Source organism: Oreochromis niloticus, linkage group LG15 (genome assembly GCF_001858045.2).
Source record: "Oreochromis niloticus isolate F11D_XX linkage group LG15, O_niloticus_UMD_NMBU, whole genome shotgun sequence".
Classification (NCBI taxonomy): Eukaryota; Metazoa; Chordata; class Actinopteri; order Cichliformes; family Cichlidae; genus Oreochromis; species Oreochromis niloticus.
The window spans coordinates 696,540-768,628 of record NC_031980.2 but is presented as its reverse complement, the minus strand read 5'-3'; the positions used below and the strand labels follow the sequence as shown (position 1 = coordinate 768,628).

The following is a 72,089-nucleotide window of genomic DNA, read 5'->3' as shown; positions in this document are numbered from 1 at the left end:
GATTGCCCACCCCTGGTTTAGGAGCATGTGCAGTACGTACCCTCACCTTGTGTTTACCTTAGTGAGGAGATAAGGATTTACAAGTTGTGGCGTGTTGGGCCCGGGCGGCTTACAGGGTCAAAGGTAACACTGCTGAGCAAACTTTGTTATAATTGAAATGTGGAAGACACAAAACCTCTGTAAGGTTTCGTCTTTCTCTTTGTCGACCTAATGTGGTTTTCTGTGTCTCTCAGGCGATGGGTGTTCCCCATGTTTGGCTTTAGGCCCAAGGGGCTCGCAGTGTTTCCTCTGGCTCTGTTTGTGCTGTTGCTGTGGTAACAGCTATGGGCTGTCTCGCTGTAAGGAGTGTGGTGTGTACGTAATGAGTTTATGTGTGAGGAGACAAGAAAAGAGACGCAGAAACAGACAGAGGTCCTGATTTATCAGAAGGGTTAGGGTTACACACCAAATGACATAAATCCCAAAGTTGCTAAATGTTCTAACTCACCTTTAGACTCTAAGCTTATTGATGCCCTTCACTTTGCAGTGTGTGCGTCTTTTGTTCCTTCTGTTGTTTTGTTTCCTGAAAGCTGCCTGTCATCGGTCACCAGCTTTCTGAATTTGTCCAAAATTGCATTAAAACAGGTGAATTTAAGCAGTTTGTATTGTCTAAATAATTTCGAGCATGTTAGGACTTAATATTCACTTCATAAAACAGCCAACAATTCAATTTCCTAGTAATTAACATGTAGTTGTTGAAGTACTTAAAAATACTTATAATGATACTGTGCAGCAGAATAAGAGTATAATTGCTTGTTTATAAAGAAAGTATTTTTAACTGATGGCTGTTAGGGACACAGGTAGTCTTACAGAGTATACTGACCTCCTCAAATACACTATGCTTTTTGTGGTATGGCCTTATTAAAGGATAGTAATACTGTAGTCAGTCTTAATTTAAATGTCAGGAGACGTCTTCTGTATTATGACGTGCTGCCCAAGTTGATCAGAGATGTTATTGTAGGACCCAGTGTGTGTTGTGTCTTTAACTGGTTATGCTGCCAGACCAGTGGGCCATCCAGTTCTTACAGCTAGAGAAGCTCTACCATGAACGGCTGCTCTCCAACCTCACAGTCCTGCAGCAGAGCTGGGGTTTGCCATCTTATCAGTCCTAAAAAAAACACACACACAACATATTCTTGTGGCAAAATGAAACTGCATGTGATTTGCGTGTAACTGCACTTATGTGTTCGCAGAGAGCCAATGGAGGGAGAAGGACAGCGGCAGCAGCTTGCCTTCTGACACGGACGGCATGAGCGAGAAACACTTTGAGACGCTGAGCCAGATGTGCAGAACTCACCTCAGGTAATCCACAGTGGGACTGTCCTGTGTCATATGTCGCATATCTTTGACGTGTCTCCACTCATACACAGACAGCAGAGAGCTGAGCAGCTCTCAGTGTCTGAAGTAAATTCTTTTCACGCCATTCATTCCCTCCTTTTGCCGTCATCGCTGTCACACAGAAAGCTTTTAGCACCAATTTTGCTTTAACACAATCTGCTGCTATCTTTGTCTCTCTCACGAGGACAAATCAAGAAGTCATAGGCTGAGCCTCAGTATCGGTGATGCGTGAGGATAGAGGGAGGCATGGAAATCAATTTTAATAAGTGTAAATATGAATATCAATATTCTAGGAAGGGCACCAAAGATTTGCCCTGTAGATTCATTTCCGCTCGATGCAGACAGACACCAGGAGTTTGCACGCCAGACGCTGGTGGGTCACGCCAGCTGGTATGTTACTGCAGGCCAGAGTCTCTGCAAGCAGGAGGATCTAGTTTGACTGAAGAACAGCTGAGAGCCTGACAAATGTCTAAAATTGTTTTCTCATAAGTTCAGTAATATATTAACGTCCTCTCCTCCTCTTCTCTCCTGCTGCCTGTCTGCTCTGTGTTTGGAATCACTCAGACCATCCGTCAGTGTGGAACAGGTAGGACAGACCAGCAGCCAGGCTGTTCAGGCTGTTCAGGCTCCATTTATGACCTTTACTTCACAATAAAGTTGTCGACTATGTTTCAATCACCAGAACAAGCTCAACACGACACTCGCAGACGTTCAGACCAAAGCACTACAGCCGCATCATGATGAAGGTAAACATGTATCTCTGTTCATAACTGATACCAAAGAATCACCACAGTTTATGATGTGTTTAGAAGTGTGTGCTCTATGCTGTGTGCCACATATTCATCAGCCTGACAGCAACATTTATGGCAGCTTTCAGTGACACTTTGTGTATTTTACATTAAAAATAACTGCAGTGAGCGAACTTTATATGACAACGTTTGACTTTACAGTTGAACAGGTAATAAATAATTATGTATATTATTACTCAGCATAGGGGCAGCACAGTTCCACAGTGGTTAGCACTGTTGCTGCACAGCAAGAAGGTCCTGAGTTCAATTCCACCATCAGGGCGGGGTCTTTCTGTGTGGAGTTTGCATGTTCTCCCGTGGGTGGGTTCTCCTCGGGGACTCCGGCTTCCTCCCACCGTCCAAAGACATGCACTTAGTGGGGATAGGTTAATTGATCAGTCCAAATTGCCCATAGGTGTGAATGTGAGTGCGAATGGTTGTCTGTCTCTGTGTGTTAGCCCTGCGACAGACTGGCGACCTGCCCAGGGTGTACCCTGCCTCTCGTCCTATGACAGCTGGGATAGGCTCCAGCGCCCCCCGCGACCCTGAAAAGGATAAGCGGATGGATGGATGGATGGATGGATGGATGGATGGATGGATTACTCAGCATATTGCAAAATGTTAAAAATCGGAAAAAATGTCGTAGCGTGAGTAAAGTAATGTGGTAATGCCGTACCCTGCTGAGTTCAAATTTAGGGGATGCCGAGGGAAACCTGTTTGTGAACTAATGAGACGGTGTGGTAATTAGATTTTCACCTATGCAACCAAAACGATGCACAATGAGCGCATCGTGGCAAAGTATAACTGAAGTCACACGATTTTTGCATTTCCATTCCAGCCAACACGTCAGAAACTACGCAGGAGGAAGTAAAGGAACACAGCTTGGAGTCAGAGCATTCATCACCACAGACGGGCCCTGAGGAGGAGGATGGAGATACATGTGAGGAAGGGCAGGAAGTAGAAGAAGAAGAAGAAGAAGAGGAGCAGTGTGAGGAGACACCAGAAGAGGAAGAGGTGAAAGTGGAGTGGCCAACAGGAGTACCTCAGGCATCAGACAAGGACCTGGCTAAACTGTCCCACAAGGAGGGGGTAGGACTGCACTTTATCTGCCTTTACACCCTGTTTGCACCACTCGAGGATATGAAATGACAACAAACGACTATGTTGTCATTTCATATGTTAAATTAATATACTGTACTGTGCAGAAGTCTTGAGCCACTCGTTATTTCTTGACATTTTGTAAGAAAATGGGAATGAAGCACCTAAGACAACAGAGTTTGTACAGCTGGGGCAGGATTTTTTTCCTGTTTAAGGACATGACTTTCAGATTCTGTTCATCTGCTGCAGATGGGTTTTCATCCCTGCTACTTTCCTCAAAGGTTTTAGGGTCACGCTGACACCACGTGCCACGTTTGGACTAAAAGCTCTTTGGGAATCACTTTGTTGGGGCAAAACTAGCACTTTAGTCCTATCAGGCACTTTTCATAGATTCAACTAAAGAAAGGGAAAAAACTCATTTTAAGGAAAGCTGCTGGTAACAAAGTGTCTAAAGATACCATTTCAAATCGGTTCTGCTGTTGTCTTTTGTCTGTAGACACAACACTGGCTCATCTCGTGAGTTAGATGCTTTTTTGTGCTTGAATGATTCATAGGTCTGTTAGGTCAAAAACAAGGATAAAGATTCCTTTGAAAACGAGGAACAAGGTACAAGTTAGGGCAAATATATCGACTATCGATGATAAGCTGAGCCCATTGGCGATTACTGGACTGATGATTGTCGGTTGGAAAGTGTTTACATATCACCCAACCCTAGTACAAGTCCCACGCACAAAGCAAAACATAAAGAAATTAGGATTGGCTCAAGACTTTTGCACAGTACTGCATTGGCACAAATATATTTTCACTTTCCATTCAACACCCTTCATTTATTTCCTTTTCCATCCTGGCTTGTTTCCTTTATCCTTTCCATCAAAGTCTGCCTGCAGGAAAAAACTCCACATGCTGAGCAGCTCTCTGTTCTTCCTTGGACACGCCCACAAATCATATCCGTCCTCCCTGAATGAGACCTTCATCATTTTTCTGTTGAGAAAGCCTCCACCCATGTTCACTGGTGTGGCCTCACACTTGGGATGTCCACCCTGCCGAGTGTGTTAGATTACTGAGCCAAGACATCATGTTCTGGCTGAACCACTGAGCTGAAGGGGGCTGGTTCCTGCAGAGGTGGGGATGTAATCCCAGGATCCAGGCCTTCATGGGTTCAGGATCATGGCTCATTTTACAGAAAGCACCCCTTTCCATCAAATTTCACAAGGCTTTGAATGTTTTTCATCAGCAAATTTGTACTTCGTTACATCTCGAAACAATTACATAATTCATTTTATAAATTCAGTAGTAACATGAAAAATCTGACTCAAAAACCTCCAAAATGTGATGACAAACGTTGTGTGACTTGGACAGATTATTTATATGTTTTGACTAAATGCTGCGATGAGCTTAAGCAGTGACTTCTGTGCACAACAAGGTGGGAGTTCACCAAAAATGAAGTGCAGCAAACAGGCTGAACTAACAGGATGTCAAACCACCTGTGACGAAAAAGTCATTTTGTCTGTCAGACCCACACATTGCTCATTCGGTCCTCTTCAAACTCAAATTTGATTTGTCATACACACAACCATACACAGTACGACATGTGGTGAAATGCTTATTGCTGTGCAATGCCTGATCGTTAAACGACAGTAAAGACTTAAGTTAGAAATTTACAGTAAAAAAAGAATTTGCAAATACCGATTTATGATAAGAAGTGTCATCCAAAGCAGCTCGTGGAGAAAAGTGAGCAGCAGGAAGCAGGATTCCTTTGTAGACCATACAACAGGAAACTGCTGACAGTGTGAAGAGGCCCCTGAATGAGCTCGGAGAGGACAGTAAAGTAAGGCACGGTGTCCTGTTTGGGATGAGTCATGTTTTATTACGCTTCGTGGTTTTCAGTGTTTTTATTAGCACAGTTGTGTTTGTGACTCTTCCATCAGGCAGCACGTTGGCTGGCTCGGAGAGCTCCACAGCTCTTTCTTACACCCTGTCTTTTATACAAATATAAAACTGTCGAGATTTTAATCCCTGGTCACCCACTTTTCACCCAATGGGTGAACCTCTATACCTGTAGATTTGAATGTTGGCCCTGAAGTGGTTAAAAAATTGCAGTTTGTCTTACAGCCAATCAGTGGGTGGATTTTTTGGGTACTAACAAATGTTAAACTTGTGGGGCAGGGCGGGATGTCACTAGACTGACAGTTGTAGTGACACAGGATATCGTAGCCAATCCTGTCTGCTGAGGTTCACCTCAGCTAATTCCTGCCGGTGAAATGGACTTTTCCTTTGTGACTGTGTTGTTGGTGCTTTCTAAAGCATCTTTCATGAAGCTGTGATGATTAACATGGCTTCACTGATGGCTGCCCCTCTGTGAGCCTGGTTCTGCCAGAGGTTTCTACCTGATAAAAGGGAGTTTTCCTTCCCACTGTTGCCAAGTGCTCGCTCATAGGGAAATGTCCAATTGTTGGGATTACCTCTGTATTAGTGGAGAATCTTTACCTTACGATATATAATGCTAATGTTTCCGTCTTGGTAAATAAAGTTCCAGTATTCTATCAATAAGTTACTTGGGATTAAAGGTAGCTAAGCAGGTATGAGTATCTTGTGCACCTTTATCAGTCCAGCTTGGTAACCAAGCTTCTGAGCTGATAACTTAGCACTCTCCACTGCTGTTGAAATATGGTCCCTTTGGGGTCCACAAAAACAGTATGTTAGCAGGTAAAGCTCCAAATGAGCTTTGTCCATTTTTGGATACAGTCTGTGGTCCCGAGAGGGTAAATGCTGGCAACCTTGGCGAGTTTTCCTCTAGTATAATTATGAGATTGGAATTTGTGGTTTTGATTTTAGATGAGAACAAGAACAAGGCGATAAATATGTTTCAAAAGATTTATCAAACCATATGTTTTTCCCCATAATGTCTGATCCTGGCTGTATGTGTCCCAGAGTGTGTATTAAGTTCTGTCTGTATAGAGTTAACTATGACCAGTGGAACATCGAGTACGCCGCTAACAATGTGGCCTCACACAGTAAATAAAGGCAGGAGCTGATGAGGCTGACTGTTCACTGTCACTGCAAATGGACCCTCTGTGCTGGATAAAGATGTTGAAAGCAGTTCCTCCCTCTGACCCTTCGAATACTTAGCTTGCCCAATCGTGACTTCCTCCTGAAACACATTATTCAGGCCAACACAGAGAATAATGTCTGCTTCTGTGTGTGCAGCTGTGCCTCTGCTTGTCCCACTGCCAAAATCATAAATCAACTAAATTTTAAAATGGTCATATCCAAAGCTGTAGATGCTTTTAATCACAGGCTTGAATGTCGTAACAGTGCTTCTGCTTTGATTAAACTAAAACGACTAATTCGACTTGGGCATTGGTGAAAAAAGGACACTCAAGTCAAATGTATTCATTTCCTGTTAAAAGGGAGTTTTTCCTTTCCACTTTCACCAAGATCTTGCTCATAGGGGCTCATCTGATTGTTGGGTATCGGCATTTTACAGTATAAAGTGCTAATGTTTCAGTTTTGGTGAGTAAAGTTTTATCAGTTTGTTACTTTTAAAAAGCAGGTATGTGTATCTGTGGCACCTTTATGAATGCAGCAAGGAAGCAACTGCTGCTGCCAATCTAGGAAGGATTGTAAGACGATTTGCAAACATTTTGAATTTTACAGCGAGAAAAAGATTAATCAATAGAAAACTTTGTAGACTATTGTTAATCAGAGGTGGTTGTCTCAGTAAATTCACCCCAAGTTCAGACTGTGTTCTACCCCAAGAGCTACAGCTCAAGACTCTACAACCCCAGCATGTTAAATGTTAAGGTTCATGGCAGCACAGTTGGAAAAAGACTGATGAAGTCTGGTTTGTTTGGAAGGAGAAACACTCTTCTCTCAAATTAAAGAACGTGACAGCACAGCTTAAGACTGCTTAAGTTGGTTTTGAATAGACCATAAGACTTCTGGAACGATGTCCTGTTTGTCCATAACGCACAGCAGCACACAGCAAAAACCTAAAACAGCAGATCGGCACAAACACCTCACAGCAACCGTCAAGCCCGGTGGAAAAGGGCTTATCGTTTCGGCTTTGTTTTGCAGGCTGAAACTGAGCGATGAATCTCAGCAGCAAAAGAATCAAGATGTCGGATTGACCCAGTCAAGGTTCAAATGTCAGCCTGACTGAAATGCATTGCATTAATAGATGCTCAAAGAAAAGTGGACCAAAGTTCATATTTCCTCCACAGCAGTGTGAAAGACCATAAAGTCATGCAGAAAATCATTACTTCAACTTGTTGTTGCTAAAGGTGGTTCTACAATCACAGAGTGTACTGAGAACTTCAGTGTTTGTGCACATAAAGTTATATTGAATTATCATTTTGGGTTTTGGCTTCACAGACCGCCTCAGCTCATTCGACGAGACGGTCAGCGTTGTTCCAAAGTAATAATGGTGTTACTGCCTGTGCTTGTTGGCCCGTCAGCCTAATTCTTCTTTATTTTAGCACATTCATCACAATCAGAATTGATACTAATAATAATGGACTGATACCAACTCACTCTGCGTTTAAAGTTTTTCTCCTTTAATATCCCCAACATGCACAGTACAGAACTGCTGAATGGTCATAAAGGGATCTTTTCATTGTTTTTGTCAACATGACCACACTCCCCAAAGCTGCTGTCCTTCCTTCTTTATGTTCTGTCTCTGTGTCTGCTTCAGAACTCGTCCCCAGACGGTCTGGTTTCCATCCTGAAGAGGAGGAGAGCATCGCTGGACGGGTTACCTCCCCCAAGCAATACTGCCAATAAGCAAAATTCCAAACGCAAAGTTCGGTTCAGTGAGCCGGAGGACGGGAGCGAGCACGGTACAGTTAGAGCTGTCGGAGACACTCAGCTTCTTCTTCTGCTGCTGCACAGTTTATTTCAGATAGAAATGGTATTTAAAATGTTTCATGTTTGATGATGAACTCCGTATTGCTCCCTTTCTTACTCACAGATGAGGTGGGCGGAGACTCCTGCCTAATCCTGCTGTTGCTGTGCCTCGTTACTGTGGTGATCAGTGTAGGTGGGACTGCGCTCTACTGCACCCTGCTGGACACTTACTCCAACATCTGCACCGATTTTACTCACAATGTCGACTTCTATGTCATGAACGTGCGGAGGCTCGTGGAAGGGCTCGGGCGCTGGCTGCCCTTCCGGACTTAACGCCCTTAATCTGCGTTATCCATCATCCAGACAAGAACTCCCAACAACGAGTGGCTGCAGTCGCCAGCTAACATGACGGCGCAGGGACGAAATGTTTAAAACTTTGATTTCTTCGACTATGACTGAAGAGGCGTTTAAACTAAGGAGACTTGTGAATTGTATTTAATAATTACACTGGTGCTTGTAGCAAGAGTAAAATGGTCAGAATTTCACCTCAGAATCAAAACGTGGTGACGTGTGCATGTAAGCGTTTAAAAAATACTTGTTTACTACGATCTGTGTGGTTGCTATAGATACCACACAAGAGGGCTCACGTGTCTCGGCTCTGTTTATATAAAAACAGAAAAAGTAGTGGCTCGGTGTAAGCAGTGCTCCGCTCACGTTTGTAGCAGTAGTTGTAACTTTTGATCAATAAGTTCCAGATTTTTGTTGTTTTATTTGTACTTGTGTAGAGAAAAGCTGTCGTTCAAATCAACAGGATCATATGTGTGTGTTTTTAGGATGTTTAGAAAAATAATGATTTTCCAGCCCTCCCCCTTTTTATTTCATCTTACCTTTATTCTGCTATCGATAGTATGGAGGGCCAAAAATGCCAAAATATAAAACCATATAGAAATAAAAGACTCAGAGAATGAGTTCATATGTCCCAAAGCTTCTTTTTGTTCTACATCATTATGCAAATTACTGGAGCAGAAATGTGAAGAGAACAAAATTCAAATTGAAAGGGATTAAAGTAAAAAAAAACAACAACAACCCATAATGAATGCAAAATTAAATGCCAAAGTAAATATTAAGGAAGTTATTATTATTATAACAATTATAAGGGTCTATATTTTACTCAGTATTTTTCATACTACGTCATAACTTTTTATTTTAGTTATTATTTTGGCAGGTTTGGTCCTCCACAGCGGGCATGCTGAGAGGTAAGTAGTGGGTACAGTTAGAGCAGACAGCAAGAGGCTTCAAACGTCTTGATGCATGCTCAATCATCCAGGTAAGTAAATCTCCAAAAGTTGATTCTGTTCATCTGGACGTAGCGTTTTGTGGGAGAAACGTTTCGTCACTCATCCAGGTGACTTCTTCAGTCTCAGCTGACTGCAGGTTTCCCCAAACCTTATAAACAGTACATTTACATTTATAAGTACGTGTACCGCAAACCTACGCATACAGATTAGTATCTAAGGTTTGACTCTCATCATCCACTGGAGCACAAACTGGGTGTCATCAGGACGCTACAACACAGAGCGAACACCATCCCCACTGACACAGCAGCCAGGGAGGCAGAAGAACAGCACATCAAGAAGGCCCTGAGTAAATGTGGTTATCCCAGCTGGACTTTTGTCAAAGCTGGGAAGGCGCCTAAAGAAAGCTCCAGCCGATCCAGGAGAGAAGGACAACCGCTGCCCAGGCGAAAACCTGTAGTGATCCCATATGTGTCAGGAGTATCGGAACATTTGAGACGCATTTTTTCTAAACACCGGGTCTCTGTGGCTTTTAAACCCCAAAACACGCTGCGCCAAAAACTGGTCCTCCCCAAGGATCGGGTCCCCCGACACAAACAGAGTAACATAGTGTACGCTGTTAAGTGCCAGGATTTATACATCGGGGAAACCAAACAACCTCTGGTGAAGCGGATGCCACAACACAAAAGAGCCACCTCATCAGGCCAGGACTCTGCAGTCTATTCACACCTACAGGCCAGTGGACACTCTTTCAGTGATGAGGATGTACACATCCTGGACAGGGAGGAACGCTGGTATGAGGGCGGAGTCAAGGAGGCCATTTACATGAAAAGGGAAAGACCATCTCTGAATGGAGGAGGGGGCCTAAGGGTACATCTGTCACCATCTTACAATGCTGTGATTGCAGCCATTCCCCAACTCTCTGTGAATGGGACTCATGGCCATTAATCAGTGTTCTTTGGTCAGTGATTGTTGATCAATGGTCATGAGAATTTGCATAATTATGATGAAGGAACTGACCTCACAGCCCATTGTTCCTTCAGTGGGCTGGTTTCAGTCATTATGCAAATGTCCTGTTTATAAGGTTTGGGGAAACCTGCAGTCAGCTGAGACTGAAGAAGTCACTTGGATGAGTGACGAAACGTCCAGATGAACAGAATCAACTTTTGGAGAAGAGGCTTCAAACATTTTCATATTTTGGAAAAACATTCATGTGAAATGTGAAAGGAGCTGATATGATTTTAGCGGTAATAGCTGTGTGTTTACCTCCGTTCTTGTAGTTATTCTTTATTTTTCCCTTACCGTAATATGACCAGATTAAGAAGAAATGTTAGACTGTGCTAGACTAGAACCCTGTTCAAACTGACTGCAGTATTTCCACGTTAATGAAGCTTTAAATGCAGATTGAGGGAGAGCGGTATGAAATTCCTGTCTTCTTTGTGGTCATCACGGTTAGCCATGTGCCAGTTAGCCAAGTTAGTAACTTGAGAGCTGCTCCACAATCTCAGGCACTTTCCCTGTGTCCATACTTTAGGTGCTCGATGTTTTCATGGTTACGTGTACATGTGTGAACCTTAAACCTCTGTTCTAAGTCATGATTTGCGATTACAAACAGGTCCTGAATTCTACTGGAAGAGAGAAAAGGACTGTGTCTGCATTTGGGACCAGATCACAAAACAGGCATGAGCTTTATGGAGCAGCAGTTGTGTTTTTTTGGCTGGTTTAAGCAACACAACAGAAACACACCTGTAGACTTTGTATGTGACTGGAACCGAGAACATGAAAGCATGCTCCTTTATCATTTTCTTTATATGAACATTTTTATCTTATCTTTACTTTCCAACTTCAGATGTTACAAAGTGACAAACGCTGCCTCTGTGTTGTCACTGTTTACCAACAAGTGTTGCATTATGCAATCCGCCTTTATGTTTCTATATGTCTGTTTATTTGTGTTTATTTGTGGGATTACAAAAAATGATAAAGTAACAAACAGCAACCATCTTTTTCTTTTTATGGTTACAAAAAACAAACAAACAAACAAAATAAAGATTTGTGGTCATTTGTGATTTACATGGATGATTATATAAATCTTTGATCATTTCCTTTTGTGTTATTTTGACACTTGGCCACTAGATGTCCCTGTAAACCACAGAATCAGCCACCTTCACACACGACCTACTGCAGTACTACAAGATGAATATGCTATCAGGGTTGATATAGGCTGTAAATTATTCTGTTAGCAACGTAGTCTGAGCCAGCTGTGTGTCTTATCATATTTCAGTCTACAAAACAAAACAAACAGACTAAAGCAGGTTAGTTTGCAGCACGGTGGTTAGCACTGTGGCCTCACAGCAGGAAGGTCCTGAGTTCAATTCTACCATCAGGGTGGGTTCTTTCTGTGTGGAGTTTGCATGTTCTCCTTGTGTGTGGGGGTTCTCCCTCCCGCAGATAGTGGAGTTAGCTTAACTGGAAACACTAAATAAACCTTTATTATCCCACGGATGAGGACGATCGTGGCTCAAGAGTTGGCAGTTAGTCATGTAATCGGAAGGTTGCCGCTTCGAGCCCCGGCTCGGACAGTCGCGGTCGTTGTGTCCTTGGGCAAGACACTTCACCTGTTGCCTACTGGTGGTGGTCAGAGGGCCCGGTGCCGCCAGTGTCCGGCTCTCGCCCTAAGATGGCTGGGATGGGCTCCAGCGTTCCCCGTGACCCTGAAAAGGACAAGCGGAAGAGTTGGTAGATGATTGTTCCTTGTTGACATGATTACAGTTTATATAATGTGTCTTCCTTTTATATTTTATTTTCCCTTGCTGTAAGAGCTCTGTAACACTGAGATTTCTCATCCGTGGGATAATAAAGGTTTATTCTATTCTATTCTAATGCCAAATACTGTGCTGAGGTGTTTGGTGAAGGAAAATGTGGTAGTGAACTAGTAACAGTAAAAATAACAGGCAGTCATCTGTCAGCATATAAATGGTAAATGGCCTGTATTTATATAGCGCCTTACTAGTCCCTAAGGACCCCAAAGCGCTTTTACATATCCAGACATCCACCCATGCACACACACATTCATACACTGGCGATGGCAAGCTACATAGTAGCCACAGCCACCCTGGGGCGCACTGACTGAGGCATATCACAGTTGAAGGTTAACAAATACCAGCGACGACACAAGCGCCTTGAGGCGACATTTGTTGTGATTTGGCGCTATATAAATAAAATTGAATTGAAAAAATTGAATTGAATGATCTTTTAAATAAAATGTTCTTTTGTGGATGTGACAGTAGTACAAAGATTGTTTTTCATGCACTTTGCTGCTTCCATTTTTATTACCATTTTTCGTTTTTGAGGTATGCCAGTTACATGAGACTGAATATCAGTGCCAACAGGTAAATGGGAAATTGGGAATTAGTTGAAATAATCATCAGTATGTATGGAGGAGGTCAGAAGAGACGCACGCCAGTGTGTCTACAGGCAACATAGTGAAGGCTCTGTCATGGTTTGGGACTGTTTCCACCAGCGGGGTTGGAGATTGTGTCAAAGCATCATAACAGAAAAGTATATATATTCATATATAGTATATATACTTAGTACATATCCACCTTATAATAACATCTGGGATATTTGGTGGGTGATGACTTTTCAGCATGACAATCGTCCCAAACACACGGCCAATGCAGTAAAAGCATATCTGCATAGAAACACAGTCTATGATGAACTGGCCTCACTAGAGGCCGGACCTCAGCATTACTGGAGCAGTGAAGTAGAACAAAACCAAAGGCCGCAAACATCCAAGCATGTGGTTTGGTGGGATTTCAGGACCTCTGACAGCAGCGAGGAGCTTCCTGGAAGTAACTAACCAACACACTCTCTGAACTTAGTGAAGTGATGTGTCAGTTTTATGTAAGCAGTCCTAAATTTATAATTAGAGTGTGATATTGTGACTAATAATGTTTGGTGGAGGTTAAAGGAAAGTACTGTAAACACTGGATCACAGCTGAAATTCAATTATGACCTAAAGTCTTGCATTTTAATTCATAAAAAAGCACTTGCAGCAAACGCAGTAGCACAAACATCCATATCCATGTGACACAGAGGTCATTTATGAAAAGCCCCGAGGGGATGGATGGAGACACATGCCCTGCTGGATTTCTGTGCTAACACGGACCTCAGACTTCCTCATAACCAGTATCCTGATAGCCAGTCAAAAAAAAGTATGTTAGGAAAGTTGGTTATCAAGCCAATAGTTTGGAGTTTGGTGGTAAAACTAATATTGCTCACTCTTAATTTGCCTTAAACTAGATATGCTGATATATAACCTGATCACCTGAACATGGCTGCAGCTAAAGTTTCTAAAAGTGAGCAAAACCAGAAGAATAAGATGCTTATTCAAATGAAGCCTTTATTGAGGCCATCGGTTTCCTGTGCTGTGACATAATTAATTGTTCAGGGTCGTCTTCACAGTCAACGATGACTGCGCCAGCGGAGGAAGACATTTGGCCACAAGCCGCTGCATGTAGCAGGAGCCAACGTCAAAAAAAGGTGAAGCTCTAGGTGGACCATTACTGTCTGACTGAAACTATTAAATCTGAGTAGTAGTGTTTTTATTGCTGGGCCTTGGAAATGCCTCCTTTTACACACTTAGCCCACATCACAGCAGTGTGAAGTGAAACCGGGAATACTTTTCTAATCATGATGAAGGTTTGGTGCTGATGGAGCAAACACAGTCATCACATTATAAATGTTATATAGTGAACATGTGGTGAAAATGTCTATTGATGTCCTGGAGTGAATGTTTGGTTAGTTCAGCTTTAGAAACTGTATAAAAAACACACACAGCTCATTTCTGCAAGATAGCTGCGACTTGCAGACTATTACTGTGTGGCAGTCTGAATTACATTCAGTGTAATGAGATTTTGTTGAAATGCGCCGCCTTGCAGTGAAGCAGAGACAGATTTAGGACACTATCAGTGGATCAAATGAGCTTGAATACTGCTGTGCTGAGGAGGCAAGCAGAGGTGAATACAAACCAGCTCTTTGACTAATCCTTTAACAATTCACTGTTAATGCATTGTTTAAGATAAGATAAGATAAGATAAGATAACCTTTATTAGTCCCACATGTGGGAAATTTGTTTTGTCACAGCAGGAAGTGGACAGTGCAAAGTTATGAAGCAAAAATTAGAATAAAATAAAATAAGAATAAATACAGTACACAACTGTACAGAATAGAATAAAATAAAATACTATATACAGCAGAATAAAATAGAATAAAATATACAATAAGATAAAAATAGAATACAAATGCTATATACAACTGAGTAAAAATACAACGATGCCAGAAAAGATTATTGCACATGTGTGTGTTTGATCAGTTAAAGTCGTTGTTGTGGAGTCTGACAGCAGTGGGGAGGAAAGACCTGCGAAATCTCTCCGTCCCACACCGTGGGTGCCGCAGTCTCCCACTGAAGGAGCTGCTCAGTGCTGTCACAGTCTCCTGCATGGGGTGGGAGATGTTGTCCATCAGGGATGACAGCTTAGCCACCATTCTCCTGTCACTCACCACCTCCACTGGGTCCAGAGGGCATCCTAGAACAGAGCTGGCCCTTCGGATCAGCCTGTTCAGTCTCTTCCTGTCCCCAGCAGAGATGTTGCCACCCCAGCAGACCACACCGTAAAAGATGGCTTATATTTGAACTGTTCCTTTTATTTATAACACTGAAATAATCCTAAAAAAAAATAAATTAAAAAAGTTTGCTGACTTTGCCACAAAACAAGTCTTTTCCACCCCTGGAATTTCTGGTACCATCTTTCCTGTTTCCCATAGATGATCATTCACAATTTAAATTAGAATGATTGAAAATAAGAGCGGATGGATGAGCTGGCAGCTCTGAAGGAAAAGTAGAATGGTGGTTGGGACGGATGATATCCCCGTGGAGGTATAGGTGAGAAGGGAGTGAGTTCAACACAGTTTTGAAAGGTGAGAGGATTCCTGATAAGTGTGTTCTGGGACAGAGTTTCAGGAAAAAAGCTGAATTAGCTGGCTGAACAGGTGCAGCCAGAAAGGACTCAAATTTGATCCTTTGCACATACAAAAGCCTGAGCTGGATGAGCTACTCGATCACTGATGTTCTACTTTTTTTTTTTCCAACAATATCTTTATTGCGTTTCAAAAATACATACAGAAATTAGAGTGCTTCCACAGCAAAGGGAACATCCAGGGCAGCTAAATTATCGTACAACAGTCACTCGCCCTCCCTGGCAAATCAAACACTTATAAGATGTTAGAGAGCAACAGTGAAGTGGAAGTACAAACTATATGACCCGTAAATAATAACTTAGTCAAACAAAGGAGAAAAAAAAAAAAGAACACAACCCCCCCCAAAAAAAACCCAATAATAACAATAATAATAATAATAAGCTTCTCTATTTCCAAGGGTTGCTCAACACCAACTCGGTTACACTATTGTGCATGGTTCAAAGTTACAAACTCAAATGTATAAATCACACAGCATTAAAGATCAAGTATAAAAAACATTAATTTAGGAAACTGCAGAGGACCACCAACATTTACACCCCATCTGCCCCATCCACCATACTGCCAGGATCCATATTTCCCATATATTGCATAAAGGAACCCCAGATGTTTTGAAAAAGTGGTAGTTTCCCCTTGATAATGTAAGTGATTTTTTCCATAGGTAAAGTTGTGGACAATTCCTTAATCCAGTCAATGTATTTTGGTTTACTGGTCTTCCTCCATGAGAGTGCTATGACTCTTTTTGCCAGCAGTAAACATAGGTCCAGGGCGGTAATTACCTTTCGAGACATAAGATGTCCATCAGGATATAACCCTAAAATAAAAAGTTTAGGGTCAAGAGCTAATCGTGTACCCAATATAGTATCCAGAGCTTGTTTAATCTCTTTCCAAAACCGTTGTACTTTATTGCATTCCCAGACACAATGGAAAAACGTCCCTTTCTCCTCACCGCACCTGAAACACAAGTCTGGGGTATCACCATTATACTTATTAAGCTTTTCTGGAGTCACATACGTCCTCATTAGCCAATTATATTGCAATACTTTGAGACGAGTACTGGTAGTTTGTGTTTGTGCTTCAGCACATGCCTCCTCCCAGTCTTCGGAGGATAAGTCCTCCCGTAAATCTTCCCTCCAAGCATTAAGTTTTCCTAAAGAAGATTCAGGGGATCCCTCTACTAACATATTATATAATTTGGAGATTATTCCTTTTCCAAAGCAATCTCTTTTCATTTCTGTTTCCAGAGTGGAAAACGGAGGGATTGACAAACACTGATTTTGAGATGATCTAATAAAGTTTCTCACTTGTAGATATTTAAACCGATGTTTGCATGGGATATCATACTTGGAAATCAACTCCTCAAATGACATCAAAATCTCACCCTCTGATCCCGCGAGATCCCCTATTGTCTTTAAGCCTTTGTCAGCCCACTTCCTAAAACCAGGGTCTGCTCTGCCTGGAGGGAAAAATTGATTACTGATGTTCTACTTTTAAAATAGAAAAATGACCAAGTTTAATTTGAATCCTGGTTCAGTTCCTAATTCCCAGTTGAACCCAAATTCCTAATTAATTTGTTCTAATTTAATTAAATGTTATCCTGAAGGTTTTTAGTCAGTGAGTTGACAGTTGAGTTTGTCCTCTCTGGGAGGAAACACTGTGCATTAAATATATACACAACCTATTATAATGATCAACCCTCAGATTGTAAAACCTCAGACGTGTTTTTAGAGGATTTCTAGTCATGTGCAAATCTTTCTGTAGATTGAGAACAATCTGCACTGTAGGATGATTTTTAGGAATCATCCACATCTCAAATATATCTTTGAGGCTGGCTAACAACACGAAGGACAGGTGGAAATACTGATTTGATTTGTTTAGCTCCATTCACTCCGTTTTGGTGGTTGGCTGCAGTACAAGCAGTAATACACACAGCAAAAATACATACAAATAAGCACACCAGCGTACAAGAGATAAAGATTTAAAAAATGTGAATTTCAGTGCCAATTAAAACTAAAATATCCATCAAAGTCATTGTCTGCACTCAGGCCATAAAACGTGAGCTTTTGCAGCCTAAAATAACAGCGTTCAAGTCCTTTTTATGGCCTCAAATACAGCCAGTGAGAGCTGATCCTTCAGGTTTTATTGGAAGTGACTGAAGGAGGAAGGAGCTGCAAATTCAGTCCAAGTCTGTTTAGGCTTAGATATACCCCCCAAAAAACTGGCCACGGACTATTTCCAGTATTCTCAAGCCCGCATGTATGCTTCATAACAAGCTGGTCCATTCTGTGCATGCTCAGCATGTGCACACTCAAAGCTAACGTGTTAGCACAGAAGAGTCAACCAGGGTCTAACCCTACCACCATCAATACAACACTGAGATAACCTTCACCCAGCTGAACAAGGACGATTTATAGATGCTCACAAAGGCCATGTGGCTAAAGCTAAAGCTAGCCAGAGCTCAGAGCCTCGGTATGAGCGAAGGGTCAAAGCACTTAAAGAAAAACTGAAAAAGAGAAAAGGGTCACGTTTTTTTGTACGTAGTTTCTAAAATGGTGCAGGAGCCTGTTTGAGTACACGGCATCTCTGCATCCAGGCCCCCCCCGTGCTGTACCTGCTGTAACTAGGTCAGCCTTTTCAGCAGCTGTCGCTGTTTCGATCACAGCCAGACACACAGGCCTTAATGAAACTATCTCATTATGTTGTTTAGACCTCCATCTACTCTCTGAGTGGGAATATGATGAGTCATCTGCAGGGCGTCATCACTTTCTTCCCCATTGCTCATTACTCCCTTTGACACCTCATCTCTCCTTCTTCCTCCAGTTCTGTCTCTCCCTTCCTCCCCTAATCTGATTTTGTATTTCTTTAGAAATGCCTTCCTACTCTTCCTCCCTCCTCTCCCACCTGCCTCCTTTCTTACATCGCTTTTCTTTCATGTCCCATCCCTCTTCATGTCTTTCTCAGTGTACCACTTTCCCTTCATATGTAACTTCCCTCTCACTTGCACCAGTTACCTGCATCTGCTCATCTTTCCCCCCACAGCGACCTTTAATTTTCATTTTCCTTTTTTATCATCTACATACCTCCGTGCTTCCGTACTCCAACCCTGTTTCCTCCGCTGATCTAGGACAGTGCTCAGGTCAGCAGCCTCTTCTCAGTAGTCAAGCTTCTCTGTGAGAGCCTACATTGTGGTCCATCCTCATCCTGGGCAGGAAACTCCTTCCTTGTGGAACGTAAACCAGCCTCCCAGTGTCTGCTGTGGTATTTGCTGTCCACAGCACATAATCTCTGGCCCTTTGATGGGAGATGATTTGAGGCAGCTAAAGCTGAGAGAGGTGAGATGGTAATGCTAAATTAAAAACATGGATGAATGTTTCTTTAAGAAACATGTTGTTTGCTTCTGATAGATTCTTAACTTACCTTAATATTTGATTTAATATTTGATTTACACAGGCGACTGAAGAATTTTCTTGATGGTGGGTGGAGTGGATGCTTGTCAGAAACAGTTCATTTCCTCTCTTGGTGAAATAAACTCCGTTGGGTATAAAAACTGAGTTGTGGAAAAATCTCAAGCACGGATGTTCAGTAATCACTCCATCAAAGCAGTCGACAGCCTTTCTAATGCTGGAGTTGAAAATCTTTCCATCCTTATTGATCGTCCCTGGACTTCCATATCTCCACACTCGACTCTCGTTGACAAATGTGCACTGGTCATTTAGGGGAACTCTGTGTGCTGTTGCATCAATTCCTTCTTAATGATTCCTTCTTTGAGTAGGATCATGCAGCAGTACTTGCAGGTAGTTTGTAAATAGCTAACTACTAACTAATTTTGCACTCCACCTCCTTATCCAAGAATAAGCACTTCCTGGCTTCAGACAACTTTTGAGGTTAACAAAGAGTCCAAAATGAGTAGGTGAAATTATAATCACTACATTTATGTTTTCTTTACAGTCTGGACTTCGCCCAGTGGTTGGTGGAACTGCTGTGAAGCCTTAGGCTGAACATTTTGGCCCTCACCATCTTGGTTTTTAAAAGAAAAAGTGTGACGCTCATTTTATTAAATTAACATCATGTTGGACTGAAGAAGATATAAGATTTTGATTTAGATCTTAAATTTCTTTGGAAAATGTTTGAGGATATTAATCAATGAGGTGACTTCTGTGTAATCTCATCTTTCATGTGCAGTTTATATACAGTTAAACAGTTTGTAACAGTAACATATTAGGGGACAGCTGACACAGAAATAGGTTTGCACCAAGAAGCAGACATCCATGGAAAATGATTTCTGGACTAAATCTGATCAGTCATGGCCTTTATTGAGCCCCCAAAATGTAGCTGTGTTTACGGTGTCTGGTCCAAACTTAGCTCAGCATGGAGGTCTGTGGTGGACCACATGTAAGAGAACAGCAGACACTTATTTGGAGAAAATTCCCCATCATGTCTAAATTTGGTTAAACAATTAAAGCTAAAGTCTAGCGCCTCCAGTGGTGCAGTAGATAGGTTGCTGGTTTGATTCCAGCTGCAGACAGATCAAAAGTCCCATTTGCGGTTTCGTCAGCTGTAAAAACCGTGCTTCCACTTGCTGCAACAGCTCCTTGTGGCAGGGAGCAGCTGTCCACATCTGCTAGAGAAAGGTAAAGTCTCTTTTCCATGACAATTAGTCAAGCTTAACCTAATTCTAACCACCACAAGTTACATTTTCTGTTTATCAGTGATATAAAACATGTGTGAGGGACCAGGCAGCAAAGGCATAGAGGACATAGGAAGGAATGTCTTCAAAATGGGCTTTTTAAATTTTTAATCCCCCCAAACAAAGTCCAAAATGTAATTAGCGGGCCCATAAAAGATGTGAACTAAATATAACTACAAAGGTGATTTCCAGAAATTTAATGGAACAAAGTGGACACAACTTAACTCAAACTGACCTTTAAAAAAGACACGCGAGCTTTATAGTGGTTTGACATTTACACACGATAGGGGGAAACAAAAAAACAAACATCAATACTAAGCACAAAATGACATAAGTAAACCTAAAACACCCCCGTTTCTGACAAGCACATGGTTGAGTCCAGACAGGAAACAGCCACGCCCCAAACCAGGTAACTCAAAGAAAGAGAAACATAATATAACACAAACCAAAAGAAACCACACAATGCTAATATGTGCGCGCTTCATAATATCAGTGTTAGGTTTAAATGAAAACATTAATGAATTATATTAGTGAAATAACCGTTAACCAAACTAATGGAATGAATGAATGGACTGGTTGTACCCGTGTGTGGCTGATGCCATCGTGTCAAGGCGAAAACGGTCTTCAATTTGGCTGAAATGTAAAAGTGCAGCAGAAGTTTAAACCACACCTAAGCGGTATGAACTCCAGGTGTGCATTAATGAAGCCCATCCCACGAAGCCTCGACACACAGTTTTATTTTTTCATGATTTGTGATTTTAGTGCCAGAGGATGTTTGGGCGCAGCAGATGTTAGCTGTCCTGTTATGCACCGTGGTCTGCTTTGTGGCTGAAATGCTTCCAGTTTGCAGTAGGTGCATGATTTTATACAACCTGCGGTAATGAGACTGAACACACCTGGATTCAAAGGTTAGGAGGTGTGGTCCAGCCTAAACTTATTTCTTAGCACCGCCTCATCATTGCATGAATGGTTTGAATCTACTGGTAATCAGATCAAATTGCCCAGCTGTCAGTTTGAGTGTGAGTGGGTTTCTGTCTTTGTGACTCTCTGTGACCACTTCGGTATCCATAAAAAAGGCTTTTCACCTTTGACGTTTTTCTGATGTCAGGGACTTTTCGTTGGGTGAGCTAATGGACAGGAAACACGATCCACACAGGCCCCACCCACTGATCCCAGCTGTACCTTTACCAAATTCCTCACATGAAAGGACTTCTTGTGTCTGCATTGTAATGCTAGTGCAGGAACTACGAGCCTTTTTTTGTGCTTTTGATTTACAGCAGCGTTGCTTTATGTGCTCTTCTGCTTTTTGAAGTAAAACCTAAAGGAGTGTCACCCTGATTCAGTTCCTGGTATAGCTTGTGCTGGCTCCTTTTTAAACTGTAAGAGCTTACTGTGACTCAAGCACACACAAAACAGGAACAAGCTTATCAGACTGATATGTGATTGCACTTTTCTTTTCATTATGAGCCGAGCTAACTGCTGCTTCTATTTACTAGTCTGTGTATTTGGTTGAGTGGTGGGGACGACTTACAGTAAGCCACTTAAACCAAACCCTTTTGCACCAGCAGGTGTCACTGTTTCCCTTTTTGTCTCATCCGTGACAAATATTTACACTGACACAGCCCAACGTGACAGTAGAGGTCATTTCATGCCTTTGAGGATACAGAGACAGCGTTCGGCCTCCATTTAAAGACTGTGGGTGTGCTACTAAAATGAGTCACATGGGGTCACAGTCACAAGGAGGTTTATGTCAGGTAGAAGATATCTTTGATCTAAAAATAAGATGTCAAGTCTAAAGTGTGCTCCTAGCTTTTTATTTTACTCCTTCAGCTAATTGTGAGTCCTCCCTCTGTCCTGTTCCTCCCTCCCCTCAGCTGTCAGCATCTCCCCATTCAATCAGCTCTAGCTGTACTCGCACATGCAAACAGAAAGCTGGTTTTAAGCCTGTGTGTTCAGTGGAAACTGTCCACTGACAAAACACATCAGGCAGAGGTTTCCACGTTAAATAGCTCCAGTGTACATTGTGATGAGAAACAGGAGGGATGGGTGGGGTGTTATAAGAATGAGAGCAAGAGGGAGAGATTGCAGTGGTTTCCCTCTGCGTAGCAGCGAGCAGCCCCACCCCTTTGGACTGCCTCTGCACGTCTCTGCTCCGCCATTGTAGCTGCACGGATATTCGTGTCATGTCCCTCACTTCAGCGAGTTCCTCTCTCGCTCCCTATCTGCTTCAACTCCCAGATTCTGTTTTGCACAGTCATGGCTGTAATATTCATTTATTTTCCAGTAAAAGTCCTTTACATGTATGGACTGGTAATAATGGTAATAAAAATAGAAGCAGCAAAGTGCATGAAAAACAATCTTACTACTGCCACACCATAAAGTCACATCCACAACAGAGCATTTTATTTTTATTTAAAAGATCATCTGTGTCTTATTTCAAAAATAATGTTGAAATGGAACGACAGAGAAATATAGATAACTTGCAACAATGTTGGAAAAATGCAGAAAAACTATGATTCCAACCTTTAAGGAATATTCAATCATTTACTAAAAGTAGTCGTACTACTTTGTTAAAGAAAAAAGGTAAAGACTCTGCAATAATGCAGAGAAAACCCTGACAATCAGAAGACCCCCTATGATTAACCACTTGGTGACCGTGGGAAAGAAAAACTCCTTTTTAACAGGAAGTAACCCTCAGAACAAGGTTCAGGGAGGGGCGGCCCTCTGCTGCAACCATTTGGGGGTGATGGAAGGAAGACAGGACAAAAGACACGCTGTGGAAGAGAGCCAGAGATTAATTATATCTCATGATTACATAAATAGCGTATAAACACATGGTGAGTGAAAAGAGGTGTGAGAAGGAGAAACACCCAGTGCATCATGGGAATCCCCCAGCAGCCCACACCTATTGCAGCATAACTAAGGGAGGATTCAGGGTCACCTGGTCCAGCCCTAACTATATGCTTTAGCAAAAAGGAAAGTTTGAAGTCTAATCTTGAAAGTTTAGAGTCTAGGTTGCCCAACTCCATACTGGGAGCAGGTTCCACAGAAGAGGGGCTGAAGGCTCTGCCTCCCATTCTAGATTTAAATATCCTGGAACAACAAGCAAACCTGCAGTCTGAGATTGAAGTGCTTTATTGGGACGATGTGGTAATTTGAGGTTTTTAAGATAAGATTGATTCTGATCATCCAAGACCTTACAAGTAAGAAGAAGGATTTTAAATTAAACTCTGGTTTCAACAGGGAGCCAATGAAGGGAAGCCAGTATATGCTCGCTTTGTGTCTCTCTCATCACGGTCACCTAAATGCAGCACAGTGATGGCAGGTTTTGTAATAAGGCAGATCGCGCTAACATAATATGCACTGTTAGCTGATTATTTACCTGCCGCATTAACGGGAGAGGACGTGCAAACGTTACCGCTGCTGCTGGGTTGAGATTCACGAGTCCGGAGCGGAATTAAAAACATGACATTCATTTAAGTTCATCGCGTGTTTTGTGAGCAAATGCTTTTGCATATTCGTAGTGTTTCCTCCCTTAAATGAAATATCTACTCGAATCGTTTGCAAAAATGGCAAACAATTCCAAGGAATTGAAACAGTGGGAACCGGTTCTCAACAAGAACCGGGTTTCGATACCCATCCCTACTTATACAGCAGTTGTTTTGACAGCCCTATTAAATCTCAATATCAGTCTGTACGTGCTCCAGATAACTTTTCTTCAAATTCTCTCACTCGCTTTTGCAACTTTGTACTTTTGTGTTACTCGCAGCAACAACTCCACCTCATTGTTAGTCCATTTAAAAAACTCGGTGCTTTTCCTCGACATTCTGCCGCCACGTTTCAAAGAGCCGGAAAGTAAATAAGCGGCTGACAGAAATGAGGCAGGCCGCAACGTCTTAGTTTCACACATGCTGGAACGTCTCAGTGTTCGGAAATGATTGAAAACGATAGTGTGGACGCGGAACGTTTTTAGATGTAAACGCCGTTTTCAAATTTATCTGGATTGGTGTAGACGTAGCCTCTGTCTGTGTTAGCCCTGTGACGGAGTGGTGACCTGTCCAGGGTCAACCATGCCTCTCGCCCTAAGACAGCTGGGATAGGCTCCAGCTGCCCCCCTGTGACCCTGAAAGGGATGATCCAAGGAATGGATGGATGGAAAAGTTCTTTCTTCCCAGCTGTTTGCTCTTTGGTAATCATCTGATTTTTAGGGTCTAATACTGTAGGGTCCTTAACTGACAGTACAAAGCACCTAGAGGTGACTATTATTGTGATTTGATGATATATAAATAAAATCAAATTGATATTTGATGCCAAATTTGATACAATTGATACCATGATGTTACCATGATATTATGAAAAACCGATTTTTCAGTATGCTATAATGTACAATAGTCTTTAATCCTGGTATCTATGTATGTGAAGAAGTTAGCTTAAGAGACAAACAGGAATTATACACATTCATCATGCCAGAGTTTTGGATGTAGCACAAATTTTGTTTTTCAAAGACTTCAAAGGCTTTTATTTACATAATTTTTTTACATGTTTCTATGACTTAGTGAAGCATATATAGCAGGAATATAACCAGAAACAACCAGCTGAGTCTTCTGTTGCAAAGAAACCCGTCACAGATGACTCAGATTGATCACATCGTGTTGGCAATCTGTCTGTGTTTATAAATAAGATGACGGTTATCTGTCTGTGACTGCAGTTGGTCCAGCCACCATGATTTTCTGGAGACGGATTGTATCCCACCAGATGACCTGTGCAATCACCTTGTAATTGAAAGTAGTTATCCAGAGGTTGATGTTGCACACTTAACCTCTGGGTGACCAGCTGGTCAGTCCAACCACTAGCAACTGGTCTCCGACAGCAAGAAAAACAACCACCATTTTTTTTCTTAGTGACACAAAGGTTTTTATTTTTCATCTTTTTTCTAAGTCTGAGACAATTCGAGCATAGAGGCAGGGGAGAAATCAGTCTGGAGGTGCACCAGAAGATCGTGTTGAAGGACAGATCTCCCAAAATTATATTTCATGGATTCATTACTAATTCATTACGGGTGATAAATCCAATCTATAAACAAACTACTTTACAAAACGTGAATAGTTGTTGATGCATATATGTTTGAATGGTTATTACAAAAGATCCAAAACATAAAATAATATTTTCACATTTTAACCTGCCAAAGGATTGAGAAAAGAAACGGGCAATTATTTCCTGTGCATTAGTGTGTGTGCGTGTGTGTGTGTGTGAGTGTGTTACAGGACACTGTTATTTCTGCAGGGTGTAGTTGCTGACTCTGACAAAACCAAATCCTAGACTGTGTCAGTGATGGGAGAGAGATAGCTCACACAGCTCGGCAGAAGGATAAGAGTAGTGATCGAAGAGAGGCAAGTGGAGAAGACATTAAAATAAAAAAAGAACGAGACAGCTTAGGGCACGGAGGGGGTGGAGTTGAGGAGACTGGAGAGCGAGGTAGGGGTAGTGTGACAAATAAGGCTGTGAGGGAGTGGACGTGTGGAAAACGAGGCATGCTGCTTGCGCTCGGGGGATTGCCTGCAGCCAGATACAGTTTGTGCACAAATCTCAGTGCAGACATAAGTTTTAATGACCAAAACTCAACTTCAGGACAGAAAACGTTCATAGACAACAGCGTGTTCTTATCTATACATGAACAGTATGCCGTTCATAGGTGCAGGTTGCAGTACTTGCTTAGAACACTTTGTCAGTGTACAGGTTGAATTGTCACCTGGTGCCTGATTTTTTTTTTATGTTTAAAAATTGCATTGCTCAAAAATTAACACCTCAACTCAAAACCAAGTGATGATAATTTTGTGAGAACTGAAACAGTTTTTCTGACTGTAGTTCTTGTTCATTTGTGGTTGCTTAGTTTGTGTTGCAGTGAGAGTAGGGAACAGATGGAAGAGAGCAGCTGCTGTAGGACAAAGATGCTTTAGTCTGCCAAGAGAGAGCCATGAAACATGAAACACTACAACGGGTGTATTTCTACTACTGTTTGGACTGGATCTGCTCCTGAGTTTTTCTCCTGGGGCGGATCCAGTCGAAGGTAGGTCCATTTTTCATTCGGATGTTAGTAATGAGTGAGAAGCGTCCATCTTGATTTACCCTGGAAGAGGCTGTAAAACTTTGTGAAAGGAGTCCAATACAGGTCAGTGAGTCAGAGATGTTCACTCCTGTGTACAGTGACGGCTGTACTGAGATGTTGTTGGTAAGCACTGCTGTTTTAGCCTCTGTTAGCTGCTGTTAGCCAACGTTAGTGAAACTGCCTTTGAAATGGATGCGACTTTGTTGGACTGTTTAGTGAATAAACTCATATAATGTGTAATCAAACTGTTTATCAGAGGTAAAGTGAGATTTTAGGACACTTGCACCTAACTGGCATGAAACCTTAGCCTATAATCAGCTGTTGCTGTTGTTTAGCCAGCTTGTTGTCAGCTGTCTAGAGATGGATGGACTGCGTGTCTAATCTACTGACAGTTATCGTAGATTAGATAAGCAGTATTGTCGATTGTGGCAATACTGGTAATAAATGAGCATGTTTATGCACGTTTTTGTGTGTTAGAGCACTGACTTCAGTTCAGGAGATGAGGATGACTGTCAGTGGCGTTGTCTCTGTTCTTCACACATTCATTTCTTTCATGATGGGGAACCCTTGATAAAACAGGTACGATCCTTCACATCTTAAGTCTGGAGGTGCAGGTATGCCCTCTAGAGCACATGAACACCTACAAGTTCTCTTCTCCTCCACTGGTGTGTAGCCACATACATTAGATGCCAGTAGTGGGAAGGCAGGTGTCCCTCCTGGGCACTATATTAAAATATAGCGGGGGACATGGCAGCTTCCACAAACCCGCTCCTGTGAATTTTTTAACACATCAATAATAAGTTTATGAGAATGCATCGTTTGTTGGAATATGTACTTACACACTATTTTATTTGTTTATTGTTTATTCATCAGTACAGTATCCTTTTTTTCTATCAATAGTCAAACATTTACTGACTGAGTGCTGCATACAGTGCATTTTTTAATGTTACATTTATCATCATAAATCAGGAAACGAATGAATCGAGAGCAAGTTTATATGATGAGGCAGAGTGTGTTGTTACAGTGGCTCCAAAACCCAAACAGTCCACCGTGTTCCAGTAACATCCGCTGGTCTTTGTCAAGGATGTTTTTTATCCTGCTGAATAATGGATGAACCTGAGCCAGAGAGAGGGAGAGAGATCCTCCTCTGGAGCAACGCTGCAGCACTTGTTTTCACTAATGCTTCGAGTACTCTCAAGCCTGCGCCTCCTCTGTAAAAAGCTGTGTACTTTGATCTAAAACAAAAGGAATTTATAGATAAACACCATTTTTTATTCTTCATTTCCTGGTGTTTTCCCCTCATTTGTTCATGAGGAGGGAAAGGACATAATTAGCTACATTTCATTTCACAAATGCAAAGCACTTGTGAAAAAACTGATGTGTTAAGTCCTGTCTTCTTTCAGAAGCCTACAGATTGACTCTACACTGATCAGGCATAACATCATGACCGCTGACAGTTGGTGACATGATGCCTGTTAGTTGGTGGGATATATCAGGGGGGAAGTGAACATTTTGTCCTCAAAGTTGACGTGTTAGAAGCAGGAATAATTGGCAAGCTTCAGGATTTGAGGGAGTTTGACACGAGCTTGTGATAGCTAGATGACCGGGCCAGAGGATCTCCAAAACAGTGTGATGCTTTGGCCAATGTTCTGCTGGGAAGCCTGGGGTCCTGCCACTGATGTGGATGCTACTATGACACGTACCACCTACCTAAGCATTGTTGCAGACCATGTACACCCTTTCATGGAAACAATATTGCCTTATGGATGTGGCCTCTTTCAGCAAAGCAAAAAGGGTTCAGGAAGGGTTTGAGAAGCACAACAATGAGCTTGAGGTGTTGAGTTGTCTTCCAAATTCTCCAGTGCTGGAAAAACAAGTCCGATCCATGGAGGCCCCAACTTGCAACTTATAGGACTTAAATGATCTTTCGGTAAACTCTTGGTACCAGACACCACAGGACACCTTCAGGGGCCTGAAGGAATTGTTTTTTTGTTTGTTAAGCCACTTAGCAATAATCTATGAATTATTCAAGCAAAACTACATCAATATCCTTAAAAAAACAATAATAATTTGAGAAAACTGGATATTAGAGTTAATTTCCCTAAGAAATAGGAACAAATTCTTACACAGAACCTGAATTTGAATTAGATTTTGCTTCTAATCATCAGTATATATGGAGGAAGTCAGGACTGAGGTACAACAGTGAGTGCCTACAGCCATGTGTGAAAGAGGCTCTGTCACGATGTAGGCTTTAGGCCAGCGGTGATGGGGATCGTGTTGAAATCAATGAAATTTTGAAGAAAAGTTGCATAAGATTTTGATCCACCATCAGCAGCATCTGATCCAGACCAAAGGAATATAAATGTTGCTAACCCGATGAAGCCACACATGTTCAAAACACTATTTCAATGCACTTTATTTCTGTGTTTGACTTTTTTAAAGACAAAGTTAGAAGAAGAAGAAGAGAAAATTAACACAGTAAACACAATGAAAACACATTGATAAAAGAACCTTTGGGAACAAATGAAAAGCTCAAATCAGACAAGTTAACGTGTGTTTTCAGCAGCCGTACAGCAGGTTGATCCTTGTGATGTCCCAGTAGGACATGCCCTGCCTCTGGCCAATCTGGACGTTGGGGTTGGGGATGGGGGTGATGGTGTCCCCGCCATTGATGGAGAAGGCTGTTCTTCCATAGTGCATTACGGAGGAGTAGTCGTAGGGAGTGTTGAGGTTGTTGGTGTCCTGCTTGTCGAAGTTGTAGGCCATCTGTGGGTCGATGTTCTCCCAGTTGATCCTGACGTAGTAGTCGCGGTCGCTCCTGGTCTGCTCGTGCTGGAAGCCCAGAGCGTGGTTGACCTCGTGCTGGACGATGCCAAAGTAGATGCAGCCCTGCCTGTTGAGAGACAGGACCTGTTTCCCTCCCTGTCTGCCCAGAGGAGAGAAGCATCCGTTCTGGCTCTCGATGCTGATGTAGTCGTTCTGGTACTGACGGTCGACAAAGCGGACACAAGTCTGGCTGTGGAAGGACTGCAAGGCATTTCTGATCAGCTGCCTTTCCCCGCTGCTGTACTCACTGCTGATGGTGAAGGGAATCGTCACCAGGCCGTTGTTGTCTTTCTGCCACAGGCAGCTCTGGTAACTCTGGCATTTAATGGCATTTCTGCTTTTTGGAAGCAGGATGTCTCCTTCCAGCAGGATCTCATTGCTGCCATTGTTTGCGGTCAGAATCCTGGTGGTGATATCAGTGGTGTGGTCTTCCTCCACCTGGCCCTCTCCTCCTCCTCTTTCCTCCATGAGAGGATGAGCCTGAGAGAGGCTGAGCAGGAGCAGCAGCAGCAGGCTGACAGAGGGACTCATCTTCAGAGTGGGTCTGGTAGCTGTGGAGCTTCTTTGCAGAGCTGCTGTGGAGAGACTCCTTGGAGCTTCGTGCCGGACACAGTTGAGTCTCGGGTCTTTATACTCTCCTCTACAGGTGTGTCTGCAGGAGGATTATGGGCTGGGGTCCACATCGCTGGGCCTAAACAAACCTGAGAAGGGAGGACTGCACAGACAAACCTACTCTTTCAACATGCTGTGTTATGTCAGGTCTGTGGACGGATCAACACAGTTACTTTACTGGGTGGGACTTGTTTAACTACACATCAGAAACTTCTACAACCAAAAAGTCCTCAAATTCTGCATTTGCAACCACCTTTAGTTTCACTCTTATTTTGGACAGTCAAATAACTCACAATGAAAAATTCACAAGACTTTTCCAGTTGTTGTGTTTTTCTCTCATTAACACAGTTAAAATAGTTTCAATCTGCTGTTCATACCATAAATCATCCCTGTAAAGCCTGAACCTTGAAAGAATTATTTCAAACAATTATTTATTGACATTGTCATATATATATATATATATATATATATATATATATGTATGTTAGTCCTGTCATTTTTATAGAACATGTACACATTAGAATCACACTACAGACAAAGTGCAAAACTGAAATACAACAAAATTTTGGTCAGACCAATAATTAAATGGCTGAAAAAAAAAAACTCGCTAAAGAAACTTGATAACTTTACTGCTCAGATCAACGAGGAAGGTTAGTCCAGTTCTCATCTATTTATTTTGGCTTCCTGTCAAATATTTTATTCGTGTTTTGTCTCTCATACTGTGCTTTGTATGAAGGAAAGTCAAATCATTAAATGAGCTATAAACTTTCATACATTGGATTTTACTAGAATGAACATTTGAAAGCATTTGACTTCAAACGAAACGAGGAAACAAATGTGAATAAAATGCTTTTTGTGTACCGTAGTAAGTAATTATGGATTTGGTTCATTACAAAGGTTTAGTTTTTTTCTGTTAAACTTGGCTGAAATGCATCATTATTGTAATAATTTATACAATTTTCTCTTGTTTTCAGAAAATCTAAGGTTTACCTTTTGTTCTTCGGTCATTGAGTCCTTCTGTTCTTCCATCCACGATTTGTCTTCATTAGGAATCAGGTGCTCACATTTATGTGTGTCCCAAAGAGAAAGAGCGTCTTCTGACGTTGCTGTCATTGATGTACATTACAAACTTTCCACAACACCATCATCAGGCCACATTTAGTCTAAATCATGACATTCTTCTGGTACACTATATGGACAAATATATATCCTACTACAGTAGCACAGTTTAATTCAGTAAACGTCAGAATGACCAACTCTTTCACAAATATTTCTACAGGCACCTGCATGGCTAGCTGCTTGAGTTTCACTTGTGGCAATGGAGCAGAAAACACCTGAATTCTAAGAGGCGTGGCTAAATCCTTTCGTCCATATAGCACATCTGGCTCAAATGAGAAGCTTGATGCACACAATTTGATGTTGGTCCAGGGTCAGCATTGCCACTGACCAATTACGTTCCCCTAGCATTCAGTTAGCATTTACTGAGAAGTTAGCTAATCCCATTAAAACCATCACCAGTAAACCAACATGGGTAACCTAAATTTGGCTAACAGCAAACATGGCTGAGGATTGTCAATATCCTTGACTGGCTGCCATTTTGAAACCTTAGGATATCGCTGCCATAGTTGTTTTTGTACCCATATTTGAGAAATGCCTTGTTTGAGCTATAATAAGACTTAAATGAGCGAGTTAGCAAAAAATCCCTCCTTATATTTTTTAATAGAGGTTGAAATCAGCTATATACACTTGGCTTAAATATGTTAATTTCTGAGGTAAAGATTGGCATTTTGAAATGGGGACAGTGGGGAACAGTTTGGACTCAGATAGAAGACCTGCAGTTTTTGCACTTTAATTTTTAGCCCCCAGAGTTTTCTGCTTGGTCTGTTCACTAAACATAAAGCTACAGCTAGTAGCTAGCTAGCTAGCCCATCATAGCAACTGTAAAACAAAACTTGATTTGTTTTTTCTGTAGATTCAACACAAATCACAGGTAAGTTACTTTGTTTTTGCACTGAGGTAAGCTAATCTACATGGAAGTTTAGCTAATATTTAGCATGTAACTTGCTTATATGGAAATTTTGGCAGTTTCAAGCAAAATATATCAGAAAATGACAAACATTGTGGATAAATCAGTTGATGTGGAAAAAAAGTGTAAATCTTTTTTTTAATGTGACAACTGTTTTTGTTAAACTTGGTCCAAATGTTCTTTTAATCAGTTTTGTGCTGTAGGTGAAAGGTAAAAAGGATAGCAGAAGGGATTCGTAATTTTTTTTATTATGAAACAATAAAACCTTTTACAGGTTTTAAATATAGGTCTTTAAGAAGGGGGGGTAAACTTTAGCAGTTTTGGTTATTCGACTGAAACTTCTGTATTTACTGTGTTTTCCTCAGCTGACATTTCTGAATGTTTTGGCTCTTTAGGAATCACTTCTCGCCTTTCAGTGTGGCTCTTCTCATATATTAAACTTACTCCAAAGCTAAAGTGTCAGTGTATCCCTGGACTGCTGGTGGCTTCTTGTTTAGAGAAACCAGGGCCATCGGGTGGACTGTCTGCTGCATAAGTTGTAATCTAAAAAGTGAGCAGTAGTTTGGGTAAATGCCACCCTGGACTTTAGAGATTGAGATTAGAGTCTCTAAGCAATAAAGACAGACACGGATGCAACTAGGGTTTATTACTTTTAATCAATTCAGCTAGCTACAAAATGTCCACCACTTCACACACTGACAGGATACAGAGAGGGAGTCTTTAGTATTACATGCGTTGAGGACATCAATCTCACAGTTTAACCTATTGTGTCATTCAGGTTTAGGTAATTCATCACCTTACTCTAACTACTTGACATTTTGGCGATTTGGTGTGCATAGCTCTAAAGTACAGAAGCAACAAAAAAACCCATTTGTATGTATTTTTTTGTTTCAGAGTATAGTCGTAATTGTTATTTAATATTGTCATTATTTTACCAATAACAAACCACACGGGGAGAATAAACTTACAGATACAGTTTTCTTATAAAAGTAAGGTCTCTCAGAAATATGCGTCTTTGCTTTACATTGCAAACGTTTATTTTTTTTCAGAGCATCCAAAACCTATGATACAGTACACAACCAGTCCTCAGCTTTCATCATATAATCAACATCTTCATCGCTGAACTGCATAATCATTTAGAAAACAGGTCATTTTTTTGCAATACAACCCAAAGTCCTCAGTTGTTTCAACTTCATCTCACTTTTTTGATCCCTTTTGCATTATTGTACAACGAGATGGTCACAGTCGGTAAATATATCGAGACAGAAAGAGTGGCACTATTGCAAACTTGCAGGAGTATGGAACAATAAACTGTGTCCTAATACCGAGCATGCGTTTTGTCAATTTGCTACTGCCATGTTATCATTTTTTATATATATTTTTTCAGACAGGTTTTATTTATAAGACTAAAATCTACCATTTGTCATGCAGAGAACGCACAATTCACATCACTTGGAATGCAATGTCTAATACAGCTACAGAGAGTCTAGTTGCACATTGTCTAAACAGTAACTCAGTATGATTGCGATGAAGGAAAATGGACCAAGGACTGCCTTTTGATTGTAAGTGCTCTTTGCTGTCCCGCCCAACTGTACCGCCGCTTAGTGACTCATGTTTGCCATCGCTCTTCTCCCGCCGTTTTTGTGACAACACCAAAATAAGGAGCATGACAGTAGCCTATATGTAATGACACAGTTTTACTAAGACGATACTGAGATACCGAAAAGGAAAAGGAAGAAAAACAAACAGCTTGTATAGCATTCCTATTATATACTTGTCATCCAGAGCAGTGTACTCGTGTGTGTGTGTGTGTATATATATATATATATATATATATATATATATATATATATGATATGTGATATATATATATATTTTTGACATAGAGATTAAAAACTTCACAGGTGAGCTAGAGATCCATCAAGTCAGCACTATATACAACCTTTGGAAAGAATGATATACGGAGTATAAGAAATCATCTTTTTACGAGGACAATCATCTTGAAAAAGCTCGACAGACGACACAGAACAACATTTACAATGGGCGGGGAGGTGATATGTGCATGTGTGCAAACCTAGAAGGTCAATACCATGATGAAAGCATGTCAGCGCCTGTCGATGCGTGGCGCGGGACGTCGCGACGTTCACGCTCCGGACTCCGGGCGTTTAGCCACTGCCCAGCATCTTTGTGGCGCGCTGGTTGGCCTCATCGATCCTGGTCTTGTTGGACTCGGCCTGTGAGAGAGGAAGATTTTTACAGCAAAAAGTAATGAGAGGGCTTTGTTTATTCCACAGATCCATATTTTGGTATTTTATCGCTATGTTTAGTACCCGGTTAGATAGATTTAGGCCATAGCTGCAGCTGATGACATGTTCAATGGTTTATATGCTCAAACTGGACAATCAGTTTGACATATGATGTTTGAGCGTTTAACTCGTGCACAAAGAAGGATTTCAGCATCTCATCTTTTTTATGCAAAATATCCAAAAAGTTACAAAAACTTTTCATTTTACTTTTGGCGTCGTAGAGATGGAGCTTTTTTAAAAGACTCCATTATACATTATACAAAGAGACCATTAAATATAGAAATGCTTAAGAAAATAAAAGGTAAGACAACTTTTCTGTGCTCGTGTCTGCATTTTATCTCTGACCTGATTTTAATGAGAGAAAGTGTCATTCCTTTATATCTTAGTATTAAGAGTTGCACAGTTCTGCGTTAAAGGCATTAAGTTATTTAAGCATTAAGGCTGGACATTATTTTAAAATTTTCTAACTAATCACCAGCATTTCAACATTTGTAAATGCAAATTTATTAGCACAGGCATGTTTACAGCGCTCTCGCACATCCTCACATCATGGCCAATTGGATGTTCTTGCTGTTGTAGTCAGACCAAACCAGAAAACAGGGGGATGTAAGTGAATGTTGGAATATCCATGGAGAATACCTTGCAGCCTATAAAAGACCAAACCTGGCTGAGCTTTCTGAACCTGAGCTGGTGTCGTATACAAACCAGGCTTTCCAAGCTTTTCCTTCGTCCACACTGGTCCAATACTGTTATATTTGCAAGGAGCCAAATCACTAAATAAGCAAAATAACTCAACTTGGCGATTACGTGAACCCGGTGCGTTTGAAGAAAAAGCTGAAAAGCTGTGAAATCTGTATCTCGTCATGTGCGCGTACCTTCTCCATGATCCTGTCGATTTGGCGGTTCTGGGTGTCGATCTCGTTGCCCATGTCCAGGGCCATGTGGCGCAGGTTACCAATGATGCCACCCACCTGCTCCAGGTTCTCATCCATCTCATTTTCCCGGGCATCGTCTGTTACCCTACCATACAAAAGGTCACATTTAACTCTGCAGGAAACCAGTGCAGCACATACTGCCACTGCAGTCTGAGACGCTGTTGTCCAGATTTCACCTCTGAACCTCCAAAGAGCAGATTCTGACCTCAGGAAGGATCCTGTTTACTGCAGTATTTCACTGTGTTTGTTTATTAATATTACAATGTCACAGTGTTAAATATCCGGATATACAATTCCTAATCTTTCAAATATATAGATACATATTAGATTTAAAAAACTGAATGTGAAATATGATATAATCTAATATCCACATTAAAGTCTAAAGCCTGTGCTGTTCTCAAGAATATAGATTTGGATAACTTTACTCCGTGCACAGACTGAATATTGTGTAGTGATTGTGTAAGTCAAAGAAATGATTTACCAGTCAACAAAAACATAATGTTAAAATAATTTCTGTGAAATCTTTACATATCAAGAATTTACATAAAACTGTTTTCCAGACATGAAAGTTGCTTCGTTTATGTGTAATTGGACAAAAAGGTCGTTGAAAATGTCGACTAAATGTTCAGTGACTGGATCCATCAACAAACTGGCAAAGTGTGAGGCTTTGGTGCCGAGTTAGACTGATGTCGACTTAAAATAATGCAACAAATACAGGTGCGAGTGAAGAAAACCACTGACTGACAAATGACAGCGCGGTAAGTACATCAGGAGGAGCCAAATATCTGGCAACCAACCTTTGGGCAGTATTATAGTTCTCCATCACGTAATCTGATTACATATGAAGACAACGAGACAAGAATCAGATAATAAATGTTTTTTTCTGCTGCTCCTCATCTTTATCTGACTTTTCCTTTCAGTGCATTTACAGCTGTTCATGTAGCTAATGTAGCTCGACCTTCAGTAGACGCTGAACTGGTGACTTGTGTTTTTTCTATTAGTCGATGGTATTTAAGTAGGAATGCCTTCATTTGCTCTTTCACACCTGTTGTAACATTAAGTATCACTAAAGTGCTAAAAGTAGAGCTGATGTCAGTACCTGTTAGTACCTGTGTGGGTACATTTAAATACTGACCAAGGTCGACTGTACGTAAAAAGTGGAATAATCGATTATCCGTGTACATGGTTGTAATGGTTACTGGCAGTGAGCTGAAGGAAAGCTTAGGAAATGATGAAAAATAGCAGGATATTTCAAACAGAAACCTTTTTGCTGTGACATTTGGATGGTAGGCTCAGAATCTGGCACAAACACTATGAAAGCATGGAGTCATAGTTCAGGCTGGTGGTGATCTAGTGATGGGATTTTCTTTTGTACACTTGATTATTGATGAAACGTTGCAGCATTGTTGAGTATTATTGCTGATCATGTGTATCCCTTCCCTGCCCACAAAGATCAAATCATTACTGCTCTGGAGATCCTGACAGTGTTGTTCATTGTATTCAAATGATCTCCACAGACACCACATCTCAATCTAACAGAGCGCGGGAAATTTGGATCATGGGTCTATAGCAGCAGTATGGATCTAATATGTCAATATGGACCAAAGTCTCAGAGGATTGTTTCCAGCATGTTTTTAATTCTATGGCATGAAGGATTAAGGCAGTTCTTTTAGGAAAAGTAAGAGTACTAGAACAGTGCACCTAACAAAGTGGCTGATGAGAGCGGACTGACATCTTTATGCTACATAAAGGCTGGTTTACTTTGCTAGAGTAGTCGGGGTGCCGGTGAGGCCAAAAACAATGCCATGTGCACATTTACCCTCATCTTGCCTCGAAATATTCCAGACAAGATGAATGTGCCCCGTAAAATCGCACATTTGTGATTTCCATCCAACACTCAAGCGTTCCTCCTACCTGCGGATGAAGCCTCCGCTGATGGCCATCTGTTCGCGTTCGTCCACCACGCGGGCGGGCTGGCTGGCCACCACCCCGTCCTGGTTATTCCCCCAGGCCTTGCTGGCTCCGCTCTTCATCCTGGCCACCGGCAGTGACGGAGAGAAAGTTACTCAACAGTTTGAAATAAGTGACTCGCCATTTACCTCAACCAGGCTGGCTTCCAATTAGTCAAACCTAACAAAGAGAGCCTTGGATCTGAGGTACTGCAGCAGCACATATATAAATATATTAGCATGTAGCTGACACACAGTGTTAATTGGTTTCATGCAACCAGCACATAAATATATGGTGGGGACTAGACTAAGGTCGAGCAAAGCATAGCAGGCATGGACTGGCTGGTAGATTGGGTTTGGTAGGTACAGGCTCATTCTGTTGTAACACAGTACTTATGTGTGTGATGTTATATTGCAGGTATATAACATACTGTTCAGAATCAGGCAAGCCCTGTACGCTAAGACATTCAGTCCTGTGTCATTTCGTGTCTTAACATAGCATGTTCTAGCCATATTCCTTCTCTCTGTCCTAAACCAGCATACTTCTGTGTTATTGCAACAGTGAAGCACACCCCACTCCCACAGTGTGACAGAAAACAGAGAAGAGACAGAGCTTGTGGCAGACACACAACACAGAGTGTACAGGACTGTCACGTTGTTGGGAGGGACGACGATCAATGCGGAGAACAAACTGCGAAACAAGAAGAAGGAGAAAAAAACAAAACAAGAAACTGGAGGGAGTCAGCAGAGAATAACGCCTCGTTTACCTGTTCCTGAACCACCTGCATCACCCACCCCCCACACCTGTATGTCTTTATATGTCACAGAGTCCTGGTCATGTTAGCCAGTTGAGGCGGTGAGAGAGAGGAGTGGGGTAATGGTTGTGACTCAGCTTATCTCTCAATGAAAGTCACATCTGCTTGCGTCTGTACAGCTGTGCTAACACGAAGCACAATCGCAGCTCGGCTGCTCGGCCTATCAAAGCTCACTCTGTCACATTCAGCATCTGTTTTGGCTCCACACAGCAGGTAGATGGAGTGGAAGGTAACAGTGTCTCTTTAGTTAGAGCTCTAAGGCGCTGTCGATGCCGTCTGTGTAACTATTCACATATCTGAACATGTTCCTGTCCATTCAGCAGCATTCTGCCACTTCTTTGCTTGGATCGCAGTGCCTAAGTTTTTATAACCATGGAGTGCTGTGTGGATGTATCCTAGCTGTATCAGGGATGGCAATGGCTCAGCCGCCTCCTACACTGCTCTTATTAATAGAAATGGACTGAGGCAAGGCTTCGCTGAGCGCCCTGTCCCTGCTGACACACACCAATATGATTAACACACACTCTACCCTTGTCTAAGTCCTCTATCTTTCCATCTGTTTTCTTCTTTCTTTCTGCTCATCTTTTTTAATCTCCTCTCCTTCTGTAAAACTTTAATTTGCAATTTACTTTCCTGCTGTCTCAGAAAGGATATACTGCACATTTCTAATCAGATTTTCTCTGATTGAGCAGAGATGATCTGATTAGATGGTATGAGTATTGCAGGACTCGTGGTAAGACTGAAGTCATTCTGCCTCATTTATTGAGCGACCTGCAACTCGAGCAATCCCCCACCAGATCATGAGTGGCATTCACACGGCCACAACATGAAGCCTTTAAGAAGGAAATCTGGGGTCTGCTAATTCTGAGAGACAGCCAGCATGCTGAAGGGATCAGGAGATACAGTGAGCAGCAGCGCTGAAAAAACATCTCACTAAATTATGTCAAATGTATATCTTTCAGCATCCTGCTATGTGTGCAGGCAGTTTGAGTCAATATCCCAGCAGGCTATCCTGCCACTATCTGATATGGCTGACCTACATGTGAGCGAGTTCCCTGCAGGAAAGGGAGCTTAGCAAACATCAGTGTTTAGCAGCCAGTGTGGGATAAAGGCTAAATTAGCACAGCGCTCTGCAGGAGAGGTGGCACTGCAGACTAACTGCAGCAGAACCAGAGCGGACCCACACTGAAACAAGGGTCCTGCACACAGTGCTGTGGCATGATGCACCCATTTTATACATCGACCCTGACTACGTTCCTAAAAATATCTCACTGCGCATGTGTCCTAGCCCAGTTTCTAGCTGCAAGCTACACCACAGATCACTCCTGTTTTTCTCATTTGCTCTGAATGTGTCATTCTGTCATTTCTTTCCTATTTCCAACGTGTTCGCTGCCATACTTCGAGCATTTGACTGTTTTGTTATGCAGCATTTCTCTTTTATCTTCCCTTTGGAAGCCATTCTTTGTTCTTTTCCATCTTTTGCCAAGCAGGGACTTCAGTTAACTTTATTTTTCTTTGTATGTCTTTGAATTTGGTCCAACCCATAAAGTTACAAAACGATAGCTCTGCTCACAAATGAAATCCAAACACGCTCCGATGTGAGTTTGGCACAAAACGATTGCTGTTCATCAGGATCACCATCAGTATCATTTTCATTGTAAACATCAACATCATGATCTTAGCATCATCATGTGTAGCATTGCTGTTATGAGTTACATCATCATGCATGCATGAGCATTCAAAGGGTCATGCTCGCCAGTCATTCCATGTTATTGGTGCTCGGTGGCTCTTAGAAGGCAGTGGGGGAGGGGGTGTTCAACGGGAAACAGAAAGGTCTCATTGCCTGCAAACAGGTGAGGATCTACTGGATGTCAGAGCAGTGTGGTGGTGGTAGAGATCATGCAGATGAGGAGAAGTGTCAACCAGTCCTGGACCAGGCTGGCCAAAGGCATTTTGGGACCAAGATCGCTAAATTTCCATCTGGAGTCAACACATTAGGATGATCTAAGTGCCAAGATGCTTCTGGAGCCCCAGCCCTGCTCTTTGGTTAAATCTAAGTACTTTTTATAATTGGGAAGGTCAGCAGCTGCATTGGTATCATTGTAGAAGTCCCATCTTCCCACCACCATGCATCAATAATGAGAAAAAACCCTCTTCAGAAGGAATCGATACGACTGCTACAAGTGGGACTTCTACAGTGGCTACACCTGCATGTAAACGACTCCCATTGCTGTTTGGAGAAGTGGAAGCTTAGAGAATATGGCACTTGGTGGAAGAGAGGCACTTATTGATGAAGCATGGCCTTGGCTGGGTGGGGGAGAGCTGATAGTACGTGGAGGACTGGACGTTTAGAGCTCGACTTTATGGAATTTGGGTCTCACCAGTAGATTTGTATAAGCCTGATTTGACCGTACAAGGTATGTAAAAATCTGGGTAGTGAATTTGGATGGTTACCTTCGCAATTTTAACTTTGGAAGAATTTTAGCAGCTTTTCGAGGTCAATTGTTCGGTGATGGTTCAGACTGTTGGACTATGAGATGCTCCCAGTTGGGGAGCTATAAATTCTGGGACACTATGTTTGCTATGCCCAAAGAAGGTGATTGTGTTCCTCTGGACGTTTTCAGTGGGAGAAACGTTTCATCCTCACCAGGTGACTTCTTCAGTCTCAGCTGACTGCAGGTTTCCAACCTTATAAACAGGACATTTACACAATGACTGAAACCAGCACCACTGAATGAAGAATGGGCTGTGAGGTCAGTTTATGGTCATTAATATGCCAATTCACTGATCAATGATCAGCTGACACTGAAGAAGTCACCTGGATGAGTGACGAAACGTTTCTCCCACTGAAAACGTCCAGATGAACACAATCACCTTCTTGGGATTTCCTTACCTGGACGACTGAGCATGCATCAAGTATGTTTGCTATGCTAAGTCTGCTTTGGTTAGATGCCAATCCAGTGGACAAGCACCACAAGAACCCAAGGCTGCTGCATGTGCCCACAATCATCTGCAGAATGCAAAAAAATTATCAGATTTTTTATTGATTTTTAGTTTTTCTAAAGTCGAACTGAAATTACAGATCACTATTGTTAAAAAACAAAACAAGAAAACTTCAAAAATAACCAAAAATGTATATAAATGGCGTTTGTAACTGTTTTAGGACTGATTTAAATGAAGGTTTGGTGCTCTCCACGCTTGTTCCTTACGACTCTGTGCACTACTCTGTAAGCTGCTGTTGTGTATGCTACTCTGTATAATAGTACACTACTCTAATATACAATTTCATACACTACTCTGTATACCCTGTACACTACTTTGAATGTACTTTATATTTACTCTGTATTTCATGCATATACTACACTGCACATGTACTAACTTTATAAGGTACTTAGACTCCATAATTTGCTAAACCTTCAGCACTTTCTGCAGGTCATCATATGTAGTGTATGTTTTAATAGTCTAGTCATTTGTTACCTTATTTGACAATAAGACGGCTAATGCTAGCAAGACCAGGGTGTGGGAGATGCTACTGAATCAGCAAATATTGATAAATATTTAAATAAAAGAAGATAAGATCAGGTGGAAGTAAAAGAAAAAGTGCTAACTAACCAACATGACTGGGCCTAACGAGGGTCACGTACTGTTACAGGAAATCACGTTATTGTTTTAGATGTTTGGGTTTTTAAAAAAATCGTCATATTGCAACTGGAAATGTTTAATTTCAGTTCGACTTTAAGTGGACGGCCTGAATAGGGACGTTTTTAAAGTTAATCGTTCCACATTGTGGGCCAGGCTCAGTGTTTATTTGGAGCTGGAGTAGAGCAGACTATTGGCTGATGGCCATTGTGATGCCACTTCTACCTCGGTTTTATTTTTCTTAGATACTTGTTCTTAATTTTAAATGGCAGGCAGGCAGGCAGGCAAGCAGCACCTACTTGTTACATGGACAGGAGCAAAGACCACAGAATTTCCCTAGATCGTTCAAATTCTTTTCTGCATCCTTCATGTCCTTATTGATTTGGTCCATTCCCTCCTCGATGCGCTCCAGTTGCTCTGATTAAACACAAGTCATTTATCCCCCACAGAACGAAGCAGAAGGAGAAGAGAGAGAGAAGAGGAGAGAAAGAAAGAGATAAAGAGAGGACAAAGGAGAGAAGACAACAACTTCAGACACTATGACGAAAGAAAGTAAAACAAAAACTTAAAAAGAAAAAAAGGAAAAACTGGACGCCACCACATATGTAAAGGACCTTTGGGGCACATTATCAGTACCTACTTGTTACATGGACATATGAAAAGCCCACAGCATTTCCCTAAATCTTTTAAATTTTTCTCGGCTTCCTTCATGTCTTGGTTGATATGGTTCATGCCATCTTCGACACGATCGAGTTGCTCTGGTCAGGACAAAGGGATGACAGTAGTGGAATGAATTTCATTGACTGATTGACAGAAATATGAGTCATGATGTGCAGCAAGTGAGGCGTTTGTACTCTGGTGTGTATCTGAGTGTAGAGTGCATCACTTTGAAAGGCTAAAATACAGAAAAATGGTCCACGTGAGTCCCCAACAATCCAATAATGAAAGTAAATATTATCTCTTTATTTTCTTGGTTAATTTGATTGAAACTGTAAATGTTTCAGCAGAGATTTCTGGGGGAAATCGGCGTACAAATCAATAGATCAATCTCAATCTCAAATCTGATCCAGCAGACTGTCAGCTCAGGATAAAGACAATAAAAAGGGGATAAGAGCAAACAGCTGCTCTGGGTCTGCATGAAAACCATACTTCCCATACAAAACCCAGGTTTTAGTACCAGTTTATACCCGGCTGGCACATTTTCTCAGTTTTAGAGAGAGCCAGCATAAATGCTCCCATCACTTCCAGTATCAGTCGCAGACGGCCAGAACATGAAGGCTTAGTGGGAGAAATCCTGGTAATACTTTATAATAAGGGCTTAATTCCCTCGTAATTAACTGGAATTTCAATGTTTACTATTTGAAATTAAATGCAATTATATCCCACTCTGTGGGAACGATACTTTGGCTGTACTTTGAGTAAATTCATCTTTTTAGCCTTTTAGCATCTTTGTTTCATCTTTATTTATTCATTCTGTTGATGTGCCTGATGTTTGTTCTGTTATTCTTGTCTTGTTATTTTACCAACAGACGCGTGCTAAGGACTGTTCTCCGTTACCAAACTACAAAACAGTAAATACAACCAAAATCTGGAGGCCAGTGTGACCCTATAACGATGAAGCCAAGTCTAACTTTCTTTTTCACAATCACTGTTCAAACATAACTTAAAAATGTTCCTTTCCTTTAGTTAAGGGTAAACCACTCCATGATACGGTCCACATCCCAAACTTACTTACAAACTACTTTTTTTACCCACCCAAATCATCAGGACATCACACAGAGCTAAAATTACTGATGTAGTATTTAACTTTACTTTTGTCTCCTTTCCTGTAAAAAAACCTTAAATTATGAGCAACGTAAAAGTTACTTTCTCCATACTTAAATTTACTTAGTGTTATTATTAGAGATGGCACGATACCACTTTTTTATGTCCGATACCGATATCATAAATTTGGATATCTGCCGATACCGATATGAATCCGATATAGTGTGTTTTTTAATCAATAAAACTGTTTTTTTTAATATCTTGCTGCATTTTGTATAAGTTCATACTCAAGTTTAAATAAACAACAACACTAAAGCTATTCTGTTATACCTGTATGTAAAAAATACACTGCACCCAAAATATTTCATAGTTCAGCAACACTGATCAATCTAATAAACTTAAACCTGCTCCATCCTCCCTATTCTGGTATTTTAAAGAGTACTTAGCAGAAATATTAAGCAACCTAACTAATAGGGTTGGAAACTCCCAGCAAAAAAAAAAAAAAAAATAGGGAACCACCCCCCACCCTCCACCTCATGATGCTTAATCGATGTAATCAACTTTAATTTGATGCAGGGTGAAAAAAAATGCACAGAAATAAATTATTTTTCAAGAATAATTAAATAGATTCAACATCTTTCTTCAACAGAATTGCAGACTGCACAGATGGTACCTTCCCAAAGGAAAAAGTACTATAGCTTACTAGGGTATATTAGACTTAACAGTTACTATATACAGTAATGGACTTCTATACATTTTACATCAGATTAAAACTTTGGGTGTAAGATTCAGATAATTATTTATTAAAAGCTAGACATTTTAAATGAGAATAAGAAAGAAAAGTATGTCTTTGTGCCCCCTTTTCCCTGTTCATGCCCTATCGGCCCCCCTGGCTAAACTTTGCTAGATCCGCCCCTGCACAGTTACCAGCCGTCAGCTACGTAGAAAAGGATCCTGGTGTAGAAAGTAATATTAAATAAATTCTAACAACAGCTTATCAAGCTTAAACGTGCTGCTGTTGTTCAGCCGCTGGTTTCCTCTTTCTGGTGCAAAGTGGGCCAAAAACAAACAAGAGAGACGGACTCGCGACAGGAAAGCCGATCAGCTGATCATTGATCAGTTTCATGATTGAAGTAGCGGCAGGAGAGGGAGAGAGAGAGAGGCAGTCGCTCCATATATCGGTTGTTAAGCTTAACGTGGGAACGCTTTACTAACATTCAGAGATGAACTTACACACTTGCTTTACTTCTCTCTGGGATAACTTCCTCGGAGATGAAATGCTGGTTTGGTAGCGAGGCTACAAATACACACAGCCGCTCTATCACATGAGGCACACTGCTCCGACGTGCTACGGTTATGAGCCGAGTTACATCGTGTCGCAAGTTTTGTGAGGTGTTTTTGTGATATTTAATGGATCGGATTACATTTTTTATTTCTCTCCGATATCCGATCCAGTAATTTAGGTCAGTATCGGACCGATACCGATACGTAATATCGGATCGGCCCATCTCTAGTTATTATTTCTTTGTTTTCTGCAGAAATCTGATGTATTACCCCTGATGTATCCTAGCATACCTACCTTTGAGTATTATAGGTAATTGTAACTAAATTGTCATTTCAAATAAAATACATTGAAATCCCATTTATTTAGTGACAGTCACAGGCTGTATTATAAAATTCTACTGAGATATTTCCATAGGAAAATGGGAGGACGGTCGATTATAGCTGAAGAGCTTTTGCTGAAAAAAACAAGGATTTTCTCTTTCTTTGGTTGTAAGCTGCAGGGAAGCTGCTCAGTTTTCCTTTCTCTAATTTAACATGTAAAAATTGGAAGAATTTAAACATTTTACAGCTACTGGATTATTTGCATATTAGTGACAGCTGCAGCATGTGGCCCTTATGAGCTGCAGATGAAGGTGTGAGCTGAGCAGCACACCTTTTGCTGCCGTTACAGCGGGGCTATTTAACTGAAAACTGTTTGTGTGGCTTTAACAATGATTCAGTGTAACTGACAGGACTTTAAATCTGACTGCTGTGTGGTCAGTGAGCATCGTTGTCATGCTGGTTTGGTGGACGGGCCGATGGGTGAGTGAAGGGTGAGGCACGGTTAAATATGGAGTGGACTGAGAAACTACTTTACTGATTTTTTTTTCCCCAAATTTGTAAAATCCCTGGTTTACATTCAGTTATGGTAATAAAGGACATCATATTGTGTTAGTGGTATTACAGAGAAGTGGGTAATGACACTGAGTGTGTGGTAATCATTAAAGAATGATACGAAATAAAGATCAGCGATGGCTTCAAGTTCAAATTGAAATGATTTTCATCAGAGGTGAAGCTCATCAGCCTGTAAATGTTGACTACAGCATCAAGTGCTGCAGAGGTGCAAAAAAACAATCATCTGGGGTCATAGGTCAGCTCGGGCTCCTGTGTCCTGTCAGCTGTTGCAAACGATCCTGCAGTACTCGGGGCAGCAAGGCTAAATGGAGAGTTGGAGGAGGGATGGAGCTTTCCTCTCCCCGAGTGATGCTGGTGCAGTTGGGCCTCTTACTGGGCTGCTCTGGTTTACAAGCTTTCCCAGAAATAGAAAACTGAGATCTCTCGACTTGCCAAGAGTCTAAATATCTTGCTACCACCTTCACTTCACATTAGAAATGATAAGGTTACTGTGAGCCGACGTTCTCATTTATTGCATCTAATCAGGGATTGTACAAATCCGTACGTGGGCTGATAGATCGAATGTTTTGTCATTACCAGCTAAATCGATCGTTTGGACTGTTGGAGGGCTGGAAAGGCCAGGTTAGCTGTCCTCAGACCTGTTTGCCTTTATTGTGATATAAAGCAGCATAATAAGTCATGTAAGTATATATTTTTAAATGTATTTATTTCTTTTAAACAGATCTGAGAACAGCCTGGAGGTTACACTGCCAGCAGCACCCACAGGGACAAAGTCATCGCCCGGTTCCTTGACAATGAGTTGTTGAGCTGTAAGGTTTTATTCCTGCGGTTGTTGGCATTAAATCTTCCTAACAGGATCTGTTTCACTTTTGGCACTCATGACAATTCCTTTGACCGTCGTCCTCAGCTCAGAAAAACAGTAAAACGCTGCCGGCAAAGTCAAAGCAGTTAGGCAAAGTACAAAGAAAAATGTTAGCCAAAGAAAACAAATGTTAAAAGAAGCTGAAAGAAAGAAGGAAACCATGTTGAACCTTCACCAGTCAAAGAAAACATGCAACAAATCAAACAACTCAAAATGACTCCTTTAAGGAAAAAATGAATTAGTTTGGAAATGCTCAAATAAAAGCAAGCAACTGCATATGAAACACGTCGTTTAATTCTAATACTAAAGTAACACCAACATGTCGACAAGGTGGAGGCTAAATTGTAGCGCTGCTAGTATTTGAATGTAGTCATTTTATCACCGATTCTGGTTGTGACACTGCGCCATCGCCCCTCATGCAGACTTACCTCCCTGCTCGTCCAGCATAACCAAAGTCCGGATGCCGGCATCTTTGCTCTATTCCCCGGAGACAGCGAGGTGGAAAAGGAAGAGAATCACATGAAACAGTGGTGAGTGATGAGGCTACAGGAGCTCAGGGAAGCAGTGAAGCTGCTTTTCGTGCACACTGAGAAACTCTGCTCGGCTCCTTTCTTTGCATTCTTTGAAATTAAATTCTGCTAACATGGTTAAACATGTTAGCAGAGCTCAATTAAACCTGCAGCTAGACGAGCTCTCTGCTCGCCTTCGCCAAATTACTTTTTTACTACAGCAGGAGAGCGACACGCACACTTTTGAAGGTACGTTTTTGCAATTAATTCTCTGCAAATTTAAACTAAAACATCTACCACCAGCAGGCCACCTTTATCCAGCTGTGTTTTGTGCTTTTCTTTTATATTTTTATACGACTTTTTAGTCCTACAAACATTTTTTAAGAGACTTCACCTTTACCTGGTCACCACTTTCAACAAGAGTGAATTCCTCATTAAAGGTTACAAATCTGTATTACATGAAAGTATGAACCATTCCTCATTTAACTTTACATGTGTTAAGCACCATACATGCATGTTTTGAGATAGTTCCTTCACAGGTAGTTTAAGGACCTTATTTGTGGCACCTGAAACACCTGAAACACCTGAAACACCTGCCCAGTCTTCAGCTAGTTGGGGCAATAATAGCTTGAGCACATGGTGTAATGTCTAATGTGATTTAGAAGTCTAAGGGTGTAATTTACTAAACGGGGCAAAGGATAATCGCTGACAGATGTAGTTAGTTTTCATATCAGCAACTCAAAAAAGGACCTGCTGTTTTCTGCCACTTTATATATCGGTGCGATTAGCTTTGAATTGTCTGTTGGAAGCGTTAATCAATTGCGCACTTGATTTAAATATTCTCTGTATTTTTGCATCTTGAGAAAGGGTGAGTGGCTAAAATCTCTGAGTTATCACCTCTTACATGCACTTTTGTCACTGCACTCTCTTTCTAAATACACATGGTACCTTTTTGTATTAAAAAAATCAGCTCGTGCTGGCACAGTGTACTTAAACCTAGATCTACTTAGAATCAAAGCAGAGAGAGAGAATAACACATCTGCTGCTGTGTTTTCTGTAAAGCAACAGAACAAATGCACATTGAGCTCGATCACTGGGATCATTGGTTCATCTTCTTGTTTTTTTGAACAAACAAATTAAATATTTTCCTTCCTATTATCTCTGTGCTGGATGATGATGATCAGAAGAAGCAAAGTCATCTGTTTGTTAAACATGGAATCAATCTGAAGGAGATTAATGATGCTAGCACTGACAGCAGACGAGCGTTCTTCTTAATAATGTGAGTTTTCTGCTCCTGACTGGAACAGCTGAGCCTGCAACAGCATTCAATAGTAATGCTTCTCGTCACCGATGGGCTGGGCTGGAAAAGAGTCTGAGAAGACTCAGGACAGCAGCGTTAGCTAACATACAACTGTGTGCTTCTTAAAAATGCAGCACTAAGATTTGGCAGCTGGCTCAGCCTGATCGGCATAAACACGATTATGGTGTGTCGCTGTGTACGCACACGTGCTCGTCTGTGCGCACCGTGACAAACCAGCCACCCCTGCCTCCTCAGCAGTTTGGGAAGAGAGCCATACGGATGCTTGAGAGGCGAGAGGCGAGCAATAAGGAAGCTGGCGCCTAAATTATTCTGTAACTCAGTAAGCCTCTGCATGAGAAATCCCAAAGTATCTGAAATGTGTCCCTGGGGAAACCCAACAATGATCAACCGTAATCCCATACAGGACTGAGGATGGTGCAGCTTTCTTCCTCTAACCTGGTGGTGCAGGTGAGCTGCTGTATTGTCCTACACCTCCACCGATAACATATGAAATGTTCCATATTTGATCTAATAATGCCGGCTTTTTCAAATGGCCTCACAGAACGGCGCAAGCTACGCTAAGAGCACGCTGTTAAAGCTGCGGGTACCACTGTGGATATTTTTGTGGACTCGAGTGAAAGTCACCCTCATTTTTAGAAACAACTGATTTTATGTTTTTCAGACTGAAAGATCTTCTTACTGTCATCCTGGACATTCATCTTCAGGAGAACAGGAAGCTCTGAAAGGAGTTTGTGGGGAAAACTGATAAACACAGGGTCGCGAGTGACATCATGAGAGCCACTGAATGTTATCTATGAAGGGAATTCATGTCAGCTGTTTGTGCTGCATCCTCCCAGCCCTCCATCTCTCTGATCATGTGCATGAAGGTGTAACTCTGTTCAGCCCTCCTTCAGTCCCTCCCTGCCTGCAGTACATTTGTAGGGTGGAGCTGATGGTGAGATATGTCGACTGATGATCAATACGACCTTGAGAGCTGCAGCAGGTAGCTTGTTAGCCACTCACCCCCCCACATGCCCTCACTTCTTCTCTCTCCATGCCTCACCCGCCCTCCTTTCTTCCATCTGCGTCTGCTTGTTGCAGTCTCATTGCATTGCAGTATTATCATCACTGATGTCAATGATCTTCATGTTATGTGCTATTCACGCCATTACTCAGTTGACTCATGGTCTGCCAAAGCTGTGCACACGCTCAACAACTGTTGGGCAAAGTATGAATGTGACTTGGACGTGCTTACATGTACGTGTGCCTTTGTCTTGGACAGTTTATTGGATTTATTTAAAAACATGCTGCATTTTTCTGTACACAGCAAACATGACATGTTTCTAGTCTAAATGACTAAGAAGTAATTGTTTCACTTACTCTTCTTACAGCTTTAAAACAAACAAAAACAAAAAAACATGTTCATTATTTTCATATGACGATTGTTCCTGTGGATACAGTTCAAATTAACTATGTAAAAATCCCACCAAGCCTAATTGACAGTCTCTCTTTTATACACAGTTTCTGGTCCTGCCATTTGGCAGCCGTCTTGGTAACCCTTCTGTTGATCACCAGTACAATCTGAGGAGGTTTCTGTTTTCCCCTCATAAAAAGGTTTAAGAAGCTTCTTCCTCCCCAAACAGTTACATTTCTGCAAAGTTACAGAGCAGTTACAGTTACAGCGCTGCTTCTTTCCAGAGCACTGACCAGATCAGAGCCTCACAGAGGACTGAACAAACGCCGTGTCTAACTTGTGTTATGGATCCACCAGTCCAAGGAACAAACAGTAAACTCTGTCTTTACGAGTAGATATTCTTGCCCCAACATAATTGAAACTGTTACAAACCTCTTCTGGCTCATATGTTTCAGAGTCTGTCTTTTGATTGGCTGTATGGGGCCAAACCAACCACCAATGGTTCAGAATAGATCTGATAGACAGAGTGCCATGTTTCCCTCTTATGTAAAGTTTGATTGTGTCCCATCTCAGAGTGTCCTTCCAGGCAGCGCTGATGAACGTGAACACTTGCTGAGTGTATTACTGAACGTTGAGTTTGGATTGAACAGTTTCAGGTATCTGAGTCTCGGTCCATAAATCTGAGGTATTCTAACAGGTTTAGAGATCCTCAAACATGTATTCAGACAACAATGAGCTTCCTACTGTCCTCGCTCTTCTACTGTGTATTCATCTCTGCTCCTCTGAGAGTGTAGTGTTGGTACAGTGACATGTTTGCATGGGTAGGACGGCGTTCTTCTTTAGAATATGAGAATAATAATGATATTGTGTAATCCTGGTGCCGCTGGTGTCGTCAGGTCTAAAAACATTATTTAGGTTTGTAAAATGTAAAGGATCTCTGACAGAGAGGTGCAGTTATTAGAAAAAGACGTTTATTCTATGAGTTTGTGTGTTTGCACTTTGCATTGCGTACACTCGTCCCTTCCCAGATTACTCAAAATGAAATTTTTAATAAGAGTAACAAATTTGCAACACAGGAGCAAAATGACATCGTAGTTGTAATATTCACATGACTAACCCTGTAGTCTCCTCCTCCCTGATTATATCCGAGTGTCGGCACAGCAAATGATCTGTGCTGCAAAACGGCAGCTCGTCCTGCACACGTAAGACCTTGAGACGTGATTCAGTATCATTAATTTTCATTTGTTGTTGACACACATTTTTTAAATATTATTGTTGGCTATAAATCAAACTCATACACCAACAAACAGCCAACATTTAGAGGGCTTTTCTTACCTCTTCGACCAGCTGCAGCATACGGCGAGTGCTCTCCAGTGACTGTGGAGAAATAAAAGAAGCAATTCAAATTCAAGAAGCTTGAAACGTTTTGGTTTTCATGTTATGTGCAGTTTTTCATGTGATGGCAAATAACCTGAGCATCACACCAGACATGTAGACCATGAAGCCAAGCTTACCTGCAGTACTGGCAGGTCAGCTGCTCACAGTGCCATCACACATCGGCCTTTTTCCCATCCTATTTTCCATTAATGCAAAAATCTAATAAGGCTGCAAACTGTTTGAAACACTAAAGTCTGCCCACAGCTGCTGCACATCTGCAAGCCTCTTTGCAACCCAACACCACCCTTCATGCTTTTTCTGACTTAATGCCTCACCTGCTGTGTGCTTGCTGCTTTGTATTTCAGCTGAATGGTACATGCTTTCAGATTTCCAGTGAAACAAACCAGTTCAGTGGTCTGCAAGCCTCTTTGCCACCCACCTCTACCTTTGTCATATCTGCTGTCATGATAACTGCTCTGTTCTGTGGCCTCTCACAGCCATGCTGGCCATTTTAAATTGCTGCAGGTGGACACCACAATGGTCAACAGAACATGTGTTCCTGTTAAAATCTTTGTTACACAACAACTCAATGTGATTATGTGCATTCATTTGACTGAACATAAGCGAATCTGTATAAAACTAAATGGAGCCGATCTGAACAATCAGCAGCCCCGAACAGGATCAATACCTGAACGATTATCGACGTGAACTCAACATGAACTCACAGAGACAGACTGTGTGCACGCAGGACTGAATAGCTCTGACTGTAATACCGGCCCAGCTACAGTGAAGATGAGCCCACACTTCAGCACCATATTGTTCTAATGTATGTTTTTCTAACCTGGTATGCTTTTACTGCTTCGGCAGTGTGCTTGGGATTTCCAGGCTAAAAATTAAGTGAAGAATGAAGCTGATGTCAATCAGACACTTTACAGACGGTATCAAAAACTGATCTTCAAGACCTCCAACACTACAGCCCCAAACAGTGACAGATGTTGTACCTTTTCCTGACCTTATACATACACACTGACGATAATTTGAACTAAAAATGTCATCACTCCATGGTAGCTGCTGCCACTGATTTTCAGTCCAGTTGTTGTGTGATGTGGCAGAACGGCTTCTTGACAGCCGCCCTTCAGCTTTAGACTATTTCTCTGGGAAACAGCGGATAAATCACCAGAAGATCCAAAAGCATCTCTCAGGTCCTCTGTCGCGTCTTTCCTGGATTATTTCCCGTTTCTGAAGTTCATCTGCTGCAGATAGTTTTTAGGTCTGCCGCTTCTTCCTTTGTCGAGTTTTCTCAAACTTTTTGAGGATACACTGCACACCGTGCTGAGGTGACTGCAGACTGTAATACCTGTTTGGGAATCATCTTATTAGTGCAAAAACACTACTTTGTGTCTATGAAACTTTGTTACTGTTGGCATTTTTTGTAGATTGAACTAAAGAATTAGGATTCATTAATAGGAAGGATTAATATGTTTCTGTGGCAGGTTGCAGGAACACTTCAACATGTAAAACTGGTTCTTTGCTAAGCTGTCTGTGAAATGTCGACACAACACTGGTGGGTCCCTTGAGTCGGATCCTTTTTCTTAAGCTGAAACAAAAAACATCCCTCCGAACAGTCAGGTACAAGGAGTGGACTGAACACGAGTGAAAAAGTAGCCAATGTCCAAACTCAGCTTCAGACAGTATTCTTTCTTTCATATAATTATTTCACTCGCTGGGCCCACGCCCTCATTTTAAGTTTGGCAGCGTTTTAGTAGATAAAGGCGAATGGCTTAATCAAGAATTGAGCTGCGGTTTGGGGAAGGCCTTGAAGGGGACTGGCGGCGGCTCCCGGGCCTGACAGATCCCCAGGTCCTAAACAGAAGTGTGAGCGAGGGTGGGGCACGAAAACGAGAACCAACAGCTTGCAGAACTGGGGGAACATATATAGATAAGACCCGGAAGGCGTGGTCCCGCTCCCGAAATTCAGATACCCTGTCTCCGATTATCAGTGCTTATAGTACGTGATGTGGATTTGTGTCTGCTTTACTAAGTTAGCATTGATTGATCCAGCTCTGCTCATCAAAATAACTCAACTTTGTTATTAGAAGCAGGCAGAGATCCCTTCCTCATCACTGTATGATTATTAGCTAGTGGCTGACAGATATGTAACGGGGCGCTCCCATTCTCTCTCTAAGGAGCGTGAGGCTGCAGAGCGCAGAGGCAGCAGCGGGGTATCTTGTCCTTCTTACAATGACACAGCTCCGCGTTGCTGCGCTCGCTGCAAGCGGATCGTCTGCACTGGTAGGGGTTGAGGGGTGGGGGGTGTTGGTTAGACAAACAAATCTGACTCCGAGCAGCCATTTTTAATGTGGCCGATGTTCTTTTTTCTTCTTCCGATTCTTCCTTTTTGCATTGTGTCTCCAATCAGCCCGAGTCTGCACACAGCTCGCTCGTTTGCTTTTATCTGTTGGAGTCGCTGTGGTGGCTCTGAGGCTCATGGAAGTCAGCGCCACAGAGGCAAAAACTGTTACTCCAGCGCCGCCATTTTGTGTATGCCCTACGTTCCTGCATGCACACACGCGTGTGTGTGTGTGTTTAATATTCTGCTCAGCTGTGCCACAGTGAGTCATACGTGAAGCTGGAGGGCTGATCAGCTGTGGGCCATGATGGAGACTTTCTCACTCTCTCGCTCTTTCTCTAACTGCTAATGAAACACACACGCGCACACACACGCACACACACGCACGCACACAAACGCACGCACACACGCACACAAACGCGCGCACACGCGCACACGCATGTATAATGTGCTCATTAGTGAACCCTTTTATATCACATGCACTGCCAAACACACTGTGCTGTATAGTTTCAATATTTATGTTTGAAATTATGATATAAAATAAAGATGATAAGATCGTAGGCTTCTCTAACCACCATGTGACTCCTCAGCGAGTCAGTAAGCGTGCACCTGCCATCACGAGGCAAACGGCTGCGATGCGGCGAGTCTGGTGTTCTCACCTCATCAGCCAGCTGGTCAGCGCGTTGCTGCATGTCTGACAGCTCATTGCGCATGTCCGCATCATCTGCCATGGCTGCTGGATGTGGGGGGTGGAGAAGGTCTCCAACAGGGAAGAGAAGATCCTAGTGGAAATCCGGGGAGGGCTGAAAGAGAGGCAAAACATAAAGCGTTTAGCGTGCAGCAAACAGCTCAGTCGACTGTCACATTAACAGACTCGGGACGATGGAGAACGTGGATAATTTGGTGTGCGACCACTGCAGAGTCAACTAACGAACCAGTGATCTTGTGCAGGATTCAAACTCACAACATCTGTTTTGCGTGATCCCCTATCTCCCTGACCTCAGACCTTTCTCTGAAAACGTCCTTATTTATGTAAAGAAAAGCACAGAAAGATGAGACCAGCTGACAGCTCCCCGTGAATGTATTCCCCTCTCGATCTTAGACATTCAACACAGCTTAACATCATCCCTGCCGTGTTCATGTCTGTGTTCCCGATGTGATCCTAAGTGATATTTTTGGTTTGACTTTTAAGAATCACCTTTACCTCAGCTACATTACTGAGCCAAACTGAAAACGAGTGATGTTACCTTCAGATTCATGAGAAACAAACCTGCTGCTCCTTCTCAGCCTGCAAGAGGGACGAAGGCTGTACAGCTGACTGACATCCAGGGGCAAGTTACTTTGAAATAGTAATTCAATTATAGTTACTAGTTACTTCTTCAAAAAAGTAACTGAGTTAGTAACTGAGTTACAATATTCTAAAAGTAATTAATTACTTGGAAAAGTAACTATTGCATTACTTAAAAAAAAACAAAGAACATTTAACCCTCTGGGGTCCAGGGTATAATTGGCCATTTCTTTACTACTCTTGATTTTCTCTCCACATTTTACCTTTAAAAACTATTTGCTTTGCCTTGTTTGGTATCATTCTTTTTAGCACAACCTCACGTGCCTGAATTTACAGTTATGTTCTCATTTTGTCATACTGTATAACCAGAATTGATCTAAAATCAGACAAAAACCATAAAATCAGAGTAGAAAAAGTTATATTTTTACTGTAACAACCACAAACATGTTTAATGAATCATATTTCATAACTTCAAATGCAAATATTAATTGTCAATTTTAAAATCCTATGCACAAGTTTTGCAAACAACAAAGTTATTTGCATCCATTTACCTTTTACCCTTTTTTTAAATAACCATTTCAAACTATTTACAGAACAATCAGCTGTTCTTCAATGAGATGCCACAAATTATTTGTGCCACTCCAAAAAAATCATTTCTGTCCACTATAAAGGAGAACATCCCAGCCTGATACCTGCAGGTCTGACAGCAGCAGGTGTATCACTGCTGTTTCTACCTGGAGACAGCAGTCGCCTCATTGTTCTGACACACAACACAAAACTATCCACAACACTACACACTAACTACACAAGACAACACATTAACTACACACTCCAAACATGCTAAACGTCACAAATCTCACATCTCAAAACTCTCTCTCTCTCTCTCCGTCACTCCTAAAACTTCCCCTGTTTTGTTTTGGTTTTTGCTCATAAGCAGAGAGTGCTTGCTAGCGCTAACGTGGCGAAACTATTGAGGAAAAAACGTCGCGTATATCTTGTTTATCACGACTCTGGTTTTACGTGGCCTATCGACACAATTTAAAAACTGGCACCTTGTTGCTTTGTCTTTAAGTGGTCACGTGATTGACTTACCACGACTACTTTATTCTTCCTCAGTCAAACAGCAGCACTCGATTGTTTTGCCCCCTGAGCTCCAGGTGTTGTGCTAGACAGTGCTCGTGATTACCGTCCGCGGGAGCGCGCAGCTGCTTAAAGCTGTAGCGTCCAGATTACTTACAGCTGCTTCCTGCAGCTGATATAAAATGCGGTAAGCTGAACACAGTTTCAACCGTCTGTTTGTTGAAAAATAGTAACGGACCGCGTTTCCTTGTTAGTAACTGTAACGCCGTTGTAACGATAGGAATAGTAATTAGTTAGATTACTCGTTACTGAAAAAAGTAACGCCGTTAGTAACGCCGTTATTCCCATCACTGCTGACATCACAATACCCCGTGTGTGTTTGTGTGCAATGTGTATTGTAGTCCACAAACATGAACACACACATATAACAAAATATGAAAATTAAGCTGAGCTGCAACGGCCGACGTCAGAGAAACACGACTCTGCGATGAAGCAACTATGATTATGATGTTCCAGGAACAGCTGACACTGCAGCATCAGATCGTGCTTTCTAAGAAATGAATTCAATACTAGTTCATGCAAACTTCCCCTTTATTTTTAAATCTCGAGCATGTACATCAACGGGCATCACGATGGCCTCGAAGGAGGCGACAAATACCTCCCACCTCACTGTTACGCCAGAAAACGGCAGTCACACAAATAAAAGTGAAGGTACGCAATTGAGGAGTATTCCAGAGAGGCAAGAAGAGGCGCATGGCATGCAGCACATGGCCTGAGTGTAATGAGAGCACGTTCATGAAAGTCAGACAGGTAAACAGCAGAAAATCCCAGAGGTGGGAGCTGCTGCCTCCACAGGCCTCTGTTTGCTGTTGCAGGCGGTATAACTGAGGACTGTGAGGATGCAGAACCATCGTCTGTTTGTTGGGGAGTGAACGTGCAGACGAATCCCAGCTTCTGGGACTTTCAGAGGATCAGTCTGAGAAATAAACGTGGCCCCGTAGCTGCAATCCTTCCCTCCTCTCTGCAGGTCAGAGAGGCTAGTATCACTGATTACTGGAAGCCTGCATGTGTTGGATGAGTGAGAGATTATCAGCAGACATGTCTACAAGACCAATGAAGGCAATTAAATGTAATTTTGGCTCAGCAGAAGCGCAACTATGATGTCGGCCTTTATGACCCAAGGGGAAAGTCATGAAGAAGGAATTCATGCACATCCTGAGGGACATAAAAGATCACGTGTGTGTGAAGAAAGTCTCAGTGCACTAAAATCAAATGAATGAAACATGACTGAAGGGTCTGTCTCACTGAGCATGAGCAAAGAATCAGCTCACTGTGCTGGTTTCATGGACCTCAGGTTCACTGTGTTGTTTCCTCTGACTGCTTTCTGTTTCCAGCATCAGCAGGGAGTCATTTTTAACAATGAACTCCGAGTGTGCTCCCTGCCCGGAAAAACACAGTGAAGCATTTAGCAGTTAACCAGTCAGACACGTTATTCTGATTTGGACAAAATGGACCTAAAAGAAGAGTAAATATTACACATTCACCGCTCACATGATGTCATTGATGGTTGTGCCGTAAATGACGGTTTCCATTCAGGCTCAGGGAGGCGGCTCCTTCCTCAGCCTGCTTCTGTGGAGGTTTCTTCCTGTTAAAAGGGAGTTTTTCCTTCCCACTGTTTCCAAGTGCTAGCTCACAGAGGGCTGTTTGAGTTCGGGGTTTTCTCTGTATTACTGTAAGGTCTTTATCTTATGATATAGAGTCGTCTGTCATCATGATTTTGCACTATCCATATAAATAAAAAAATCTACCAGCTCCACCTAATGCAAGGCAATGAAGTATCATAACAGGATCAATCTAACCACGGCCACACAGCTCACACATCCAAACGCCAAAGCGTTCAGGTAAAGGCAAATCGAGTCAGCAGTGAAGGTCTTGGCCTCAGACAGATGCATCCGCCCACCTGGACATGCTTCATCCTGGTGACGGAGCGAACAATCTGCTCGGTACTCTGCCTCGGAGGTCTCGCTGTACCCTCATCGTTTGCCTCTCCCACTCGTGTGTTCAGAGACATTCACAACATCTGCTAGTCATGCACATGCATGACTATGAAGACACTTTTTTTTTTTCACTGCCAAGACAATATTACCCAGCATGCCACGCTCTGAATCATTAAATCCTCACTGGGTGGCAGATAGAGATCCAAGTATCAGTGTGGACAGATTCAGTCACATACATGTCATAATCACAGGGAGTCGCTCCTTTCTTACCAAAGCATGTATTCAGAGGCCATTATTATAAAAGAAGAAGTCGAATGCTGACACACGTATCCGATAGGCTTTTGGATCCGATTTTCTCCCTCCCCCCCTTCTTCTCGCCCTCCTGCATGTCAGCGACGGCCATGTTGGGTTACATAAACCTCCGAGTGGTCAGCGCAGGGCTTCATGTCTGAATCGAGTCAGATTCAGAAACATTTGTCGAGGGAAGAAAGGCCACCATCGCCCGGCTGTCTCGCTACATAACCAAATTCAGGCAATTAAGTTTGAGCAGGCCGCGCTGACCTTTTACTTTACGTTTCAATTACGCGCCTCACATGCGGCGTCCTAGCTCCCATCAGCGCTGACTGTTTTAGCTGTGCAACAAATGTATGGTCAGGTCTTCTGAGAGATGGAAAATACCGATGGAGCTCATGTTGTGCATTAACAATTGTTTATATGGAATCAGTTATTCTGTGGGCAGATTCATCGCAGCTGAATTCAGTTATTGGACAAATAATAAGGTCTGCAGTTACTTTACAGTTCAGACCGCACACAAGAAGAGTGTGATGCACTTGTTTCAGTGAGGGACACTGTGGTAATATTTTGTTAATGTGTATTTGCACTGATTAACAGGGACCCTCCCCTCACGCCAGCCGGTCAAAGCAGATGGCCCCGCCCCTCCCTGAGCCTGGTTCAACCACAGGTTTTTTTCCTGTTGAAAGGGAGTTTTTCCTTCCCACAGTTGCCAAAGTGCTCATAGAGGCTCATGTGACTGTTGGGGTTTTCTCTGTATTACTGGAGGGTCTTTACTTTATAAAGCTCCTTAAGGTGACTGTTGTTATGGTTTTATGCTATATAAATAAAATTGAATTGAACTGAATTATTCTGCACTTTGAACCCATGAAGCATATTTATTTCAAGCTAACTTCCAAACATCTGTTGGCTGGGTGGATCTATTGGATGTGGTGCTATAATGTCAGACTTTGTGTATTTGTACGTTTGCTGATCCAACAGAGAAAATCTGAGAGCGCTGAATGGCTTCAGATGGGTCCTATAAACCTTTGACCCGTGATGGCCTTTAACCAGGAGCCTGCCCCGTCGTCCGTGAAATGTTTCCTCTCAGAGGACACACGCTTGTCTGGAGAGTCCCATCTGATTAAATGTTGGCCGGCCCATCTGAGAGATACTTAATTTTTAATTACTCGCACACTGCCTGTCAGGAGTTTAGTGAGGACGGTAAATTTCTGAGCTGATAAATCAGGGACCTCCAAAAGTTGAATCTGTTCATCTGGACGTAGCGTTTTGTGGGAGAAACGTTTCGTCACTCATCCAAGTGACTTCTTCAGTTTCAGCTGACTGCAGGTTTCCCCAAACCTTATAAACAGCACATTTGCATAATGACTGAAACCAGCCCACTGAGGGAACAATGGGCTGTGAGGTCAGTTCCTTAATCTTAATTATGCAAATTCCATGACCATTGAGTGATTGTTGATCAATGGTCATGGACCTACAGCAGGTCTTCTAGACCTTCTGGACCATGTGTCCCAGTTAGTGTACGCATAAAATAATATGGTTTTGCAGTGAAGCATCCTTACGCAGCGTGCTACAAAGCAGGAGTAACAGAGAAATGCTGACCTGTCCTCTGATATAATATGATATAATACTCCTATTAGACTATGTCACAGGAGTCTTTACAAACATATACAGCACATATTGAAGAAATGATGAATGCTTGTGTAATTAAAGCCCAAACTTTCTCACGAACACCAAACATCGCCACAAAAACCTTGTTTCATTCGCTCACAAACAAATGCGGGGACTGTGTCAACAACCATCAGCTGCCACATCTGTCTCCTTCTGTTCATCTACAGACAAACTAATCCACCTCTGTGTCCCTGCATACACCCACATGACCTTTGACCAACAGTTTCTGTTGCCTTGTCATCACATATTACAAGGATGCTGACATTTATGGCAGGAAATGGTCAGCAGTATGACCTTTGACCTAAAGAAGGTGATAAGAAACAGGAAATGGAGAGCTCAAAGGGGGGACAAAGCGTGCTTTGAGTTATTAAAATCATACGAGCAGGCTGTAGCATGATATACTAAACACACACAAACCCATACATACGTGCTTTATTACAGGCATGTTGTCCCAGAGTGAGGTCTGCTGACGAGAAGGACGATTGGAGTTATGGTGCTTGATGTGACTGACTGATGTGTGGCCGTCACTGGGCAGTAGGCCGAGCGCACCACACTCAGCAGTGGAACAGTAATACCTGGATTTATGTCCTCCACTTTCTGCCACACGGCACAACTTCCATGAATGTTTAATGGAACATCCATATTACAGGCTCCATGTGCACACGTCCATCACTGTGGAGCGACACTAGGATGGAGCCACCATGGGAATAATAGGCAACGGTTCGAGGACGCTATGATGGAAATCCCAGCATATTTCATCGTCCAATCACATGCTGCCTGGAGAAGATTACCAGCCCCCCCCCAGCTCTGTTTTTTCAGAAAAAATGATAAAACACTTGAACATGTGCAAACCCATCAAGTGTTTTATAAAAAGACGGCGTTTCGTCGACCACCGAATCAGTAGACGTGTGACATAATGCTTCACGTCCACGGCCTGAGGAGATAAGACTGTGGTCTGTTGTTCTCAGGACAAGAAAGACAACAGATCTTTGCGCACGTGTGTGTGTGTGTGTGTGTGTGTGTGTGTGTGTGTGTGTGCGGCTGCCATTTTGTTTGCTTATCAGTTTTCAATGTGCCATCTCTGTCCCTCCATTAAACTTCTTATCTTTACAGAACAACAGACCTTTCGTGGGTTAAAGGAATGGAAAACATTAACTGGCATTAAATAACCGTGAGGCATCACTCGTGCTCGATGGATACAGTTCAGCATAACGTCTCGTTTTCTGCAAATGCAGATTAATCTGCAGATTCATGCGACACTCATGCTTCAGTTATTGGATTTAAACGTCATCCCTGGTCGTTGGAAACGAGCCGTCTTGGTTAGCAGAGGAACAGCTGAGAGCTTCATGTGGACTGCCTTTGTAAAAAGAAATCTGGTGATGTAAAACACGTTAGCTGTGAAGGTTACTGCAGCATTTCACTCGGACCGATGTTTTCCCTCGTTTGAAAAGGTTTCACTGACATCAGTGCAGAGATAAATCGGATCAAGTGGGCGTTTCTTTTAAAAACACAGCTTGGCTGCAGATGAAATGCTACATGCAAACTAATATTGAAATATTTCTGCAGCCGTTTTGGAGCTCAAAAGAAAAGCGCTCCGCATTAGCATCTTGCTGATACAATAAGATGAGAGCAGCTGGATAATAACTGAAGCAACATCAGTGAAAGAAACCAAGTGTCAGCAGAACTGGAGCTCTGTCTCCACGTAGGAGCGAGCATTAAGTGGTGAAGCAACATCCCAGTGGCTCCAAAGATAATGCTATGAATTATTGACCTGAGAGGTCCAAGATCCTGTCACTGAATCATCCACTCCCACTGCAACTGTCCACCTCTCAACAACTCCACAGTGGAACATTTTAACTGTGCAGCCCACATGTGTCAGTACAGGCCAGCATCAGACAGGCTCCTGTGTTACTGTAAAAGTGACAAAGACCACAAAGTGAGATTTAGGAAAGGAAACAGCAGCAAATGTCCATCTTTACAGCACTGACAGGAGGCTGACAGTCTTCCCCCTTCATATCAGGCTTTTTAAGACCAGGACTGATGCTGGTGATTTAAAAATAGGATCATTTTTCTTTCCAACTCCCAAACCTGATTTCACCGAAACGTGTTGAAGTTTGCCGACTCTGCTGGGACCCAAACACGTGCTGCAAACAGGAAACGTGCAGAGCAGACAAACTCCTACGTCAACATTCAGGACGTGGTTACTTTTTACATTTGAATTTATGTTTCAATGTTTCGAATGCAAAAATCAAATGCAGGTAGTTGTCAGTCTGTTTGCAGACGTATGAAACAATTTTGCATCAAACCTCAACTCGGTCATGTGTGCGTATGAATCTTAGCAAATGAGAAAAATGTCCTTTGTTGTGGCCTATTTGCAAAGTTGGTATATTGTTGTATAATCAGGCTATATCTCCCCCCCCGTGGTGTCGGAGGGGTGGTGTGTGTGTGTGTGGGGTGGTGTGTGTGTGTGGGGGGGGGGGGGGGGGGGACTTGCCACCAGCGATCAGCCAGAATGTTGTTTCAAACACTGGCATCAGCCCAGAACAGGTGACGCCCCAACTACAACATGTTACACAAAGAAACCAGTTGAGAGTTTTTGGCTTTGTTCTGAAACCAAAGCTGTTACTCAAGGAAGGAGACACAGCTGTGGAATACAGATGTGGTCACTATGAAAGCTTTGAGCACTGGGCAGGTGAAGACCCAGAGTACTGCGTTCTCTAGATGTAGAACTACAAGCAATCAAACATAATCATAGTATTCTACAGGGCAGATTATATAACATGTAAGTAAATTGTACAAGACGTATCGTGTCCTTGCCTGAGGTGGTTTACTAAGCTGTGCACAGTTATGATAAAACACGTTGATTCTAGACTCGTTACAGGTCCCGTTAAACGCAGTAGCGTTCCTTCGTTACTGCTGAGCGGAGCTCCAGGATTCATAAACGGCTTTCAGGAAACTTCAGCGGATAAAGTAAGGCCCACGCTTTCTACTCCAATCAAACAGCTCACCATGAAGTGAACATGTGATCATCCAGCTGACTGTGGCTTGAAGCTAATGTTGCAGCTTCTGCTATCAGAGAGCAGATAGACTGAAGGTAAAGACGAACTGAGCTCCCAGATCTCTCTGCTTATTGGTGGACAGAGCAGACTTCCAGATACTCTTTATGCAGAAAGTTTTTTAGGACCTTTTAAGATAAGATAAGATAAGATAAGATAAGATAAGATAAGATAAGATAACTCTTTATTGTCATTGCACAGTCATACATAGTACAATAGTACAATGAAATTGGAAAACTGTCCTACGTCGGCACTACATACAACACAACACGACACGATACGACACATCACAACACAGTATAATAACTTAGTAATGAAAAAGAAGAATAAGTGTATTTTGCCCTCTACGTGCTCATATTTCCTCTTAAGGACACACTGTACAGCACGCTGAGATATGCCACGTGTTTGGCTTCATTCAGCCTTGTTGGGTTGGGGCAGCAAAAATGCTTCTTTCTGCCCGTCAAACTGCGCCATCGATGACATTTTTGATTGATTCAAGTGAAGAAACTGAAACAAATAATGTGTTTTTGCATTTTTTGCTGAAAGATATCATTTACAGTTAATTCTTTACTAAGTTGTCTGCTAAGTGTGGACACAACAATGGTGCATCCTTTGAGTTGGGCTTTTTATAAAACGTTTTAATGATTTATTGATTAGTTACTACATGTAAGTAACTTAACCAACAACAAAACATGGACTAGACTGAAAATGAGTGAAAAAGCAGCGAATGTCCAAAGAAAATCACTGAGAGCTCAGGAGTCTGTCTCTTTAAGGGGCGGCTCAAGACTTTTGCACATCAGCGTATTTGAGAACTGTGCTCACAGTCAGCCTCTCAGGGTGAAAGGGCTTTTTGGGTTCATTGTGCGCTGACGCACGGGACACACGCAGCCACATTAACTGCCATGTGGTTGCTGCAGATGAGGCTTTGGCTGCTTGGAGGGCTGCGGAGATTTGACATCTGACAAGCAAAGCATGACAGGGATGGATGCTCGTGGGGTGATGCTGGCAGTAAAGCTGGAAGGAGGAAAAAAGAAGCATCAGATGGGACAAGCTGGATTAGGTGGTTGCAGAGGAGGAATACATGACCAACGGCCCTGTTTTGAGTTAGAAGCACAACCTCTCCTGTTTTACGACGCAATAAACATCAGGGTGGTGAGATGTGAAGGCTCTCTGGAAAAAACCACAGCAGATGTTCTTTTTTACATCATGTTTGAAGGAATCCCAGACAGGAAACGTTGGAGGCAGCAGCAAAGAGCGACGACAGGATGTCTGCTGTGTTAGCGACGCTGCAGCACGCACACCGTCAGACTGTTACACCCTGATCAGCGTGGATGCCTTTCATTTCTGCTTCAGTCACAGTTATTTGGCACTGGGAATGTTGCTGACACAGTCTCCATCCTGAAACTCAGAATTCCAGTCTCCAAAACCCTCCAACGTGACATATTCAATTAAGAATACGATCATACACATATCAAACAAAAGCTCGCTTCCTTATCTGTCCAAAGCATGTGGAAATAATTCCCTTTTTATGACATTAACCTACACAGATTTGAAAATAAAGATATTCTGTTCAATGTAGATAAACTGGAGAAGCTGAACTCTTCCTTTTGTATTTCTTTGTTTCGGAGCGTTTGCTCAGAAAGCTGCAGTCAGTCGCACACTGTCATATTTGTCTGCCTGCAGTAGAAGCTGCAGGGTGCATTTCTGACCTGCTGACAGGCCCAGAAACATCAATAACACTGATACTGAGTTTGCTCACAATGCATTTATGAGTCTTTTCATGCACTGTGGATGAGCGTTATCACCAGCACATAATGGGTTTATTTTAATTAGCACAACAAAAATAACATTTACTGTAAAACACTAAATGTTATTTTTATAACCAGGAAGTGATACTGTTCACACTAAGAAGCTCCTGTGTGTCCTGGTACAATATGCACAGCGAGCCTGAACTTCTGTGTAGTGAATGAAAAGCTAGTAAGAAGCTAAATCATGACCAGAGGCAGGATACACAACATAGACGGCACCTCGCCCAGTAACTGCATGCAGTGATGGTGCAGTGGCAGTGCGTGCACACAGTATAAATATATTCAAATGCGACTTTGATACAGACCAGGCTGCATAATGTTTCTGTAAAAGCATCGCAGATGCTAATCTGCACCAACAACCCTCGTCAGCTGCACTGCAGCATCATTTATTACACAACTAACTGGCAGAAAACTCCCCCCAAACCCCCCCACTCAATACCACCCCACTGATCCTCCCGTGAACACCGTCTCCACGCGCCACACCAGGTCATGTTTGCAGACTTGTGCGCGCACCTGAGCACACACAATGCTGTGTAATGTGCAGCGTGTAGGGCGTATTCATGTTGACCCGAGCAGATTAATTTGCCGGCTTTATGCTTCACCGACGCAGAGGAAAAGATCGCTACACACGCTTTTATTGTGAAAAAAATAAAAGCTTTAGGAGCATATGGACGGTTTACAGCACAACGACACTGAAAGGCACGGCTAATGGTCGGGTGAAAATGATACGCTTGAAGATACAAATCAATGTGATACTAAAACCACTGGCATCATATTCTTCATATGCACACACGGAAATGTTTCCACTCCAAAATATCTGCTTTCCACAGTGAAATCTGACACATGTATTCCTGGGTAAACATTGTGAAAGGCTGGTTCTGATTTACAGCTATAATTTGGAATTGGCCTCCAAACTGTGCAGACTTTGATTCATTTTAATGGCAGCATCTTTCTGTATATTTATGTTATTTTCTCACAGCGTGTGTGTTTGAAATAATTCGGCCTGACAATCGTTCCCCCGTTTACTCACCCTCTCCCTCCATCTTGTACATTTCCCCCACTCCCTCCCTTTTTATTATCACTTTCATTTTCTCTCTCTAAATTCCTTTCATTAATCAAAGGTATCTGACCCTGTGAGAGCGGCAGAGAGGACAGATGGCAGAGTGATGATGGGCGCGGTGGATCTGCCGCACTGAAAGCTGAACGTGGCTTTTTGTGCCAGGAAAGCTTCAAAAACAAAAGCATCACTTGGGAGATAATATTAACTTTCTCTAGCTGTCATATTTGCTGTGACGAGCTACAACTGAGGTAAGATGAATAAAACTAAATTTAGAGAAGTCGCGCTTCGTGAGCGCTGAAAGGAGACTTGACAAGTGCGATGCAGCCCATCTCTGTAAATAACCATTTAGCTAAGCAACCTAATGTAATTTGACAAATCTACTGTACAAAATAAACCGATGACTGCTACGTGAACATCAGAACATATGGTCAGAAGTTGTGTATGACGTGCTTAGCCGAGAAGGATTAAGCGTTCTCCTTCTATGCAGCACAGTGTCATCGCCTCCGGAGGAGCCATCTTGTTTCTGTGTTATTGTTTACATACAGAGCAGGTGACAGGTTGTCACGTGGGGGCCGGCCGGACACCAGAAAGCTGCTGCCACTTTAATATCTGCACTCTGATCATTTGTAAACAAATTAATGAATTAATTTTTTTCTTCTAAGGCTGTTGTTTTTCTTCCTGTCTGAGTTTGACTCAGTAAGACTCTTTGATTTCTTGATGATAGATGACAACATAGATAACTCTCTCTCACACACGAAATTCAAAGCTGGGTCACAATTTAATCTCCAATATAGCAAAAGAAGAGAAAGAAAAATATTATATGACCATGAGTCACAGTGAACGAGAGCAAACTCTCAATAAAAAACCTCGGGGCACTTCCACTCTGTCTGCCTGGCCTCAGAGGCTAATCCCGGTAGCACGCTAGCTAATAGGAAAAGAAATTTGGGTGGATTTCACATGTTGTAGTGACCTGAAAGAATTTCAGACCAAAGCAAAGGATACTTAATGACTGGTTAGGGACCATTACATGCCTAATGTCAAGACTACTACGACCAGCAGCCTTAAAGTGTAAGAAGCTGTAAACAGCTGTAAACAGCTGTAAGCAGCTGTTTACAGCTGTAAGCAGCTAGGCTGTCTGTGTGCAAAAGTTAAAACGATTTTAAAAACCTAACAGCATTTTAGAAGACCTCTGTGCAGGTTCAATGAACAGGATACAAAATATCAATTAGCAAGTGGATTTGCTCGCTGTTTAAAACCTTTGAGGTAAGTTACGCTAAACTTGCTGGTAGCTACTAAACTTAGCCAATGAAGCTAAATTTAATTTTAATGACATCTACTCATCTAACGCTTAACATTAGAGCAATAAACCTATTTATTAGTTTTTACTTTCCAGATAGAAAAGGTTTCAGCTCTCTTTCCTCAGAGGAAGATTTAATAATCTGCATGATTTCTGTGTTTCTGTTCGTTCTTTGCTCCATTTAAATTTACCGCTGTAACATGAGTAATGCACAACATGTAAAAAGTAAAATATAAGGTCATCTGGTAAAGCTAAAGCCATTTCGCAGGCTAATAATGCCTCCTGTGACACATCGGAGAAACTAACAACATTTCACCTCAGTAGCCACATCTTGTCCTCCTCTGGACTATGAACCTAGAGCTGGTGTGACTAATCCCACAGTGAGAACGGCACATTTGACCACCAAAGCTGCTCGTGCAACAGCGGTGGAGCAAGCTCTGCTGAATCAATAAAGATGATTTTGTTTATTATGCAGCCAAAGCTTGAACTGCTCTGTGACAGCGAGAAACGACTGCTGAGCAGTTTAGAGGGTTGCATGCACATCTCTACCTCAATCATTCCCAGACTGATCTCTAGCTTTAGTTTGGATTCAGAAGCTCAACTGTTTCTGTGATGCTGCACCTGGCTGAGTATAATATTCACGGTGTGAAGGAAATCCTGTTCCACAGACATGACAAGGCTTTTAAATACCGTTTCAAAATTTCATTCTGTCTTTCCAGCAGATATAGAAATATCACCACAGACTGGTTGCAGTAAAAATATTCAAATATGAGCATCGAGTTTCATTTTAGACTGAGAGGGTTTGTTTGACTGCAGCATGATGCTAATGTTTATAGTTACTAATCCATGGAAGACATGAGCTGAATGGTTCGACTGATTCAGGACCTTTTAAATTTGATTATTTCAGCTTCAGGCTGAAGGCCTAACTTAGAAACACTGAAGAGAGGAGAAAAAAGCAAATAATAAGAGCTGTACCTGCACCAAAACACGCAGTGCGCCGGGCGGCTCAGCATCAATCAGAGAGGCTTTAGCTTCATTTCATAGATGGCAGGCGTGAAAGTGCTCCTGTGAAATGAACAATGGCCGGGGTGTTTCTAAGAAACAATCAGCGCGTGCTGATGGTGCTGCAAGTCACCATTTATTCAGAAAGCAGCCCTTTCACAGTGTGTGCAGTATAGGCCTGGCATCCCCTCCCACCCCCTCCCCATGTCTGCCTCTCTCCCTCTCTGCAGTCCGAGCAGTCCAAGCTGCATAACGTGCTGTGGAAAAGCAGCAACCCGGGTATCCTTAGGGACTTTACCATACTGTAGGCCATCCTTTGATGCCATCAGCCCGCAGGCTCTGCTTTTAGACATGATTTTGGTTTTAAACAACACCATCTGAGCTCAGCCTTTGCTTCATGTAAAACTCACGCTGCAGATTTCCAGTGACGTGCCAAACATTCAACTGAGCATGTGTCAGTAACCGCCAGCCAGGCACTTATGCACCATGTGGGAGTGTAATGTAATTTCAGGTGCGCCAGAAATCCAAACCACTTCAGTGTCTAATCTGCCGCATCATCAAAGCTCAGGAGAAGCAACAACCGGCTCTCTGCACCTCTACGAGCAGACACGGTGTTGTGACTGATGGGCAGAAAAAACTGGCTCAGCTATTGTTTGTCACCAAAGCCTGCAAATATGCAGACTTAAGTTAAACATGATGAGTGTGGTAAATCATACCACGCACACACTGACAGATGGGCAGACACCGCTGGGCTCACTGCTCCTGCAGGTTTGGGGAAAGCAGCTAAAAGGTTCAGATCCGGCAGCTGTGTCGTGGTTCATGTGTGTCTCCTACTGTCGTGGATCACAAACACTTCAAACTGGTACACGCTGTGGAGAGCTCAGGTATCGATTTAGCGCGAGCCAATGTGGCTTGCCTGATTGACAAGACAGCGCGTGCGGGAATCATTGGCAGTTTCGTACGTGGCCACAGACGCTGGATGGGACACAGGAGGAGAGGTGGGTGTCATAGTGCGGGTTTCACCGCCGACATCCCCGGCACTGTCCTCCTTTTTCTCCCCGCCACCCTCAGCCACCTATCCACCCACCTTTTCCCTCTCTGCCACAGTCACGTAGACGCGTGGCGTGGATTTGGCATTCCATGCGAAGATACTGCGTAAAGGAAGGAAGAAGGGAGCGTCGCAATCACAGAACTCGACGCCCCCCCCGCACTACTGTTTATATCGGCTACCCTCCTCCCACCGACTTCACCATGGCGCAGTTTACTATTACATGACATCCCCACAAACCACGCCACGTCCACTCACTCCGACTCTGCCGTGTTTTGTTTGGTTTAATTTCCTTTTGCAGGTGGCGTGAATGCGACACGTTGATTTACGCTTCATCATCCTGCTGCGACATCAGTCTACACCTGTTTTGAGGCTTTGCAAGGGAAACAGCCCCCTCCCCCCCGCGGGCCCTCTTTTTACAGTGCAATAAATGCTTTGATAAAAGAAAGGAAAAAGAAAATGACTCCGCTCGGATGCTGATTTCATGTTTTCACCTCCGTGTGTGTTCCGTCTCTGGCTCTGTCCGAGGTGCTGAAGGGCTGAAAACGCCCACACTGAATATGCGCATTATAGCGCGCCGCATCCCATCCTCTCAGCTTTCCACTGCGCGTTTGAGATTTATCACCCAGGAGGTCACGCATCCCCCCCATCAAACCACGTCCTTTACTTCCCTCGCCCTAACAGTGCTGCAGATCGTGCCCCAACATCCAAAAGCACACATACGCACACAAATAATCTTTATCCCAGCATCATTTATGCTGAAACAGACCCAACATCCACTGTTTCACTCAACGCTAAACATCTTTCGCCTCGATGCGCACAATCCAACCCGTCACGAGGTACACAAATGGCTTCAAATCTCGTGGAAAAGCGTCTCCGGTCTTACCTGCGCCTGTTTTCGGTGTCCCGCCGTCAGTATGGGAGGAAATGTCTGCGTGTATCAACAGCTAACCGATACCAGCCTCTCTCTGTATGTGACTGCTGCAAAGGCACTGCGCGTCGGCTGGTTCCTCCTCACTTGTTCTTCAATGGGGGGGAAAGCGGTGCAGCTCTCCTCAAAGATGGCGGACACTTTTGACGTCAGCAGCAGCTTTTAATAGATAACTGTCATCGAGAGAGAGAGAGAGAGGGAGAGACTTCAGAAAGTCTTTGTTATAACGGGCAGCTGCGCGGATAGCAGCTTATCAGCACTGTTTAGATGGTTTCATATGCTGCTGCTGTATGATTCATAAAGCCCAGCACATGGAAGCCAGATATAATTCAACACATCAGCTGTTCATACATCCCTACAGGCCTTTCCCTTCATATAAGATGATCCTGGATCATCAATTAACACCCCAACAAGTTCCTTAGAGCTTTTGTGGCCTCAGAGGTGTCAGTTTATTACACCGACAGCGTTCACTCAGTGTCAGTGGGACGTGAGTGGGGCTCTACACTATAATTTTAAATCCCACGAGTATGAGTAATCATGATCTGTGGTAACCAGAGTGGACAAAGTGACCAGCTGCCAAAGCTAAAGCCAAAATGTTCAGTGTCAAAGCATCGCACTGACGTGCTGCACATGCTACTGCAATATCATAAGGTATTCATCAAATTACTACACACAAAACAGGGAAGATGTCAATGCTCCCACACTGAACAACATTCACTAACACGGATGGAGAGGAACATGAGGCCTAGTAACTTATTAATTGCACAATAGTCCTCTGGTAGCAGTAACCATGGAATCAGTTTCTTCCTTTGTCAAGTAAGCACATAGCTTGCAGAAAATTAGATAGTGGGCAGACTGGAAGCAACTGTTTTCCAGTCCTAAAGCTCACAGGAAACCAGCTGTGTGCAGTACTTTGCTGCATCATCACTGTGGCTAGCATTGCAGAAAAGGAAAGCAGAGAAACACTCAAATATAAGCAACATAGTGTGAAGTAAAAAGTCTTTTATGAGCAGAAGCTTCACGACAAATTATCATTGTGTGTCCCTGCATGGGCCGTGTAGTTAATGTTGAGTGAGAGGCACGTACACGCTGCTGACACCACGTGTGGATCATCCACCCCTCGAAGTTTAGCACCTTGTGTGTTTGCCTGATATCAGACAGAAACATCCCTGCGTTACACTCTGATTCTCTTTCATGGAAATACGCAAATAAATACAAAAACGATTGAGTTGTCTCTGTTTACATTTGGACTCAACAATAATGATACTGAAGGAGAACAGGTGCCAAAAATCAAACATGTTAAACTGGTACTTTTTTGTCCCTTATAGTTTAAATAATAAAATCAAATCATTTCCCTGCGCTGACTCACAGATCCCCATCAGTGCTCAAACAAGAGCAACATACAGAGTTCATACATACAGGCCATTGTATTTTGACAGGTCACCTTTCATGACACTAACGTCATCTCCGCTCCATATGAAAAAATAATGAACGCCAATCACGTTACGAGAGGGAAATATGCACAAAGACGGCGAGTGATGTTTTCTCAGCACGGCCACACAGACTCGTCTGTGGACTCAGCAGCGTGGGAATGCCCCCACCCCCTCCTCCAACCGCTGCCTCTGCTTGGCACTGTAACAAATGTGTCTTCAATTGCTCTGAAGCAAACCTGTCTCCTAAATTAATGATAATGATAACTCTGCACGAAAAATCCATTTGGAGAGGAGAGCCAGAGGAGCGAGGATGAGACTAAGGAATGTGTGTGTGTTGAGGGCTGTTCTACGTGGCTTCAGATGTGTGTTTGAGTGTGGTGAGGGTGAAGAGAATGAATCTACAGGTTTCACGTTCATTCATTTTACTCTGAAGCAACATTACAGGAGCACGGCAAACAAAATTAGGCACTGATGGAAATGAAGGATTTAGAGTTTGAACAGAAGCATCAGAGGCTGTGAGGCCGGATTTAGGACCTAAAGAGGTAAGCTCAGGTTTGACTCTGTCACAAAGCTGGTTCACTTTTATTGCCTAACTTATGCTCCAAGTTAAGTCCATAAACACAAAAACACCACTAGCTGTCCAATCAACTCTCTGGGCAATAGCGTCACCACTCCTTGGAGATCCTGTCGACCTGGGTGCACAGATAGTATACCAGTCTGTAGTTTTTAGAGACATCCCTCATGTGCAGACTGCCAGCAAAGCAAACTTTACTCCTTTTTTCTCTTTACTGCTGGTCTAAAGCAATTTAAAGGCATCTGTTTTTCCACGTAGCTTTAATAGTGTTTCTATACCGTGGCTTATTATTCTATGAAAAATGAAATGCTACAATGATGCAAGTAGTCAATGTTTGTGATTGGTCATATATGGCAAACACCCTCTCATTGATGGTGTTAGACTGGGAAACCCTGGGTGGACTACTTAGTGGAAACACTTTGTGAGACTGCTGTTGGTGGTGTCAGTGAAGCTGCATGA

General features: G+C 42.4%; 3 protein-coding genes across 6 annotated transcripts in view; 1 reads left to right on the top strand and 2 right to left on the bottom strand.

Moving 5' to 3' along the window:
• Positions 1 to 9,741, top strand: part of cnstb (consortin, connexin sorting protein b) — an 18,379-nt gene extending 8,638 nt beyond the window's left edge. For 2 of the 3 annotated variants that reach the window (XM_005449859.4, XM_005449860.4), the window contains exons 5-11: positions 1,042 to 1,128; positions 1,233 to 1,341; positions 1,942 to 1,963; positions 2,060 to 2,123; positions 3,004 to 3,254; positions 7,957 to 8,101; positions 8,233 to 9,741. In XM_005449859.4, the coding sequence (XP_005449916.1) occupies positions 1,042 to 1,128; positions 1,233 to 1,341; positions 1,942 to 1,963; positions 2,060 to 2,123; positions 3,004 to 3,254; positions 7,957 to 8,101; positions 8,233 to 8,441 (887 nt within the window). In that variant the 3' untranslated portion in view covers positions 8,442 to 9,741. The remainder of the gene's footprint in view (positions 1 to 1,041; positions 1,129 to 1,232; positions 1,342 to 1,941; positions 1,964 to 2,059; positions 2,124 to 3,003; positions 3,255 to 7,956; positions 8,102 to 8,232) is intronic. The other variant, XM_005449862.4, reaches the window with a different exon arrangement.
• An 18,891-nt stretch (positions 9,742 to 28,632) lies between these two features.
• On the bottom strand, positions 28,633 to 32,205 carry LOC100696428 (high choriolytic enzyme 1). The gene is made up of 2 exons (XM_003440709.5): positions 30,661 to 32,205; positions 28,633 to 29,773 (listed from the first exon to the last, which is right to left on the bottom strand). The coding sequence occupies exon 2, from the start codon at positions 29,587 to 29,589 to the stop codon at positions 28,792 to 28,794; it is 798 nt and encodes a 265-aa protein (XP_003440757.2). The 5' UTR covers positions 29,590 to 29,773; positions 30,661 to 32,205; the 3' UTR covers positions 28,633 to 28,791.
• Positions 32,206 to 32,333: 128 nt separating this feature from the next.
• snap25a (synaptosome associated protein 25a) lies at positions 32,334 to 69,746 on the bottom strand. 2 transcript variants are annotated; one of them, XM_005449858.4, is made up of 8 exons: positions 69,579 to 69,746; positions 53,754 to 53,897; positions 50,703 to 50,744; positions 46,573 to 46,621; positions 41,981 to 42,098; positions 36,852 to 36,971; positions 34,878 to 35,022; positions 32,334 to 33,930 (listed from the first exon to the last, which is right to left on the bottom strand). In XM_005449858.4, the coding sequence occupies exons 2-8, from the start codon at positions 53,823 to 53,825 to the stop codon at positions 33,862 to 33,864; spliced, it is 615 nt and encodes a 204-aa protein (XP_005449915.1). In that variant the 5' UTR covers positions 53,826 to 53,897; positions 69,579 to 69,746; the 3' UTR covers positions 32,334 to 33,861. The 2 variants fall into 2 exon arrangements, with proteins under 2 accessions (XP_005449915.1, XP_003440758.1); XM_003440710.5 differs by lacking the exon at positions 41,981 to 42,098 and adding an exon at positions 41,640 to 41,757 and having other exon boundaries at positions 69,579 to 69,738.
• Between the last annotated feature and the right edge of the window lie 2,343 nt (positions 69,747 to 72,089).

What these genes read in the sequence shown, in the direction of transcription:
- LOC100696428 (XM_003440709.5), bottom strand. Translation starts at nt 29,589, where the DNA reads ATGAGTCCCTCTGTCAGCCTGCTGCTGCTGCTCCTGCTCAGCCTCTCT.
- snap25a (XM_005449858.4), bottom strand. Translation starts at nt 53,825, where the DNA reads ATGGCAGATGATGCGGACATGCGCAATGAGCTGTCAGACATGCAGCAA. An exon ending in CTGACCAGCTGGCTGATGAG is followed by an intron (nt 50,745 to 53,753) that starts GTGAGAACACCA and finishes ATTTCTCCACAG; the next exon opens with TCACTGGAGAGCACTCGCCG. An exon ending in TTCATATGTCCATGTAACAA is followed by an intron (nt 36,972 to 41,980) that starts GTAGGTACTGAT and finishes GCCGGTGGCCAG; the next exon opens with GATGAAGAGCGGAGCCAGCA.